Below are 70,167 nucleotides of genomic sequence, written 5' to 3' on the forward strand. Positions count from 1 at the left end.
GAGATAAGGTAATGATTTTTATTTTTTTGGTGATCCAAGACAAGGTATTGATTTTGTCTTTTGACAAGGTGAAAGAAAGTGTCTACCTGCGTCATCCGGGGTATGGGGTCCTGACTCCATTAATAGGGAAAATGATATTAATGACCCTCAAATTATGCAATATTAGAAAAGTACGCCAATTCACATGATCCCAATAAAATAACCAATCCCAAATTGAGATTTTAAAATGAAAAAGTCTCAATTAAATCCAGTCGAGATTGCAAAATATAAATTTAAACTTACACTTTTGGTAAATTCTTAATAAGGCCAATAGGACTAATTAGGAATTTATAAATGTTATAAAAGACCAATATGCTCCTCTTTAATTAAAAAGAAAAATTGAACGTAAATGCATGTCTAATTTTAGTTTTGATTATTCCTGATTAATTTAATTTAGATTTTTCCTTAGAAAAAAAAAAGACAAATAAAGACACTAAAATATATAAAATTCCTGTTTAGGTTCTTCAATTTACATAACTCTTATCAGAACCCAATCCCAAGTAAGAATTATGAAATGTTGATTAAAAGACAAAAGTGCTCTACTACTTCTCATATTCGCAAACCCCAAGCCCCTCTTCTTCGATCTAGCCAACATTCATCATTAGGCTAGGTTGAAGAAGACGTGTTCAGTTAGGTTGAAGAAGGTGGACCGAAGAAGATGGGTTTGGGGTCTATGAATATGAGAAGTAAAAGGGCATTTTTGACTTTTAATTAGTATTTCATAACTTCTATTTGGGACCGGGTCTCCAGCAGGAATTATGTAAATTGAAGAATCTAAACAGAAATTTCGTATATTCTAAGATCATTATTTGTCTTTTTCCTTATCTCTCCATACACACACATATGTACACACCTTTCTACTGCGGTTTGTCTTCCATAGTATTGTCACCTAAGGAATCTTTATGTTTATTTATATATTGTTAATGGTGAATGGAGAAATAATACTGTAAGTATTGATTTCCACCATGACAGGAGGCGCAATTTATCACAACGATGGAACCGAGGCGCAATTATAGCTTAGGGTTACCTTATAGTATTACGCGGTTTTCCTTCCTTGTTGACTTCAGAAGTCTTTGCCCGTCTTTGGCTTCCTTCATTACTGCATTTGTGCCACCTCATTGTCAAATAAGTTAATTATCTGAATAAATTTAACAGTCAAAATTGACATAATTAAGCTACGTTTTCATAATTTTCGGAACAAAACTGAGACTTAAAAACTTCCGGACACTCATAGCTCCTAACCAGATACTTCCAGGACAAAAATTACACATTATCCCCTTTTTTTATTGGAAACAATGAAAACTTTAAAATTGCTTTTCTTTCGGGTGAAAATTTAAAATTGTTTTTACGTGCATGTGGGAAGCCCATATCTTTATTATATTCTCTCTCAAAAAAGGCCCTAAAGAATAAAGATAACTAGCTAAGGACTCGACCACGCTAAAAATCTGGAGCCATCCATTTCTATAATTGCTACAACTAGTTTTGTTTGTTTTTAATACTACTCTACAGCATATAGTCTCACATAGCTAAATCCATAAAAATTAGAGAGTCATCACATTGCGTTACCTTTCACAATATTGGGTGATGGGAAATCTGTGATGATGTTTGTTTAAGAAAAAGGGGAAGTGTAATAAGATATTCCTCCGGTTTTAAATATAAGATCCTTTTTGTAGTGTAAATTATATTACAAAAGGAGTCTTATATTTAGAACCGGAGTATTATGTTGACTATGCATGGGATAAATAGAGATATACTCTATTAAATATTTATTTATTTATTTTTATCGAGGTCCATATCAGGGAACGTGCTCTGTGACCTTCGCCGAAGGTGCTTATATAGCTTAAGGGTACAGAACAGATTGAGAAGGTGGTTGCAGCTGGAGGTAGAGAGAGAAGTGATTTGAGGAATCCATCATTCACCCAAATCTTCATATCTTCGTCTACACCAATCAATAATCCATGTTTTCTTTGGCCTCTTCATCATCCTCTCAGTCCAAACCCAAATTGACTTTCGAATACGATGTCTTCTTCACTTTCGATGGTTTGGGAAGTCGTCTGAGAACCTTTCTTGAGAAATGTTTGAGTGACGCAGGAATGAAAACTTGCATTCATGACATGGTCAGGGATTACTCCAGATGGAGGATGATAGAAAGGTGTAGAATTGTGATGGTGGTAATCACACCAGAGTTGGTTGCGTCCGACATATGTCTTGACAGATTGAAGAAAATAATATCGTATCCCAAAACAGTGCTTCCTTTGTTCTATGGAGTGAGCCACGACGAATTTCGTATGCAGTTCGAGAGTTTCTATTTGCGAAAATTTCGCATTGAAGGAATTCCCGATGGAGCGAATCTCAGTGAATTGAGTGAAGCTTACGGATTGAGATTATGGGAATTTGGGGGTTATCGGAATCCGCAACGAAGAGCCAACGCTGAGTGTTCTTCGCTATATGGCTTCACACTGTCGCATGATTTTGGGTAACAAGTAGTCCTTTTCGGCTTTTCCAGTTTTGTGATTTTTACCTGCCTGCTAGAATTCATGAAATTCACAACGTATATAATATGAAAAATTGCAATCAAGTCTTAAAGAATAAATATAATTATCAAAAAATTCTAATAACAAATTAAATAGTTTATAATGGTAAGTCTCACAGTAAAAAATGACAATTTAACTTGTCATTAGAACTTGTTGGTAGTTATTTTATTTTATTAGAACATTATTATAATTCTCCCTATATCATATGTTTCAAAAAAAAAATAGTCGAAAAAGTTATGTCTTTATAATAAATTGTATAGGAAACCTGTATGACTTGTTTGGCTGGTGAATAGCATTGTGATTTGATATGTAATTCTCAAATTAATGTTGGCAGTTTAGTGGCCTGCCTTTTTCTCTCCCCACTAACAAAATAGGTGGTTCGTATCAGATCAATTGATATTTAGACTTGGATCAGGGCTGAGGGCTGACGCCATGGCTAAATGGCCAAAAAAACAAAAACATAAAAGTGAAAGTGACAAAAAGAATCTTGAATACGGGAAATTTAAAAAAGGTAGCTAACGTTTCAAAATGACGAGAAAGGAGAAGAAACCTAAATTAAAATTATGAAAGCATGGAGAAATGACTAAAATATTCTTGTGTGACTAAGTTGTTCTTTCAAGTTCTATTGTTGTTATTTTCAGTTCACAACCTATTATTTTCAATTTACAAGTTATATCCTAAAAACAAGTTCTGCTTACTAATTCAAAACTTAAAATTTCCTATACAAAAGTTGTTAATTCGAGTTCTATTATTGTTATTTTCAATTCACAAGTTATATTCTAATGACAAGCATCATTTTCGATTCAAAAGTTGTTAATTTGAGTTCTGCACTTGTTATTTATTTATATGTTATGTCTATCTTCTTTATATATTATGTCACATAATGGCATATTGGTCATTTTTTCACATTTTCATATACATGAATATATATAATATACTCATCTAATCTTTAATATAGGATCTAATTGAGGAGTTTATGTTGGTCCTATATACAAGATTTATTTCAAATGTTTATTAGATTTTTTTTTCCACATTAGCCCTATTGCTATGTTCTTAATAATAATCAAGTAGGAAAGGAAAAGAGAGAATTATAGAAGATACTTAGGATATTTTAGAAAAAAATATGTTATATTAACTAATTTAACTAACATATTTAATATACTCAAATTAGTTAATTAGGTACTATATTTACGACGGGAGGATCATTTTTCATCACGTGTACCTGGGTCTATTAATTTTTAATCTAATTCTAATTTTAATTTGCCACCAGGGACCAAGAAGTAGTCCATAACCTTATCGCAAAATCCATATCACAAGTAGGGGTTCAATCTCGCGTTAAAGAAGTGCTTCGCCGATTAGGCTGGGAATCCCACAGTGAAGAAAGTACAACCATAGTCAGAATTTTGGGGGTTGGTGGTATTGGTAAAACCACCATTGCCAGAGCTATTTATGATTCAATTGGTGGGCATTTTAATTGCAAAAGCTTCCTTGCTAATATCAAGGATGTGTGGAAGAACAAGAATGGTAAAGTTCTTCTACAAAAGCAACTTCTTTCAGATATTCATGTGAAACCTATTAATCAGGGATCGTATAGAAGAGCCCTAATTGTGCTTGATGACGTAAACCAAGTAAGTCAACTTACTGAACTGTCTGGAGATAGAGAGCAATTTGGTAAAGGGAGTTTGATTTTCATTACAACAAGAAATAAGGATTTACTTGATGACTTTGTTGACATCTCATATGAAGTGGAAAAGTTGGACGACCGTGAGTCTCTAGAGCTTTTTGGCTGGCATGCATTCAAAAACTTTGGTCCAACAAATGATATTGTGGATCTTTCTATGAAAGTAATTACTTTATGTGAAGGGCTACCATTGTTTCTTGAAGTCATAGGCTCTCTTTTGCATAATAAGACAAAATCAGAGTGGATAAAGATATTGAATAAATTAAAAAAGGTTTCAGGTGACCAAATACAACATAAGCTTAAAATCAGTTTAGACCTTTTAGCATATTCAGAAAAGAAATTATTTTGTGATGTAGCGCACTTGTATGTGGGACGGAGTAAAAGTTATGTTATAGATTTGTTTGAGAGCTCAAGGTTCCCATTGTTGGCCAAAAAGAGCTACACAAAATTGCCCATAGAAATGGCAATGCAAGTACTTATTGAGCGTAGCCTTGTAAAGGTTATCAATGACAAGATTCATGTGCATGACCTGCTGCAAGAAATAGGAAGGGAAATCGCACCAACAAACAAGCAAAATTTCATACATACTTATGATGTTTTCTTAAGTTTTAGAGGCGAAGATACGCGTAAATCATTTGCTACTCATCTTTATAATGCCCTAAAACAAGCAGGAATTGAAGTCTTCATGGATGAAGAGAGAATTGAAAGGGGAGAACAAGTTTCATGTTCATTACTGCAAGCAATTGAAAATTCTAGAATTTCAATTATTATATTCTCAGAAAATTATGCTGACTCTAGTTGGTGCTTGCAAGAATTAGAGAAAATCATGGAGTGTTACAAAACAACTGATCATGAGGTTTTTCCTATATTCTATGATGTGCAACCATCTGATGTGCGCAAACAACAAAATGCCTTTGGAAAAGCATGGGAAAGGTTTATAACAAGACCCTCAAGTAGTAAAGGTGAAAAATCGACAAACAATTTGAAGAAAGTCCTTGTTGAGGTTGCTAACTTATCAGGGTGGCATACACAAAACTACAGGTACTATTGTCTTCTTTACGTATTATTTGAAATAGTTAAATTCCTTTTTTGGCCAAAAAAAATAGTTAAATTTCTTAAGTTCACTTTTCTGTGTCTATGTATGTTGAATGCCATAATTTTGTTTGTAACAAACGTAGATTCATGATTAAGCTAATTTTACATACTTACCTACTTAAAGACCAAAGGAACATTAAATATATGCACAAAGGTATATGGTATATAGACAAGCATAATACACTATATGAATTTTGTGAGCTCAAGTTTTCTATACTTAGGCCCTAAGAGATGAGTTGACTCCAGTTATCTTAAAAATGAAAATAACTGATGTTCTAATCAATCATGGAATATAGGTAATACAAGAATAGAAGGATGAAATCTAGCAGCAAAACTTGGTCATTTTCCAACATGTTATTCTTATTTCTTATTATGGCTAACTATACATGTCAATCATGTTCTTGCTATTACAGTTTTATACCATGCACTTTTGATTCTTGGCAGAATTCTAGTAATCTAATTTCTTGATGTTGCCAGAATTGAGGCTGAGTTACTTGATGATGTTGTTAAAACTATCACAATGAGGCTAGACAATAGGGAATATATTTTCGTTGCTCACCATCCAGTCGGTTTAGAGTCTCGCATGCAAGATATCATCCAATTTCTAAGTGAATCAAATGGGATTACCATAATAGGCATTTGGGGGATGGGAGGGATTGGTAAGACGACGATGGCTAAAACTATCTATAATGAAATGGGGCAAAGCTTTGTGGGAAAGAGTTTCCTAGCAAATATTAGGGAAGTATGGAAGCAAGACAATGGTCAAGTTTATTTGCAAGGACAACTTCTCTCTAGCATCTTAAGAACAAGAAGGATCAACCTACTGAATGTAGGGATAGGAAAATCTATAATCAAGCAAAGTCTCTGTCAAAAAAGAGTATTTCTTGTATTGGATGATGTGGATAATGAAGACCAACTCAAAGTGTTATGTGGCAGTCGTCAGTGGTTTGGTCATGGTAGTAGAATAATTATTACTACAAGAGATGAACGCCTACTTCAGATCCTTCAAGTGGATAAAGTATTTAATGTGAGGGGAATGGATGATAATGAATCTATTGAGCTTTTCAGCTGGCATGCTTTTAAGCAAGCGCTTCCTGAAAGAAATTTCACTGAACTTTCAAGAAAGGTAGTAGCATACTGTAGAGGTCTGCCACTAGCTCTTGAAATCCTTGGCTCATATTTGTTTGATAGGAAAATACCTTATTGGGAAAGCACTTTGAGTAAATTGGAACGAATTCCAGATGGTAAAATATATGAAATTCTAAAAATAAGTTATGATGATTTGAGTGAACAAATAGAGAAAGAGCTTTTCTTGGACATATGTTGTTTTTTCATTGGGAAAGACAGAAGCTATGCTATTCAGGTATTAGATGGTTGTGGACTTTATGCAGAAACTGGAATTACCCATCTAATTGAGCGAAGCCTAGTAAAGGTTGTAAAATCTGGAAACAAAAGCATACTTGATATGCATGGCTTAATACGTGATATGGGAAGAGAAATCATTCGTGGGCAATCACCAGAGGAGCCAGAAAAGCGTACAATATTATGTTTTAACGATGAGGTGTTGGATGTGTTAGAAAGCAACACTGTAAGAATGTTTAATTTCACAAATTATTAGTTTTCTTGCATTTAAATCTTAATATATATTTGTTTCTTCATCATTCATTATGCACTCCTTGAGTTGCTGACAATAGATTATATTTTTTTGTTCTCTCGTCTTTTCCTATTTCACAGGGAACAATAGCTACCAAGGGATTATCATTAAAAATGCCAAGAAGCAATTCAGTATCCTTCGGTACAAATGCATTTAAGAATATGAAGAGGCTTCGTTTACTCAATCTTGATAATGTACAGCTTAATGGAGAATATGATTATCTATCAAAAGAATTGAGATGGCTTTGTTGGCGTGGATTTCTCTTAGAGAGTTTGCCAACAGACTTTAATGTAAAGAAGATAGTCGCCATTGACTTAAAGTGGAGTAATCTCACAAAAGTGTGGGAGAAAAGTCAGGTATTTGGAATGAGCCTTTGAAATTAAAAATATTAGTAACAGGATTTGTGTTATTTTTCGTATTATTTTATTTATGATTTTCATTTTGAAATAATCTCTTTGTATAGGTGCTGGAATCCTTGAAAACTCTCAATGTGAGTCATTCTCATTACCTAACAGAAACACCTGACTTTTCAAAATTACCACATCTTGAGAAGTTGATACTTAAAGACTGTCCACGTTTGTCTATGATTCACCCTTCCATTGGAAATCTTAGGCATCTTATTATGTTGAATTTGAAAAATTGCATTGGCTTAGAGCATCTCCCAAGAAGTATATATGACTTGAAATCTTTGAGAACTCTCAATCTTTTTGGTTGTTCAAAGATTGAAAGGTTGGATGAAGACATTGAGAAAATGGAATCCTTAACGGTTTTGGTGGCAACTCAAACTGCTATAACACAAGCACCCATCTCACTGGTGAGATTAAAGAACATTAAATATGTTTCTTTATGTGGTTATGAAGGATTGTCACGTGATGTATTTCCATCTCTTATTTTGTCTTGGATGCCCCCAACAAATCATTCAAAGTCCTTGTTTCAAGCATTTAGGATCATGCCATCGTTAATCAAGATTCTTTCACATCCTTTGTTTACCAAAAGTTGTGAAATGTTTAAAGCAAAACAACGATCATCTCAAGCTTCATGTAAAAAGACTCCAGCATTGATTGGTTTTGGCGAGCAAGTTCACAAGGAAAGATCAAAAACATTCATGAGTTCTATAACAATTCATGTAGGCGAGTTCAACGAAGTTATAAACACACTTTTAAGGAGCATTTCACAGGTTATTCTCTTTATCTCTCTACTGCCACCATGCATAGTTTAGTTATGTTTCAAAAAGAATGCCTTTTTGTACGTGTTTAACTTAAAAGTTCAATGCATGCTTTTATTAATATCATGTAGTTTAGGGGAGGCGTACACTTATAATGATCTATGAGCAAGCGTAAATGCATAATAATTCACATTAACTATGTTTTTTAAGTGTTTAGAAGGCATCTAGAAACTTCCAATTATGTTTAAAATAACATGTAACTTTGAATAGGTTATGCATGTTTAATAAGGTTTTAAAGCATACTGCACTACATATTCAAATATTGGTTTGTACTGTATACCTTCATCCGAAAATGTTTACTTTCAATTGATTCGGAAATAAATCTACCCCAATCAATTAATATCCGAACCTCATTCTCAACCATGTTGAGTTAAGCAATAAAGGCATTTAACCTATTGGTCTATAAAGGTTAATTGGCTTCTTCTCTATTATGTTCATGACTTAGGGATGGAATGAAAAAGGATTTGGAGTTAATTCTCTTCCCGGAGACAATTATCCTCATTGGCAGAATTTCAAAGGTGAAGGATGTTCAATATGCTTTGAAGTTCCTAAAATTATTGGCAGAAGCTTAAAAGGATTGATTCTGTGCATAATCTATTTGTCTTCTCAAGACAACATGACGTCTGTATATTATCCTGTTGGTGTCCTGGTATCAAATCATACAAAGGGTACCATTAAATTGTACCAAAAAGATGCAACAACTGCTTCAAATGATGAAGATAATTGGCAAGACATCATCTCTAATTTGGAGACTGGTAACAGAGTGGAGGTTATAGTCACTTTTGCTTGTGAATTGAAAGTAAAACACACAGTTGTCTATTTGGTATATGATGAAGACGCTATTAAGAGAATCATGTACTGAATGTCTCTTTGTATGAAAAATATTGTATAGGTATTCTTGGATGTGAAAACCAGCTCTACCAAGTGCATATTCAAATATATAAAACGTAAACAGAGGTGTTTTTAGTTGTTAATTAGGTTTGTTTTTACGGTAATAGTTTTTTTTTTAATTGATACCCAAGGAGCTTAATGGCAACGATTTTTCGAAAAATTTAGCTTCCTCTAACTTTATGCTAATGTGTAAGTTTTATTAGAAGTTCTTGACATGTATCTGACGGCTGGCAACTGATTAAAATGTGATGACAGAGCCATTATCTATAGCTGTTATGATGTTTATCTCTGTTTCTTTATAATAAAAAACAGAGCTAAACAGACTATCATTTTAGATTGTATAAAGAGCAATTATCTTCGTCTGGCTTCACTTGCAGCATTCTTATTTATTTAATGCGCATGTCTGAATGGTTGGTTCTATCATAAAATGCATTACAGAGACTAAAATGCCCCCTCAATTTTTTCTTTTTAATTTTCTTCTCATAGTTAGATGCAAGTTCAAGTGGATTACACTCACTGAAGCAAATTTGGCAAACATTAACATGCAAAGAAAGAAGGCAGAGATAGTGAAGCACCAAGTGATAGTTGAAGGCAAAAGCATGCCCATTATTCCTATGAATCCTAGCTAGCGTGCTTGCCAATCAGAAATGTAGATGTTCTTAGGCCTTTTCTTATGTAACACCGGAGGAATTGAAGAGACAGAGAATGGCAGTGCAGGCCAAGCCACCACAACATAAATCAGAACCTGGTTGCGTTTTGGTTTTGAACAAACAGCAAGATCTAGTCAGAGAACCTACAAGTTCAACAGCAAAAACTACGAAGCCTAGTTGGTTATCTTCGTGTGGTGGTGACGCAGAAGGGGTCATAGGCATATTAATTGTGTAAGTATCACTTGCCTTGGGGATAACATAACATTAGGACTGGTAGGATTAACTTGTTGAACTGAGATATCGGGAGAAACGGGGGGGGTTTGGACATGTACCCCAGGGCTCTAACTCTTTCGGCTTGTTGAAGAATAATAACTAAACAAATGTGCAGAGAACAGTGGCAAGAATGTACTTCCAAATTGATAAAACCTTAATTAATTTGAAATTACTATGAAATTTATGCAAAGTAATTCAATCACTATTATCATGGAGCATAAAAATGGCATGACATATTACTTGGGGGAAAAGTATCATTTTATTTTTTTTCGTTCAATATTATGTAGCGAAAATTGGGTTTCATAAACGGTCTTTAAGATGGCCAATTTTTTTCCCTTTTCTTTTTAATTTGATAGAGAAAAAAACCACACCCAAAATTTTCATTTTATTTTGATGATCTGTAACATAAATCTTATAAATTTTCATTTTACTCAATATCATTTTGTTCTTTTGGCACGTCTTTCGTGTAAATAAGGATAAATTTGACTTCTTTTTTTTTTTTTTTTGGAAGAAAAGGCAAAATGATTAACACTATAATAAAATTATTAGTCTACATCACAAAGTTAGTTACTTGTAAAAAGGTCTGAAAAAAGGGATAAAAAAACCTATAGTCATTACATTTAGAAACAATTACTTTAGAAAAAAAAAAGCAGGAGTTGTTTAAGTTCATTATCCAATCCCCGTTCTGAGGCTCTGCAAACATGAGTGGGATCCGCAAGCTACTTCTTGAAGCAAATCAAGGTAAGTTCAGATCCTTCCTTAAACAAGTCTTTTCCCATGTGTAATACCCATAGCAAGATATGCCTTAAACAAGAGTTGTTGAAAACATCTAGAGCTATAAAGATTTTCTGGAGCTTGAAACCTTGGATAGGAATGCCTTCGAATAGAATAATAGCATGTATTGAAATTTATTTTTTAATTTTCCTCTTGAAAAGCAATATTATCTATTCTTTACCTGCAGATGGTGTATCCAAAGAAGTTGGTATGGAGACCGATGATCTTTTATCTTCAGTGATCTGAGGAGAAGAAAAAGTTATACTGAAGTAGGAAACCCAACTTGGAAGGATTAGTTTGACTAAAGATGCGTTTAAGATGAACTTAGTTCGGGGGAAAAAAATTTTAAGGGGAATTTCAAATCGTGAGTTTAAGACTTGAGGATATAATGTAACGAAGGATACAGATTTTGAGTGGAATGGGCCAGATGTGGGCTTGGTATGAAATAAGCATTGGGCCAGCAATAAGGTCAAACCCGTTTGATGCAAAAACAAAACGGAGCGGAAAGCTCTCTTCCTCTCTCCCTCACGCAGGAAACACAGTGGGAGATTTAATTAGATTTTATTATAAGTTTTAAATATTTATTTTATTTCATATTTATAAAGTATTTTTATCGAGGATTTTTTTTTTTAATTAAAAAGATGAAACACGAGACAGTGAATAGCTAAACTTTTAATATGAAATATATAGGATCAAGTATGGGCTAGTATGAGTAAGCACAGGTATCTGAAAACTCTCTCTTTCTTTATCCCAAATTGAATACCTGCCAAGTTATAAAAATAGTTAACATATCATGGTTCCTTCAATTTCGAATTACTATTAATAAAACTTTCAAATTTGAATTGAAACCATGAAATTATGATGATTGAATGAGAAAAGGATTGAAATTAACTAAAGTAGCAGAGGAAGTGTCAAATTTGGAGTAGGCTGGAGCATTTATTAGTTGTTCAATAATTTTCGAAAAAACAGAGCAAATAAAAGTAATCATCAGGTAACCCATTACCTTTTTCAATGTTTTCAAAGTTTTACAATCCACGTAGCTGGACAAAACTAGTTTGAGATTTAAAGAGTGCACAAGCTGGTTGGTTGGCGAACAGTATAGTAATTAATCATCCAGTTAAGTAGCAGCAGTGTACCTTGTTCTAAAGATCCATTGGGCAGGGCTTGCTCTGCGAAGCCTTCTCTTTTCGAAACTGTGATCAGCTGCAATCAAACGTTAATTACTAAGAGGAGTGGAGTTTAAAACCTAGGAAGCATTCTAGTAATGAATTCTTATATAAAGATCCTAAATATATAAGATCTTGTTTGTAGTGCATTTTAATTTTTTTTTAAAAAATAAAGTAGTTATAGAAATCATCCAAGTTTTTTTTTTTTTTTTATCAATGGCATAATAGTTACTTGGGAGTATACCTTTACATGTATGCGATGAAGAGTTTGATTTGATGTCAAGCGATCCGTAGATTTGAGATGTGAGCAATTTTTGGCCACTCTGCTCCTGTTTCTCTTTCACACCTTTCCTTTAGAAGTGGAGATGAAAACAGCTCTAGTGTTTGTAAATTAGCAAGGCGATGCATTCCTTCAGGAAATGACTCCAAGTTTGGACAAGAGCTAATGAAGATATGTCGGAGTGAGTGGAGATCACAAATCCACTCAGGTAAAGCCATGAGGTGATCGCAGTAAGAAAAATCGATTTCTTGGAGAGAATGTAGGCAACGAAGGTCTTGACACCCCACATCAACATACTGTGAATCAAGGTCGCGAATCCACAATTTTTTTAGTGTTGCAGGTAAACTTCGCATATGATGGAATGGTTTCTTTAGACTCGAAAAACGCTCAATAGCAAGATGTTCAAGAAAGGAGAGATTTTGCATCCATCCCTCAGGTAATTCTTCCATGCACATCCTATCAATGACAAGAAGCTTAAGCATGGATAGAGATTCAGCAAACTGTGTTTTCACATTTAGTGTGTCCAGCAATGGCTTTGCGCTACAATCATTTAATTGCAAAAACCTCACGAGATTTGGAAAAGTAGGCATGTAGTTTAGCTGTGGGCAACCCTGAATTTGTAAGAATGAAAGACGTGAAAATGGAGTTAAAGAATGATGCCACTCAACATCTCTAGTATTTTGGATATCTCCCTCCCTTACCCATCCCCTCAAACTTCCACACCTCGTAATGCGTAATTCCTCCAAAGATGGGAAGAAGTTAGTTGATGAGGAACATTCTTTATAATATATGCACTCCAATTTATCCATCCCCATTATGCGAAGAGCCTTGAGAGAAACAAGCCCTTCCAACGCTGCCAAATACTGACAATTGTGGATTTCCCAGAACTGCAATCGAACAAGATTTGTACATGACAAAAGCCAATCGGGAAAGCATATCCCTGGGTACTCTTCTATTTTCAATGCCTTCAAATTTCGATGAGGGCAAAGATTTTCCAATAATTGCATGGCATCATGACTTCTCATTTTTGAATATTGTCCCCAATTCAGGGTCAAGGAAATGAGGTTTTTCTTTGTTCTCAAATTAACACTCTCGGTCTCCTCCTCTACATTCCTCACTAAACCAAGTTTCTCAATGGTTAACCTACCTCTGAGATTAAGTTCTTTTAATTCATTCAACTTGGCCTTCTTTCTCTTCTCATCATCATCACCCACTATGAAATGTGACAAATTTTGCAGAGTCGTCATTCTGCCCAACCCAATCGGCATCCCATCTTCAAAGGCCGTGCAATCTTCTATATCAAGTCGACGCAAGTGTATTAACTTTGTGATAATATCCCTAGAAAATTTAAGATTATCACAACCTTCCAATCTCAATGTCTGCAAATTGACCAAGTTGCTAATACTTTCGGGCAAACGAGTCAATTGAGAACACCTAGAGAGATTAAGATACCTCAGATGGCTCATTTTACCTATTGATTCAAGCAAATCACTTTTGCAATTATGTGACAAATCTAGACTGCGCAAGCGCGTGAACACAAAAGAATGGGATGAATTCTTTTCATATTCTCTCTTTGTTTTGAGAGCGGTTCTCGATCTACCAAAGCCCCGCAAATCTTGTGAACTATCAAAGTTATATTCTTTAAGAGAAGCATGTATGGTACACCTCACAACATTTTGTCTCCCCTCAACATATAGACAATGATCAGGGCTAATAATTGATCGGGACAAGTCATGCATCAAATCATGCATTTTAAAAGCTTTGATTTCACCTAATTTATCCATCCAGACATCTTGCAAGAAAGACTTCATCAACAAAACATGGACATAGTCTTCGCCAACATCTTCTGGACATCGTTTCTCAACTTCACTTTCAAGGAAGCCTTGTGCCATCCACAAATCAATCAATATATCCTTCTTATATATCCAATCTTTTGGATATGAAGAACAATAAGCAAAACACTGTTTTAATTCAACTGCCAAACTGTCATAACTTAACTTCAATACTGGCATAATTGAATTATTGTCTTCACATAACTTCCAAAAGTCACCTTCCAAAATAGCTTCCCAATCACTTTCCTGCTCTTTTGAGCGCAACAAACTCCCCATTACTCTTATTACCAGCGGAACACCCTTACATTTTTCTGCAATTTTTTGGCTAATAGACTCCAGATTTTCGGTCATCATTTTATCTTCCTCTAATGCCAACCTTTTCAACAGAGTCCAAGATTGGTCATTTGTCAGTCCTTCCAAAAGATATGGCGTTTTTACACCTATTTTATTGGCTACCGCCTGATTGCGTGTAGTCAACAAAATCTTACTACCCTTAGCACCACACGCCAAAAAGTTCCTTAACTCTCCCCACTTTACGGGAAAATCATCCCAAATATCATCTAAAACTAGCACAAATTTTTGGCCAGCTAAATTTTGTTGCAGCTCATTTTGAAGTAGTTCTAATGATTGATCGTCCTGTTTTTTGCCAAGTAATGATTCGAGTATCTGCTTAACAAGTGCATTTACATTAGAATCTTCAGAAACACACACCCACATTCGCTTGTCGAAAAAACGTTCCACGTCAGCATCATTGTACACCAATTGAGCAAGAGCAGTTTTACCCAAACCCCCGATGCCGACAATAGCAACCAAGGAAACCTTTTGATGGCTATTATCATCATTCAACAACAAATCAATTATGTCCTTCTTGTTTCCCTCCCTACCAACCATCTCCTCTTGGAGCACAAAAGAACTAGTTTCCCTCCAGTTCCTCCTTTCATGCTTCGTTTCAACATCTCTTCGATCTAAATTCAACTTAGACATAGTTTCAACAACACCATTAATTTCCCTCTGATTTTTCTAATCCTCCTTGCAATTTTGCGGCGAAAAGCAATTGGGTTGGAGGACGAGAAGAAGTCACGTACCTTTCCCTTTCCATCCCTCTCGCGTAGCAAATGTTGAGTGTGGATCTCATCAAGCAAGTCATCTGCTTCGTAAAGAACTTGTCTTAGCTTCGTTATCCAGCGCTGGATGAGTTCCGCAGTGTGCTGCTTTTTGTCAGCATCAGCAAGCACGGCTTTGATGTCTTTAACAGTTTCCTTCAGCCATTCAATCTCAGTCTCAACCCCATAAATGGAAGCAACCTCCCTGAAGGCTGCTGAAGCCAAAGTGTTGATGAGACTTGTAGCCACGCCATATGGGACTTGCTCGGCCATCCTTCCAAGACAAAAAGAGAGACTCTGGTGGAGTTCGGTGACTAGATCTAGCAAAGATGAATCTGGAAAGACTATGTTCTGACAGTTCGTGGCCTATATAGAAGAAATATGACCATAGTTTTGCAAGCTAAGCCACGTGAGGTGACAACCAACCAACCAAGTAATTAATCAAAAAGGAGCTCGTGTTTCTCGTGATGGCTGCTTGGTCTGTCAGAGAGAACAGCCTGGGATCCACGTCCTGATTAACTTTTTTCAAAATATGCTTTCAATGCGGCACGGAACGTCTCCATTGCAGGTTCCCTCCATTTCTCTCCATTTAATTAAAGCGCAGCGTTTAGGGTTAAAAACAAAATCTGGGCCGCCGCTTTATGCAATGACGTTGAGCCGTTAATTGCCATTTCATTATCTTTTCTCTTTCTCTCCGTTGTTGCTCCTCAGTCCTCACCCGTCAACCCCATTGTCGTCGGCACAGTGGCTTACGGTTCTCTTCCTTCACCCATCTAGCCGTCCTCATACCATTGGTAATTAGTCATGATAGAGTGGCCTCTTCATTCATCTATCACCCATCACGGTCCTCTCATCCGACAGAGATTTCTGAATGTTCGGGCTCTTCATCATCCTTGTTTACTGTGGTGCTCTTTGAAATATAATACGATGAGATTCGTTCTCTTCCAAGGCTGATTAGATGAAACAACTTCGAATAGAGGATCTTTGTTCTGTTTATCCCCGCATGCCATCTATTCATTTTTGAGGTGGTCGAGCTTGATAATTTGTGTATTCCCGTTTTGATTATTAATTAAGACCTCGTTTTGGTTTGATCTGATGCACTTTCTTGGGACATTTTTCTCAATCCCACAAGGATGGCCTCTAATATGTATATATATTATTATGATTTCATCGAATGGCTCTGGGGCTTTTATCACTTTTTAACTTGATTTATGGTACAAAATGTGAACTGCAGAGGTGGGTATAGAAAGAATGGAAACCAAACGGTTCCCTGCTTTATTATTTTTCTGGTTAAAAGATTATAAGAAGTCACCAGCCAAAAACTTAAAAGGGATGAAAATAAACCAACAACACTCCTTTTCTCCGATGATTTCTTTTCACAGACCACTCGTGAAGTTTTTTGGAGGCAATCCAAGGAGATTCCCGTTCTGATGAAGGAACACGATCAGCTGAAGCATATTCATGGACGGCATCCAGATCGCGAAAAAGAAAACCTGATCAGTTTTGTTTTTCACCCTAAACGCTGCGTTTAAATTAAATGGAGAGAATATTTTACAACTAAACTAACTTCACAGTTAAACTTTCAAACACTACTCCATGTCCTTTTTCAAACACTACTCTATGTTTTTTTTTTAATTATTTTACAACAAAACTAATTTTTTTATTAATCATCCAAATAACTTTTAATTTTTTCAACTAACTTTTTAAAAGTATTTATCCAAATATAAATTGCATTACATTAACTGATTTTTATTCTAACTTTAGTTATAAAAATCAGTTGAGTTAGAAGTCAGTTTTACTCGACGTCAATACAAATATATCCTAGTGGAGACTGGAGACATTCCGTGCCGGCTTTCAATGAGCCTTCCCATTAATCCCATACCACCAACTAATGCTTAGTTTATATTATCAGAGTGACTTCTGTGTTGGTCTGTGTGTTTTGATTTTCTAGTTTTTATAAAAGAATTGTCGTTTGTATTAGTTAAGAATTGATTTCACATGTTATGCTTCTTTGAAAGAGCCTAACGTCACGATTCGCCGTTGCTTCCTCGAAAAACCGTACAGTGTCCTGCTTTCCCCGTGTCCGCGAAGCCTACTTGGGGAGGACAAAAACAGTAACGGTGAAATTAATTAGTGGCTGAAGGCACTCGTAAATAAATATTGGAGGTAAATTAATCAAGTTTCCCCTGCTGTAATTATCTTATTTTGAGGTTGCTTTGTTTGTTTTGTTTTGTTTTTTTTTTTGGGGTCAGTTTAAGGCCTAACCCCAACATGCTAAAAGCAAATTCCTTCATCCTATATGCAAAGGGTGCGTAAAATTATACTACTCGCCATCATATAGTGACCTAGACAAGCAAGCTAATCGGTATATAGTTATATCAGTTCTTGAGAAACTGCTACTTCGATACTTGATGAGGCATGAACCAATAAAAAGAATTCAGGGAAAAAAAACATGTCCAGCTACTTGCAAGGCAGTAAAGGAAAAACACAAAAAGGCTTAAAAGAATTTGCCTTCTCAATTAAAACGATCATGTAACCATCAACGATTATCCAAGTTCATTACATTATCATTATGGCAGCAAATACTGGAAAATTCTCCATCAGACTTTTCCAGAGCTCCATCCAGCGACTCTGAGAGACGGGCCTCCCACAAACCTAACCTACAAACTGTCCTGTAAGTGTCATAACTGGCTACCCTGAGGCCATTTGATACTAATTCCCTCAACAATCCACTAATTTGTTCACTACTCATTGCATTAATAAAAGCTTTTGACAACCCAGGTTCCCAGAAAACAACAATGGCACAATCTTTATCCACCAGTTTAACGTCAAACTCTCTAGAAAAGATGCCATGAGATTCCTGAAGTAGATTCTTCAACATGCTTGCCGTGATCCTGAACTGAACTCCCCATAAGAAAACCAATTGTTCACTGTTAACTTTTCTTGTATTATTTGCCCAGATGCTAATGCTCTCATCAGCCAACTCTCTGGAATCAGCTGTCCATGGATGGAATACATTGGTGAAGTCTTGAAGCTCAGCGGCCAAATGCTTATTGCCAGATTCAGTAACGCATGGGGAAATTTTCAATATAGAGCAGATCTTCATAAATAAATAGCATATCCTTAATGCATCAAGTCCATCATTCTTGCCTTCATTTGTAGTAGCTGAATCGAAAAACAGGAAAGTAAAAGAGAAAGAAAGAAAACATATGATTAAATTGCCAGCTTTAGACGTCATTTACCCAAAAAGAAAATGAAATAAAAAGGGACGAATTCTCCATGGCTCTTAAATTTTCGGAAGTGATGCATGCAAGGATTGATGACATAAACATGGTAAGTAGCTTGAGGATAGGTGCGAATATCAGGATGAAGGCTTACCCTGGTCAGGAATTTCCACATCAACAGTTGCAAAAAAATGATTCTTCAAGTACAATAAAGCAGCAGATATGCTGGTCATGTTTCTCACAGCCTCAAATTTCTTCGTCATATGATTCACATCAATTACATGGGAGAAAACTGAACGGAAAGAGTTTATAAACTCATTCACTTCAGAAGGAAGGGGAGCAATGAATTTTGAATGAATAAACGCACAATCTGCAAATAACAACAATAAATAAAAAGTTAACAGAGGGAAGTAGACCAGGCCAACAACATAAGAGAACTAAATTAGGAGGTTTCCATCTAGGATATACACCATCAAGGCATTTGTGGAAGAGAACAGGTTTCTGTGAAGCAGAAATCAACTCGATCACCTCTCGAAACCCACGAAGCTTCTTGTTCTCCTCCTCTTCTAATTTTTGACGCTCCCTCTGCCGAGTAAAGTCATTATTATTTCAAGAGAAGGGGAAATGTTTCCAGTAACTAGACGAGATTAAAAACTTATCATCACCTCAAACAAATCCTTATCCTCTTCCGACTTCATCAAAACAAGACAGATAGCCAGAGCAGTATTACCCTTTCCAGGCACCAGCAAAGGAACAACATTGGGAAAGTTTACTAGCATCTACAGCCACCACAAAATCCAACAAACACAACCCCAAAGTAAGTAAGAAAAATGATTTGATCAGTTATATGAAGTGGGGGTGATCAAGCTAGCATATGCTTAAAAGTCAAGACATTGTTACTTCATTCTACCTCCAGAATCAGCTGCACTTGTCTATCACTGCAAACATCTATTGTGAGACAATGTCTTGAGCCGAACATTTCACTTCCCATCACAATTTTCCTAAGGGAGGCGAGGAGAGCATCTGCATGGTTAAAGAATAAAGGAAAGTTCGAAGAACGACCTTAATCCAAAAGAATCTGCCGAAGATATTCTTACCATCTTTGCTTGTGCTTTTGCCACACTTTTCACAACTTTTTATCCAATATTTGATCCGTGATTTAATCCTTTCAACAAAAACAGTATCAGCAGTAGTAGAGGTTGAAGAAGAGTTATTCACATTAGGACAAGGCATGTAATTCCCTATCTGCATTTTAGCTTTAGACTCTTGTACTCTAGATAGATACGATACACCTGCCACACAGGGTTAAGAAAGCACATCAGCGCCTCAAAATAAGTAGCAGAGTTGTAGACTCTTTTAAAATAGCATGGCATTTGCTATCCATATCCACATATTTAAGTAGGCCACACATATTGGTGGAATGAGCATGAAAACAATATCTGTCCAGGGGCACAAGCAAGTCCTCAAATCCTACTATTAGAGGAAATCAAGCAGTGATTGATTGATATATAGATGGCACAAATTGTTTATGCTTTTTAGGTATACATTCAAATCGTATTAAAGAAAAAATGGCTAGTGAACCTAATCAAGCCTTATGCCAACTAAGGCAGAAGAAAGTTTTCAATTTGGTTCTTAGTCTTACTGATTCTGAAGGAAGAAAGGGAGATTAATGCAGATTTCATTCTTATTTCCTTCCACAGCATCATCCTAGAAATGAAAAAGGAAGAGATCCTTCTATGCTCAGCATATGAGAAAGAAAGTGTAAAAAAAAGACTAGCATAGTGGAAGATGAACAATAGCAGCAGGCTTTGTCCAAGCAAACAAATAACACTTATATCAACGGAGCCTGAGCAGTTGATTATCTTTAGTCATAATTTTATTCAACCACAAAGGGAAGCGAAAAACTCCAAAACCGCACTCAGCAAGTCCCAAAACCACTCAGTCATTGCGCTCTTACGATTTCCCTTAATACGAATAGCTTTTTACAGACCAAAAGAATTTGTAACGAAAAAAATCAGGACATTAAGAAACTTTACCATCGTATATGCAAGCATTGAAATCAAAACCTTCACGAGCCATGGACGTCAGATATGATGTTTGGCATGAAAAATTATAAGAAGGCATCCCCGTTCTCAGTTCATCTCTGGGAAACAAAAGAAAATTGTACCTGCACCATATCCGTTAGGTCACTTTGTCGTCCCCCCTTCCACTCTACAAGCATCACTTGGAAAGGAAACTCTCTTGTCACCCTTGATAGATAAGTGCATTTTGAATTTTTTTCCACTACAAATAATTTCTTTCAATGTAACCTCTCATTGGTTGACAGATAACAAATTGCTCATTTGGAAACTTGAGGCCCTGCCACTCTTATTGTTTGACTCAATTACTCCTAGCCATGAAATATGTTAAAGGAAGCATTAAAACAATGGAGGGATCAAAAATCAAATCAAAAGATATCATTCCCAATGAGAATTTGAAAATGTTCCATTTGTCAGGACAATGATAAAAATTTCCTGTGCAACTTGCAAAAGAGAAGGTGATACGTGGTACCCACGGGTTAGCGATGAACTTATTGGAGTCGGCAATTGAAAATGGACAGACAGCAAACTGAAGTAGCTGAAACCGCTCGGCGGAGTGCCTGGCCTTGCAATAGGCGATTTCCACCGTGTCGAAGGGAAGCACACGGTGCCACGAAGCCGAGAAAGAGCCTGTCTTCTCCATAGATACTGCTACGAAGTCAGAGTTTGAAACATGGGTCTCTAACTCCTTCAAGGATTCCTGGAAGTTGGTCTTCGTTACCTGCTTCACCTTCCATTTCTTGTGCACGTTGGTGCAGAGAAGTCGCCTCTGCAACAACAGAGACATGGATGCCGGAACTATTGCCGGATTCAAGGTCCATGGATCATATACCCCGGGGAAATCGGGTCGGGTCCTCGGATGCTGCAACTCTCTCATTCTCTCTCTCACAAAAAATATGGAGAATTTTGTGAATTCAATGTTTTAATTTAATCCAGGAAATTTTTTTATGTTAATTACAATGAATTATTTTAATTTTAAAATGATGGAAATAAACAGATAACAATTAGTTTTTAACTTATAAATTCATTATATAAAGATAATGATTATTTTGACGCATTGCGTTTACTCCCCAACAAGTCAAGCAATACATACGTATATGTATTGATTTTTGATGGAAAATATATATGCATTGGTAACCTCTTTAACATTTGAAACTTTAAGATAAACCTCTCTAAATTCTTATATTTATGCAATTATCTCCTCTATGATTAATTTTTTTCATCATGTATCAGCATATAACTTCAAATTTATGAAAATTATCTGCATATAACTCAAAATAAAGAGCTAATATGAACACAAAAATAAACTCTACATGAATATATAATTGCATCCGAATTTAAAAGTTTAGAAAGGTTTATTATTTAATATTAAAAATTAATGGATTATTCGGACATAGTTATTTTTCTTTTTGCCAACATATTTATATATAAAAATTTTATGTAATCCAACTTAAGGGGTGTTTAACAGTCCTTAAAAGTGCTTTTAAAAAGCACTTTTCTGCAAAATGAAACAAACTCCTCCATATATTTACTTTGTAAATTGTAAAAATACTTTTAAAACCATGGTTTGATTTCCATCCAAACACTTTTTGAGATCATAACAATTCATAAATAAATTCTTTATCCGAGTTTTTTTTGGGTAGGCTTTGGCACCCGTCATTAACTCTTTTAATGCTTGACACGCTAGTATTTTATATTTGCATCTGCAAAGCATATTACTTCTGCAATATGAATTGTTTTAAAATATCACCTTTGTAACTTTTCAAACCTTTATAAAGCAAAAAAATATAAAGTTATAAACATCTTCTCGCAATTGATTCTTATTTCCGCAGCACTGCCTAGTATTACACCATCATCATAAAGTAATAATTAAGTCACCCTACCACACATTCTCATCTCCATCCTTAGATCAAAAAATGCATCTGGATTCTTTCATAATCCTTTTCTCTCCGTTTCCTCTCACAATCACATCTTCCTCAGATAAAAAGATGGATGGTTTTATTTAGCACGGGAAGAACATGAATGCTTTTTCAGTCTGTGGGGAACAGACTAGCTTAGGTGGAATCTGGAAATGGAAGCAGGAGCGGACCATACCAAGAAAGTACTATGAGCAATCCAGTTCGGGTATATATGCTGGGACAGTTGGGTATCAAGGTGTAATAAGTTATTCGGACGGCAGGGGAACCATGAACAACGGAAAGCAACCAACAGCTTCTTCAGAGCAGCTGTGGACCAGGATTTGAAGAACAAATGCATGTTCTACAAGGATCAGACAGAGTTGCAGCAGAACCACACCCAAGAAGAGGAAGGCTTCGTATAGCTAACAACGGACCGCTCTACACTACAGGATGGAAGAAGCAGCTATGGGGGAGTAATCAAAGAACACAATGGAAACTGGATATGCGGTTTCAGTGTGAAAATCACTTCTGTACCGCCAACGATTGCTGAACTAATAAGCTACATCCATGGTTTGCAAATCTGTTGGTCGAGGGGTCTGAGGAAAATCATTATTTTGTCTGACGGCAAAAGCGCTATCAACTTGGCTACCAAGGGATGTGATGACAATCACCCTTTAGTGACTTTGTTGAGGAGGCAAGATTACTCATACACAGAAACTGGGAAGTTAGGTTCACCCATGTTAATAGGCTTCATGTTAGAGAGGCTGACTACATGGCAAAGTTAGCTCATAGCCTTATAGGGAATTCCCTTGATCAACCTCCACTTTTTGATTTTTAGGTATGTTAGTTATTACATATAATAGCAATAGTAATAGCAATTGTGCCAACACACTGAAAGACTTTGATATTCACATAAAACACAGATATGATCGCAATTCTGCAAATGGTAGGAATACGCTATTGAAATACACAGAAAATCCAGATCAATTTGACCTCTGTTTCGTCTCTCTTTCTATATCGGCAATCCATCCAGAAAGCGCTTGTAGAAATACAATGACTCTTGTGGCTTATATTCTGGAACAGTGTGTCCAGCTCCCTGCACCATCATCAAACAGAATCAGAACACAAGATCAAGTGGTTCTTGAAGCAATTTGGTCAAACTCTCCGGTGTACAAACCTTTATGGTCATAAAGGTGAGATTTTTATCATATCCTTGTGTATAACTGCAAGAAATACAGGAAGTTAAACTGATTATAAGGTCGTAGATTCTAACTGCATTATGAAAAAAGCATAGACTGATAGTATGCGTAGCATTAGAAAAAATTCTCCAAATTGTAAACAAAGTTCCTTCTGTTTCCTGGATTATTTATTCGAAAATTCATTCAGTAAAATAAGATAAGAAGGAAAAGGAGCTGGAAGTACCCAGCAACTTGATTATTGACTATCCATGGCCTCCAACCATCCACAACTTTATATCCCATTGATCTAGTCCATGCTTGACTTCCAGTGAATGGAACACACATATCATGATCCCCGCTGCCAAAAACATGTTTTACAGTATATTAATCAATAAACACCAAAAAAGAGCAGATAAATAACAAGAAGCATGCAGATCATTGACAGTAACGGTGATTCTTATAGCGACAGACTTTTGTGCAAAGAATTTGAGAAGTAAAAAACATGTCCATGTAATTAGACTACCTAGTTTCATGAAAAACACCCCGAGAAGGATGATAGAAGCAATTAAGTAGCTACTTTAAATATGGCCAAATTAGAAGATATTACTGTTGCTAGCTCATTATACGCCCAATGATTCAGTAAATATTCATCCCAAAGCATTAACCAAACGATAAAGAAAAAAAGGGTTAAAACAGTAAACAACCATCGGCGCAAAAGAGCTTTCAAAACCGCTGAGTAAATCCATTAGGGAAACTCCACCAGAAAAGTCATATGCTGAATTCAGAGGATTCGAGATACCAAAGGTTCAAGTACCAATGATTTTAACCTAATAATTTACCTGTATATAAGTGCTCGATATCCTCTGGATGTCAGGTTCTTATGGAATTTGATCATGCTCCCAGCATCATGATCGTAGAAAATATTGCCCGTGCATAAATCCCAAATACTGACATCAGCTTTCTGTTATGTCACAAAATCAGTTTTTTTTTTTTGGTGAGACGGGATTTAAAAGTTAGATAGGTTGCTCCAACTCCAAACTAGAATGCACTGTAAGTAATGGATGGCAATCAACAAAGGTTTAACCAACAAGAACTGAACCAAATACCCTTTAGTCAATGGAGTTCAATCCAGGTTGGGTCACAAACCAGTGTTACCGTTTCACAGTTTGGGCAATTAAGAAACCTCACCTCTGCGGTGTGAATTGCTTTCCTGACTATGTCATTGTTCAGCCATGAGTTTGCGACCTCGTCATCCTGAAGATAATTTTAGAATTTGTTACTTAACATCCCAAGCTACAGGCAATACCACAATATCAACAATAACTTCATGGCGATCATATCAAGTATAATGATAGCAGACATGATACAAGAAAACAGAGAAAAGAAAGATTGGACTTCCGAAGCAGCAACTCAAAAAGAATTAAAGATGTAGTACCACAACATAGCTTTAACATCGTGAGACCATAAACTACAAGTTATAGCCATCTCATCTATGATGACAAATGAAGCACCACCATTAGAAACTTAAAGTTAGCTTTCAGATGACATAAATCAGTGTTGGTAGAATCCGTCATATCATTATTGGTCAAGGGTCAGATATCTCCCTAAATTTTTCAATTCTTATGGGAACACTGATTTGAAACAAGATCAAACATAAGAATGTCGTTTCTTATTACTCTTTTCTTTTCTTTTTTTTCCGGATAAAGTATCTTTAAAAAAAAAAAAAACAAGAATGGAACTAAGGATTCTTGCACGATGCATTTTTATGTTAGGGCTTAAGTAGTTTTGTTGAGATGGGTTGGTCAAATCAAACACCAAAACTGATGAACAGGAATCATCTTGTCTCCTTGATTTCAGTCTGAAGCTATATTCTCGTGTGAACAAGTTCTATATTCCAGCTTATGGTTTCAGGATTTGTATTGATTGATGCTATTTTGGAATTATTGAGTTGATTTAGGATTAGTTAGTTGATGAGTCATTTGTAGGATTGAGTTGAGACTAATCCTTCTGATTTTATTGTTGTTTTACATTGTGACTGTTGACCGAGTTGGTTCACCTTTCATGATTAATTCAATAGATTCCACAACAAAGCGCAGCAGTGGTTGTTGATAGAAGGACCGGCCTGTCAAATTTCTTCTCGTATCCGAATAGTTTTATGCTTGCTATAAATTCTGCACGAGTTATGAGTTTTAATTTGCAAAAGAGCTAGCAAGTAGTTAGCTTAATCTTTTGATTCGATTTTAACTCCAAATTTCAAGTGAACTAGGAAGGCGAGGGCTATCTCTAGGGGAACATTTATAGTATAAATCGAGAAATCATCATTGTCACTCACCTTTTCTTCTATCAATTCACTTCATCCCTCATCTAGAAAGGCAAAACCATAAATAATAGACTTTATGTGTAAAATAGAAAATCAACCAAACATTTACTCTTTCTCTTCACTGTGATTAATTTATTAATTTGCGGTCCATAGGATTAGCGAGAAATTTTAACATTCACATAAGCTGGCCTAGGCTAGATATCACTTTACTACAATTAGCTTAGTTAATTTTTGGGGAGTAAAATGACACGCTTTTCACTAACAGATGCCATGTGTCTAACTTGCTTTAACACCTTATAACCTTATTATCAGCTTTTTTCACTGCATTGATTACTAATTAAGTGTGAACAGATAGACATCAAATCCTGAGAAATCAACCCAAAAAAGATCCATATATAGAGATTCTAGAGAAGAAAATCAATATAATAACAAAGCAACCTACAGTGCATGGAACGTTGTGGCTATTGCTGAGTTGCGGCCAAGTTGGCACAATTCCATCTCTCACGGGAGCTCTAAGGGGCCAAGCACGACCAAACATCCTTTTTCTCACAGGTAGAGGTCTCTTGGTCTCACCCAACTGCCGGAAACTGGATGGCAACCTGATATAGGATGGTGTGGTCTCTATTGTCTCCGGCCAATGATAGCATGGTTCTAGAATGTCATATATGTTTAAACCATCAATCTCCTGCCATAGCAAGAATCACGAATGAGAATCTAATTCATTTTGGTTCATTTCCTTCCAGAACCGTATTGTACAAGTAGATTACCTGATCAACTTTTGCTAGCTTGCTTGCACAATTTTCATTCAATGGATTATAGAAATTCCCATTGCACTCAACTCTAACCTCCTGCACATGTAGTCATGTACCATTAATTATATGAAACATGTTCAGGAAACAATACAACTTCGCCAAATTTGTAAGCAAAAGACTACGAAGACAGCATTATTGAGACAGTTCTATCAAATCATGTTCAGTTTTGTCAAGGACCAATTCAACACAAAAGTAATCTATCAAGCGAAGGCCTAGGATTGGTTTTTATTAATATCTCTAACATTTCATTCAGGGAAGACCTTCGAGCATCCATGTGAAAAAAGCACAAGTACAATATATATTATGTTAAAATTTAATTTTAATTAAGGAAATAGATGTGGCAAAGATCAAACTCACAATAACTTGTTTATAGAGGCTCAAATAACATGTCAGGGACCAATTGGACTCATAAGCTTAGACTGTTAAACAAAGGCCTAAGGTTGATTTTCACTAACAATATTTAACTGAGAAAATTCGATCTGGGTAACAAGACCAGTTCAGTGGCACAACTAGATTGACCACGAGACATCGTTAATCAATTTAATAAAACCACAGATTATTAATTTCAAAATTTATGTAAGATGACATCAAACACTCCGCAACAACATCTGTTCAGATATGTGTTTGCAGGCATGTGTGGGTGATAATCTACTAGTGTGGAAGTGCGGAGAAAGTTATAGAAAAGCACTTAGATTGTCCGAAAATGGAAGAGACTGCCAAATATTGTTAATATTCCATAAGAATGTGATATGAAATCAAATCATCAATTTGTTAAGATGATAATTATGATAAGCTACTGAGTGAGTTTGCTATGATTGAAGGGTTGTACTTTCACCTCATACAATTCATCTGAGATGAGACCCATCCCATGTGCAAATGGAACAAGAGCATTGCCATCAAACTCATCATCTGTACAGCCGTTTCCAACCAAATATCCCTGCACATAATGACTTTAGTTTGCAGCTACAAGCTTGAAAACAAAGACTAACCTAAAGATAAAGACCTTGAAATTAAGGTTGGGCCTTGCACCAGCTTCAATTCCTATGAAAGATATAAAAAACGGAACCTTAGTTATCATTCTAACTTATGTTAAAAACAGGAAATTCATGACAAAACTTATTACCTTTCATTACTTCATAAGCTAGTGTAGGTACATAAATTCCGGCATATGACTCTCCAGCAATGAAGAATGGATTAGAAAGGAACTCAGGATAGAGTTCAAACCACTGGTTTGTTCAAGATCAAGATAGAAATGTAAGCAATCTGTAAACCATGCAGAACTACTGACTCAGATATTATATTGTCAAAATTCCCAATTTGTTTCACTAGATACCTTAAGGAGAAAGGTGTGTGTATCTGAAGCAGTCTTTATGTCTCCAGTTATGTAATCGGATTTATTCTTTGAGAAAGAAAACCCCACACCAGCTGGAGAATCCAAATATATAATGTTGGAGACCTGTAACACAAAGCAAGCAATGTATGCATAGATTAGAGGACTCCGAGAAAGGAAGACAGTTACCCACTCATCCTGAAATATCAACAAGCAAAGAAATTGTCCTTCTCTTTTAAAGATAAACCCTGAATCAAACAAAGGTAAAAATGTTTAGACCTTTGACCAGCTGTAAGGATTTAGGTGCAATGTAGGCAAGGATCCCTTGGTTTTGGCCTTTTCAAAATTGAAAGGACCTGAAATTTACCATGGATTTAGTCAAATATAACAAGCGAACGATAATAAATCAAGCACACTATTCTAATGAATTTTTTAAAAAGAAAAAAAAACCAGGTTTCGGAAAATACAGAAACAACAGAACTATTCTAATCAAGCAAACCGCTAGATTTTGATTTTGATTTCTGATGGATAGACACGAAAGACAGTAGGCAATCATCATATTTAACTGTTTACTAAAGCCAAGTGTTAAAGGAATTCTTCAACCTGGCTGATTGGGGTCAGTCGACAACTCGTAACAAGCCACAGTAAGTACTTGCAAATTGAAGAATGAATTCACATCTTGGCATCCGGATTGCGAAACAAACTGATAAAATAGTGTTCACAGATAACCACGACCCAAAATTTATCTACACTACAAAGGCTGAATATAATGAATCATTACCATGCTCGTATACGAAGGCATCGAAGCTAGAGCATCCGGGCCCGCCGTTCAGCCATAAAACCACAGGATCCTCAGATGGATTGCTTTCTGATACCACAAAGTAATAATACAGGCTCCTCCCATGACTTTCATCCACCGTCACATAACTACAACATCCCAAAATGAGACAAAAACAAATCCTCCATTGGTCAACGAAGGCAAAGCAAAAGCCCAGATATTGTTTAAAAGACAATCTGAAGCATACCCGCCATAATGCTTGGAAGGTATAGTGCCATTAAATCCAGGAATCTCTGTTATGAGAGCACCTTCAGGAGCTGATTGAGTTGGCAGAGAGCATAACAAAATGTTAACCAGGACGAAATAGAAGCAGCAGACCACACTGTTCACCGTAGCCATGCTGTTCGATTAATCAGCAAGCAGCTACACAGCACAAAAGAAGTATTAAACATCAAGAACATTCCAATTTACATGACAGAAGAATAAAGGCGTTGAAAACGCAAGCATAAATGCGGGTCCCACCTGGGCTATTAGAAGCTAACAAAGATTCTCAACTTCTTCGAATTATTGCAAGAGATAAAGTTAGCCAAGTGTGGTTCTGGGGATGAATCGAGCAGAAAGTTGAAAGCGCTTTTTCTGGAGCCTGGGATACCTCAATCCTCAAACATGGCGTCGTTGGCCCAGGTATCAACGCAGAGTTATTGGATTCTTGCGGAGTGGGACACAGGGAACTGATTACTTGGAGGAGCCCGATTGGAAAATGAGGTAGGGAAGGATATATTTTTATTTTTTTAATCAGATTCCATGTATGATCCTGATGTCAGAAAGAAGATATCCCTTGGATATTTGATAGTTTTATAATTTGTATTAATTAATAATATAACACCGTAGATATTTGTATCCACGATTCAACTCATATTTTCTTCACCGCCTTCCCCACCAACCATTCTGTCCACTTCTCATCTATATGATTAAGATGAAATTAAGACCATTCAGATTTAGAATCTTGCAAAGTGAATTTCTTAAAATAAAAATAGCAGTTCTGCGAACGCTCTGAAACACTTTGAATTTATTCTCGTAAGGTACAGATACATATATAATAGCAATGGCAATTCTGCAAACACTAGGAACACATCATTGAGCTACCCAGAAAATCCTGGTCAGTTTGATCTCTGTTTCGTCTCTCTTATCATATTGACGATCCATCCAGAAATTGCTTGTAGAAGTACAGTGCCTCTTGCTGCTTATATTCTGGAACAGTGTGCCCAGCTCCCTGCGCCATTATCAAACAGAATCAGAACGCAAGATCAAGTGGTTATTGAAGTAATTTGGTCAAACTTTCTGGTATACATACCTTTATGGTCATAAAGGTGAGATTTTTATCATATCCTTGGACATAACTACAGCAAATACAGGAAGTTTGCTGAACGTCAGGTCAAAGATTCTTACTGCATTATGATAAAGAAGCATAAACTGATAGTATCCATATCACTGGAAAAACTCTCCAGACTGTAAAAACAAAGTTCCATCTGCTTCCTGGATTATTTATTTGAAAATTCATACAGTAAAATAAGAGAAGAACGAAAGGGTGTAAGAAGTACCCAGCAACTTGATTATTGATCATCCATGGCCTCCATTCATCCACAACTTTGTATCCCATCGAGCTAGTCCATACTTGACTTCCAGTGTATGGAACACACATGTCATGATCGCGACTGCCAAAAACGTGAACTTTTTACCGTAAATTAATCAAGTAACACCAAAACAGAGCAGGATAAATAACAAGAAACATGATAATGGTGACTCTTATGGCGACGGACTGTTCTGCCAAGAACCTGAGACGTAAAAACTTTTTGCAGTATATTCCTTTTCTTTTCTTTTTCTTTTTTTTTGACCGGATTTACAGTATATTCCTTGTTTTATGAACTGTTGTTAAGGAATATGCATGGCGACAGACCGTTGTATATTTGAAGTGCATGGTGTCACTAGTTGGTATACAGCCATAGCTTCACGCAATGACGGACCTAGGAAAATCAGTTGGCGGGGACCAATTTTGTGTCAAATATAGATATCGATGTTCTGTGAAAATATAATTTAGATATTTATTAAATTAATATAAAAATAACATTATTAAAATTAATAACTAAAGAAATATTATACATTCATATTTGAAATAGTATATATTCATATTTATAATCAATGTAATATAAAATTACTCTTTGATAAGTTGGAAAACAATAGAAAATTATAAATTTAGTGTGTGTGTGTGTGTGTCTCTTTTTTTTTAAAAAAAAAAAAAGTAAATGGGGTTAAACATAAATCTTTTTGGGTAGGGGACAAATGGAGTTTTTTAAGGGATGCCAGTAAAATTTCTAGGGAAGATGTATTGGGGGGGGGGGGGAGTGATGAGATTTTTTTTACTAATCAATTTAGCAACCAAATTCTGTCACCAATTAATTATGGAATTTACTTCATTATTAATTCACTGTTTGTTTGGAGTATCAGGTGCAGCATTTTTCTCCATGAATAATATCTATATGTAATTTTCAGTAACTATTCCTTATAAAGCGTTAATCAATTCTGCATAAAAGAATTATAAGTTGTTGCATTGTTCAAATTCATGAACCGTGCGACTTATTTCTTTTACATAATTTGTCCTAATCAATTACACAAAAGATGTAATAAATTATACGAAAAACAAAGACTCAAAAGAGCACCTGAGACTCTTCAGAAAATCAATAAGGTAAACTTCCCTAGGAAAGTATCAATAATATTCTAATTAAGAAGGTACCTGTATATAAGTGCTCGATATCCTGGATGTCAAGATCCAGTGGAATTTGAGCATACTCCCAGCATCATTTTCCTGTTATATACATATCACAGATCAACAAGAATTGAACCAAATATCCTCTGGTCATTACAGTTCAATCCACGGTTGGTTCACAAAACCAGAGCTTTCATTTCACTGTTTTACTAGATAAAATGGAAGGAATCCTTACCGATGCAGCGTGAATTGCTTTCCTGACCGTCTCATTGTTCAGCCATATGGTTGCAACCTCATCATCCTGAAGATTAAATTCGAACTTGTTATTATTTCCTAAACATTTCAAGATGCAAGCAATACAACAACAAGACACAAAATAAGCTTCATTTGCAGTCATATCAAGTATATAATGGCACTTGGTGATGGCTTATCTGGTACAAGAAAACTGAGAGAAAAAAGATTATGATCTAAAATCAAAACTGTCTTATTTAAAATGTTTCTTTCAAACAGGAGTTAAGTGGAATTTGTCATGTCATTATTGGTCAAGGGTCAGATATATCCCTAACCTAGTTTTTCAATTCCTATGTGAACAACACTGACGCGAAGTTCAGTACCGGGGGGGGGGGGGGGGGAACACTGATGTGAAGGTATTATCTTGAATCAATGAAGTTCAGTGCATGATAGAGAGAATATGTTCAATATTGTGCTTCTAGGTGCCAAGTTTCTATTAAAATCTTCATTAGTTCTCTATGTCAGAACTCTCTTTTCCTCATTCCGTGAAGGGGCATAAGAAAGAATATTTTGGAAAGCATAAGTGACTAGCCTATACAACAAATACAATGAGCAGTTTGAGACTAACGAATATACAGCATAATCAATTTTGTAACTTGCTTTAAACACCTGATGAGTTATTACTAAATTTGCATCAGTAAGTAGTTTTAACTGTAAATAAATAAACATTTTATCAAGGGAAATCACCCAGAAAAACAAATCTACATTTAGATTATAGAGATCCTAGCAGTGAAAATCAATTTGAAGCAGGGAAGTAATTATAAAATGATCATGAACCATCAGACAAGGACACCTACAGTGCATGGAACTATAGTCTTGCTACTGCTAAGTTCCGGTAAAGTTGGTACAATTCCATCTTTCGCTGGAGCTCTAAGGGGCCAAGCACGACCAAACATCCTTTTTCTCACCGGTAGGGGTCTCTTGGTCGCGCCTAACTGCCGGAAGCTGATGGCAACCTAAGGTAGGATGTTGTAGTCTCTACTGTCTCTGTCCCATGATAACATGGTTCGTATACGTTTAGATCAGCAATCAACTGCAATAGTAAGAATCATGAATGAGAGCCTAACTCTTCTTGGCTTTAATTCATAACAGAATTCGGTTGTACAGTTAGATTACCTCATTAACTTTGTCTATCAATTTCTGACAATCCTCATTCACTGGAACATAATAATTACCATTGCACACATTTTTGGCCTCCGGCATATGAAGTCATGCGCCATTAAGCATAGAAAACATGTTCAATGAACAAGTCAACTCGAAAGTGAGCTATTAAGGGAAGGCCTAGGATTGGTTTCTTCTCATATCTCTAACATGTTAGTGACATGAAAACCCTTTGAGCTTGCATGTGAACAAAGCACAATGCATTACTGTTCAGATTTAATTTTAATTATATAAATGATGGTTGCAAATATCAAATTAGTCATAATCACTCGGTAATGAAGGCTCAAATATGCCATTTCAAGAACTACTTTGACTCAAAAGCTGAACTTGTTAAGCGAAGACGAGTGATTGGTTTTCACTGACAATATTCCATGAGTTTGATATAAAATTAAATTCTTAATTATTGAGATGATAATTATGACGAGCTATTGATTTAATTTGCTATGTTTGAGGGTTTTTTTTAATCACCTCATACAATTCATCTGAGATAAGACCCATCCATGTGTAAATGGAACAAGAGCATTGCCATCAATTCGGTCATCTGCAACGCCATTTCCTACCAAATACCCCTGCAAATTGTGACTTCAGTTTGCAGCGTCAAGCTTGAAAACAAAAGATTAACGTAAAGATAAAGACCTTGAAATTCAGGTTGGGCTTTGCACCAGCTTCGATTCCTATTTTTTTAAAGATTCCCAAAAAAAAAAAAAAGGGACCTTAGTTGTGATTGTAACTCGTGTTAAAACGGGAAATTCGTGAGAAAACTTGTTACCTTTTACTATTTCATAAGCTAATGTAGGTACATAAACTCCAGCATACGACTCTCCGGCGATGAAGAATGGGTTAGAAAGGAACTCAGGATAGAGTTCAAACCACCGTTTCGTTGAAGTTCAAGGTGGAAGTGTGAGCAATTTGTAAACCACACAGAACTACTGATTTAGATACTATATTGTCAAAATTCTCAACTTGTTCCACTAGATACCTTAAGGAGAAAGGTGTGTGACTCTGAAGCAGTCCTTAGGTCTCCAGTTGGGTAATCAGATGTATTTTTAGAGTAAGAAAACCCCACCCCAGCTGGAGAATCCAAATATATAATGTTGGAAGCCTATAATGCAAAGCAAAATAATGTACGCATAGATCAAAAAGACTGAGGAAGACAGTCATAGAATCATCCTGAAATATCACCAAGCAAAGAAATTGTTCTTCTCTATAAAGGATAAACCATGAATCAGACGAAAGGTAAAAATGTTTAGACCTTTGACCAGCTGCAAGGATTGAGGTGCAATGTGGGCATGGATCCCTTGGTTTTGGCCTTTTCAAAATTGAAAGGACCTGAAATGCACCATGAATTAGTCAAATATATCAAAGTATCAAACCAACAATAATAAATCAAGCATATTATTCTATTGAATATTTTTAAAAAGAAAAACCAGGTCTCAGAAAACACAGAAGCAACGGAATTGTTTGCTGTTGATTTGTGATTTTGATTTCTGATGGATGTGCAGAAAAGACAGTAGGGCAGTTTCCTTATCTAACTGCCAAAAGATGTTCAGATTCTTCAATCTAGCTAACTATTATTGGGGTCAATTGATCAAAATCCACATTTTGGTATCTTGATTGAGAAACAAACTAGCCCAAAATAGTTCCTACAGTTAAAAAAAAAAAAAAAACAAAAGGAAAACACACAAACAATGGTCTGACATAGTGTAGACCGTTTCCAAGCTCCAATTCTGCAAGGTCATCCAAAGTGACTATTATACATCGGTGCACCACCAGGTAAAATCTAAGGAGGAATAAATATTCGCAGCCTTATCTAGGCAAGTGTAGAGGTTGTTCCTAGAATTTGAACCCGAGGCTATTGTCAGGATTTGAACCTATGATCTTTAGGTCACGTGGTGTTATGAGTCTCACATTGGGGGATCTCACTAGTATTATAGAGTTTATAAGTTTAAAGGGCTCTCCCTCCCAATCGACTAGTTTTTTGGGATTAGGCTTTCCCCTTGAGCTTATGCTCATCACATTGGTGCTTTTATTGAGAATCGATCAACCGGAAAAGGTTACCTGCGGAGGGTTCTGACCGATAAGAAAACTGAGTAAAGTATCGTAGAGTGGAGCCGCTCGGGACGTCAGCTCTTAAGGGGGGTGTTCTGTTATAAGCCCCACATTAGGGGATCTCACTAGTATGCTGGAGTTTATAAGTTTAAAAGGCTCTTCTTCTCAATAAGCTAGTCTTTTGGGATTGGACTCTACTCTTGGGTTTATGCTCATCACACATGGTAACAACTTTACCCTTGCTCCAAGGCTCACCATCTACCCAAAAACACTACCGATATCAAAATAAAAGGCCATCGTGGGAATTGAATCATTACCATGCTCATACACAAAGCCATCAAAACTAGAGCACCCGGGTCCACCGTTGAGCCATAAAACCACTGGATCCTCAGATGGATTTCTTTCTGATTCAACAAAGTAGTAATACAGGTTCCTCCCTTGACTATCATCCACAGTCACATAGCTTCAACATTTCAAAATGAGACACAAGCAAATCCTCCATTGGTCAATGAAAAATAATAATAAAAAGTAAAATCCCATTCAAAAGTGGGAGCAAAAAGCTAAAATGGATGAAGACAAAGTATACCCAGCATAATGCTTTGAACGTATAGTGCCACTGAATCCAGGAAGCTCTGTCACGAGAGCAGCTTCGGGCGCTGATTGGGTTGGAAGAGAACTCAAGAAAATGTTAAGTAAGACAATATGGAAGAAGCAGACCACATTGTTTCTTGTAGCCATACTGTTTGATAGTGATATGAAGAAGCCACGTACAGAACACAAATAATCATCATCATCAATATATATGCACAAAATATGGACCTCTTTTAAAATATGGGTAAGTGACTCATTAACTTTTGTGAACGCATACCAAGAAGAAAACGATATTGTATAAATAAATATATAGACATATAGATAGATGCAGACAAGGGAATTTATGATGAAGATAAATAAAGACAAAAAGGTATGCGCAGCATAATGATGCTTGGAAGGCATAGTGCCATTGAAAATCCAGGAAGCTCTATCACGAGAACATCTTTGGGGCTGGTTGGTTTGGCAGAGAGCTCTGAAAACAATAATGCCATGTAAGATGAAGTGGAAGAAGCGGACCACAATGTAACTGTTTGCTAGCTGAAGCTACAAAACACAAATAATTGTTCTTTTTTGTTGTTTTCTTTTTCTGTACTCAATTAATCTGTTCTCTATGTAACATAAACGTTCTAATAAATCATATTATCCATTGGACAATGAGAATATATAGGACTAATTTCTAAACTTCATGCATGGATGGACTCACACTAATTCTTATAATAGTATTAAATTTATACTGAGCAGTACCATGAAAACTTAATCAATATAATTTATCTCATATTACTATGATTTTTCTATTTATAGATTCAAAAAAATAAGTCATATTATTCATGACTTATTAATTATATGACTTAATTTTTCATATTATGCATAGATAATATACATATATAGATATAAAAAATTTAGATAATAAACAAATTACACTGTTATAAATATAAAAAATTGCCCTACAAATATTAAATTTCCTGAAATTTATTACTATTAACCGAAATTTAAACGATCTATTTTTATTTCATTTTCTTATCTGAACATATAATATTTTTATAAAAAAATTTTAAAAAAAACTCTTTTTCTTAATTAAGCATATGTATTTTCTTGTTGGAGCCTTATTTGAGACACTTTGGAAGACTGAAACCTTGATTTGCCAAAGTTATAAGAGGCTAATCTATTTTACTAGATTCAACTCCCATTGGTAGTTAAAAAAATTTTCTTTTCATTTAAATTCCCATAATAAAAAGCATTGGTCCCTTTCAATCTGGTCCCAATTATTAAAAATGAAAGGTCTATAATGGTTCCGGAAAAAAAAAAAAAAACACCGGAAAGGTCTATAGTGGAAAAAGGCTAAAAAGTAAAAAATTAAAAGAGATTTAAAATTTTTTAATCATTTTTAATTGAAAAATGATAGAAAAATACCTATTGAATTTCAAAAAAATAAATAGGTCATACTTACTACTCTTGTAATAATTTTAACAAGTCAAAATATGTTCAAATCATCTATTTATCATTTTGAAATTCAATATCCTTATTATTTTCCCTTTTTAATTGGAGGACGATTTTTCAAATTGTTTTTTTTTTGGCCAAAAGCCTCTCCGGTGTAGAGAGCGAGACGCTATCATTTACTGGGGTTTTGAACTTTGGTTGGAATATATCAATTTATAAAAGAAATTGATGAATATATACACATTTATAATCATACATAAGCATGTGGTGGCAACGTAGGATTAAATCATAGATTGACGTATACTAATTTGGCTGTACTTTTTTTTGGCCAAATAGTTTGGCTGTACTCAAGTTGCTGTTTTATAAAATTACTAATTTGCTCGGAAAATTGCATTTAAAAAGTCCCACTGTTCGTATTCTCAAATTGACATGTGTACTCCTTGTGCCTTGGGAAAAAAAATAGACATATTTTAGGAAGAATGATAAATAAAGATTATGAAAATTATAAAATTTCAAATAAGAATTTGTTACAACACCTTAACAAGTTATCACAGCAATTAATTTGTAAATAACAATACATTTTTATAAAAATATCTTATTTGTCATTTACCCCTCACTTTATGCAGAGTAAGCCGGTCTTGTTCTTCAAATAATAACAAAATTTGAACAAAACGTTAACAAATAAGGAATCAATCCAACCATTTCTATATGCTAAAACTATATAATAGACATGTTCATCACGTATGAATATCACTTGCAAAGCATTGCAAAAGGGGAAAAAAGAAAGGATATCTGTAGTTTACAATTACTTTTACATTGCACATGCTGATTCTTGTTCAACATGTTACATTCTTACAAAAAAATTTCTTTTTCCGTGATTGTGACTATAAAATTTGAAATGGTCATTTCATATCACAAATCAAGCTTGATCTGATTACAGGTTATGAAACTCAATTACAAAACAAAATTCCCAAGAAATGCTAACAATAACATTAATAATATTCTTCTATGTTTACTGCAGAGAGATGATCCTGCAGAGAACAGGAATTTGTGAGACTGTTCCCTGCAGAAGAGAAACACGCCAGAGAACTCCGTTAAAGGGAAACGCATTACAAGTAAAATATAATATACTTCCATGAAATCCCTGATTAATCTAAAGCAAACATTATAAAGAAACAGCCAGACAAATACTACCTCCTATCCTTATTATAAGAACTTGTTTAACTTTTATTTTGGTCTTAACTACAAGATCCCAATCCACTTTGTCTTTCATATTTATCTTTTTTTTTTTTTAAAGTAGCTCTTGTAATAATAGTAATTCTAGCCAATAAACTTTATTAGCAAGGATATTTTAGGAAAGATAACACATATTTATTATAAATAACTAACTTAACTAATTTCCTTAATCCATTTAAATTAGTCAACTAGTTTTTATATTAAGTATCGGAGGTAATATAATAGAAAAGAAGACAGTTTTCAAACCAAAGTAAATGAAGCCAGAGGTTCAATCTAAGATTGAGGTTGTTTTCTGAAGACTTACTTTTGTAGAGATGAAAGTAAACCACAGTATATTGCATTTTCAGGCGAAGCAGCTTCCGTATCTTTCATTTCTGGGTCTACAATTTGGACATAAAGTTCTTGGCCAAGATGCCAAGAGTTGAGATTCTCGGCACGAAGGTTCCAAATACCAGGATTGTCGAGATAAACTAAAATGGCTGTCCAAGCCCCCGGAAAGACCTAGAGACATGTAGCAAATAAGTCGTTATCTAACATATTAAGCCAAATTCATCTCTCATTTTGCTTGACGTTGCTTGTGAATATTTCTGAGACAGCTAACAAGAAAGTTGACGCAGAAGAAAGAGGGAATAAAGAAAAGGAGTTTGCATCAACCAATAAATGACTAACAGCAAGAACTGAGATGCATGCTTAAAACGTATCGGTTAAATTCACGACTTGGAGATAAGCAGACTCGAACTGCTGACATCCGCCATAGGGTAAACCACCGCCTCCCAGGTCCCTGACTGATTCTACCATAGAGGCCAATAATAGACAATACCCCTGGCGGGGAACACAGCTTACAACTTTTAACACCACCCACTTTAACACCCCCCGGGGGGTTGGTGTTTGTATACAAGCCACTTTTAACCACTTCATACAGATCAGGAATGTTTGTTAAAGTTACTTGGAGTTCATGAGTTGAACTATTCAAAAATTACAAGAACTTTCCAAAACTACCCTCAACTAAATTGTGATCCATCTTAATTATGTTTCTAATTTTCTATTAATCTCTCCCCCCTCCCCACCCCCACCATCTTAATTGGACACTATCATAAAGGGATTTGGATTCCCTCGATTGAAAGATATTAACTATCAGATTGTAATTATGAAGATTATTGTTTCATGGGAAGTAGAGCAGAGAGATTGATAGGAAACCTTCAAATTACAATAGATTAGGCAGGATGGAAGGATTTTTGCGTTAAATCTATAACCAACCTCTTTCTTGTCATCATACCCCTTTCTTGTTAAAATGGAAAATGGTCAATTTTGATCACACCCACAAGATAATTTCGTAAACAAGGAAGGAGTACCTGTGTAGTTGAGCGAGCCACACCATCCCACTTGTTATATGTGCTTCTGCTATTTTCTGACCATATTCCAAAATCCATGCTGCAATCCAAATGAGAAATTAACTCTCATTTGAATACTAAAATTCAGAGAAGATTTAAAATAAATAAAAAAAAGTAGGTACAGTTTTTTGCTGTTTGTTATCAAGTTCTTCAATAAAGCCTGACACAGATCGTTTTTACAACCATGGCGAGTCTTATAGAAGTTAAAAACTTTTATCCACTTCTTACATTTAGACTGAAGAACCTTGATAGCAGACACCTAAAGAACTTTACCTTAAGTCTTTTCCTTAAAAACATCTTAACAAAAGTTCTAAAGCCAAAATCTTACCCAACAACAAAGAATGCATAGCCATCCAAATGATAGGTCTGCACTGTAGTGTCATTGTTTTGGAAGATTATCTCAATAAATGCTTTGTAAGTAGCATTGATCAGAGAGGTATCAACTTTTGGAGGTCTGTTCATCAATTTATTTGGAAAATCAAGCTTGTACACCCCTAGAATTTTATATTGCTGTGCTAGCGTCAGGGGTGTTGAAGGAGGTAGATACGATATCCCATTGAGGGTAGTACGCCACTTTCCATTTACAAGCTCTGGAGGTCTGTTAAGAATAACATAAACATCTGTGACAGTAATATCACCATATCTGAAAGATCCCTGCGGGTTTGGGCGTGCAGCACCAGCTGATACATTCCACCTATAACATACCATCATCAAATGCGAAACTGAATGGTCCGGATCCATATGAGAACAAAATAGTCCTATACCTAAACTCAAACTGAAATGAAATAGCATTCCTAAAATGGGAAAAGAAGAAATGTAAACCTTATCGATCGTGCTTGATTTATTGAGAAAGAAGGATCATCTTGATCAGAAAGACTGGGAAGAGGACCTGAAGCAGGTCCCTGGGAATTAGAGTAATGCAAAATGGCAACTCCAGTAGCTTTAGCCCAGGAAGAATTAACAAATCGAGGACTTGCTACAATATAGTAGTCAGTGGTGGCATTTTGGTCCATTGTAACCAAGAACGAATATGACTGACCCACATGAATATCCATGCTTGCATAGTTTTGCTGAACCGTATATGAGCCCTCAGTCTCCACAAGAATCAAGTTGTGATTTTGTATCCTAAAATTCAAGCTAGTGGAAATACCAACATTGTGCACCCGTAGTCTATATGTTTCCCTGTTACACACAGAATAATAAACAGATGATAATCATCAAGCATGTTAAAAAAGAATTGCATATGCATTTTATCAGATTCATTTTTAATTTAAATGCATCATATAATCACAGCGTAAATTATACATTCATTCAAATTATTTCTTATTTTACAGCACAAAAATATAAGCCCTCCTAGTTTTATGTGAGCTCTAATTGTCCCAAAGACTGGTTTTTTCATTTTGGAAAGTAAACATTATAAAGATAAATGAACATCCTAATCACTACTGATTTGAAGCGCAAATCTATGGAGAAAACATTGACATCTTAGACATATTTTGACATAGACTGTGGGTAACATCCCCTGGTATGAGTTGAGATGTGCCTAACAATTAAACGGACAGAAGAATAAACAAAGACATAATTGTAGAGTAAATTACTCATGTGCCTTCCACACACCAAAAAATACATACACACACACACACACCCACAAGCCCAAATAGAGTAGATTTTGAGACTCTAAGCTAAAATCTCAGCAAATGAAGAAAAGAATAACAAGCCCATGAAATGAATTTAAATGGGCTTATGGGTGCTTTGAATTCCCCTCATAAAAGCCTAGCCAGTTATTTACCCTTGCCTAGCAACTACTAGTAAAGAATTTTCATTAGTTGCATCTCGCATCAACCAAATACCTTCTTGAGCTGCCAATGTTATTTAGCAGTATTCCTCCTCCCAGTCTACAATGTTACAGGTGGCTTGCACCAAATATGTCTCTATATCTAGTTGATAAAGGGTGGTAGGAATTTTCAGAACCTTGTTCTACAACATACCTTGTGTTTTTCTCAGAAGTTATTTTCTTCTCTCTTTTCCCTTTTTTTTGGGGGGGGGGGTGGTTGGGGAGGGGGCCGCTCTTGGATCGACCAGAAAAATTCTCTTCCCCCCCCCCCCGCCAGAAAGGACAGAAACTCTATTTCAGAAACTCCTAAAGTTTTATCAGATTCTGCGGTCTATCTTTAGTCATATTTGAATTCTGCTCAGAATCAATTATCTTTGCTTGAAAGGGTTTTCCTTGGAATTATCCTAATCCATCCTAGCATAATACGGGTTGTTCCTTTCAAACTAGAGTATGCTTAGGACAGGGATAAATCTGCTACTTGCTGATCCTGTTTTTAGGAGCTACTGAATTTCTTGGCCCCCTCATTAAAGGGTAAAGTGATAGGAAGAGGTTTAAAGGAAATAAATACAAAATCAAAGGCATATAAAATATGGAAGGGAAGTTGAAACAGAATGGTATGGAATGAGTATATTGTAACAGTATAAAGCCATTAAACAAGACAGATAATATGCATGTCCAAAATTCTTACCTGGTTCAACATTTATTATCTGGTAAGAAATGCCACGAGGGACAAGTGTGTCATCATAGCGGTAAGGACCTAGACCATTAATAAGCACGCCATCAGGGATTCCAAGGTCATGTCCATCTTCTACATCTTTCCTGAGCGCCTGAATAAAAACAAGCATTGGTCAACACCTCTGAATGAACTGACATAATTACAAAAATTAACAACAGAAAGCAGTGAGACCTCGTGACTTTTGGTGTACCAATCACTCAGAAGTATTGTAATATCACCATCTGGCAATCCAAAGGGAACAGGAATAACAGGTCGGTTGTTTATGATAATTCCACCATATCCACCTGCAGCTCTTTGAAAGTTTAGGGAAGGGAAGTAAAAAAAGCTCCCTATCTGATCTTTGACTTGAAACTCATATGTCCAATTCCAGCCAGCAGGAATTGGACAGTTAGTTCCAGAAACTCCGTCTTGCCATGAGTTTCTCCTGTGTTGTAAGCCATTCCTGCATTTAACTATTCAGCATAATCACTATCATCATCATCTTTACTAATTATCATCATCATTCTTGACAGAATACATTTGTGTTACCATGTCAGGAGTAATGGCTCATCAAGGTCATTCTTGACATTGACAACAACGTTCCAGTTTGTGGTGACATTCACTACTGGTCCAGGAAACTGCCCATTGATCCCAATTACCTGAAATTAAGATTTCAGATTAGAACTAGAGAAACGAAAGCTTACAACTGCTTACCCAAAAAAAAAAAAAAAAACCTCAAACTTCAAATTTTTCGAAGAACTCATAATACACAAGAAGGTGGCTCTGCACAGAAGTGAATTATGCAACTTGGAAACCCTCAAAGCAATTGTGAGAGGTCTATGTAATAAATCTCGTGACAATTTCTCCCTTGTGAAAAATTTTCATTATTAATCAGTAAACAGTTGACTATAACAAAATCCAATAAAATTTCTCACTCGTGTTAAAAAATGAATTCTACAACTTGAAACCTCATAGGAGTGTTCCTTCCTGTCAATTATGTAATACATTCCCATGGACAGAACGGAATCTGTTTGATTACATCATCATGGAATTCCATAATCACAACTAAATGCAAATTGAACTCAGAAACTCGTAATTCATTACAATGAATTTGTCATTTGGTTAAAATCCCAAGCTCAATTGCACCGAATCGAATGAACCAAGCCGACATTCAGCATGAAGCAGTAATATAAAGTGTCGATTTCGCTCTAAAACATAGTAGTAAGAGTTTGAGAAGCAGAAGCGAAAGAGAAACTACACCATACTTGTAAAAGTAACTAGGAGAACTGCCAAGAGAAATGGGAAGAAAAGCAAACCTTTTGTTTAACTCCAAGAGGGGAAGCTGCAATGTAGGAGACAGTCCAATCGTAGAAAACGAAAGGGTCTCCAGCAAAAGCAACGTGTAAGAAGCACAGAAGGGTTGTGAAAAACCAAGAAGATAGTACAGGTAATGGCATCGGATTTCTCCGTTTATGTCTTCCTGGTATCCTTTTCTCAAGTTTCTGTGCACAGAGAAAGAGGAAGGGGGGGGGGGGGGGGGGAGAGAGAGAGAGAGATCCCAAGATGAAACAAAGTTGGCAGTGTGAAAACTGAAACGCACATGTGCTAGAGAGTTCTCTTCTGCAAATTGCTTCTGCCGCTCTGTTCAGCAATGGGCCCCTCTGTTTTCACACACCCGCCGAGGATGGCGGGCCTCATCTTGTCTTTAATTACTCTGTTGATCATTGCTAAAGCTCGTTGCTTTATAATCTGTCTTGTTCTTTTCATTTTAACCAACATAATCTGTCTTGTTTCATCCATGAATAAACGAAATACTATATTAAGTAAAAGCAATCATTCCTCTTGATCACATATATTCATAACACAAAAATGAAAGCCCAGGTGATAAAACAGATGCCATTTCCCTATACCAACAGTAACACAGTGATCCGTTTGTACTTTGAACTAAGCTAATACACATCCATTCTTCATAGAAGATGCTGTATAACAAAAGCAACTCATTGCTACAATTTACGCGTGTAATCTATTTTACTGGATGAGATGATGGATCTGATCATTGACAATTTGCGGTGTGTGTTTTGCTTTTTATGGGGGAGGTGGTGTCCCCACTTGTTTTGAATGAACTGTTTAAAATTTAAATGCATCTTTAAAGGAACTCCGATTGCTATCATAGTCAAAAGAGAATGGGAAGAAAAGAAGAAGAAAAGAAAAGAAAATCAGGTTTAGGGTGGCGTGGTCGCCGATATGGTTCAGGTCTTCAACTATTGAGTTCGCATCCAGCTCATTCTCTGAATAAAAAATTTGAGTGAATTATAAATATTTATAACTTATATTATTGCTCATCCTCTCTCATCCCCTGCTGGCCGATTTCTCACCCCATAGCTATTAGCTAGGTTTCTTGCTGTTCCTTCCAATCCAGCTTTTTCCCATTGTCCATGTTTTCACTTGCAGAAATCATGTGTTTAGGTCTAAGTAAGTCACATTTTTAAGTATAAAAGACAAATTGTAAATAATCCCATTTTTGGACTTGTAGATTGGAGATATTTCGCTTGTGATAATTACTATTATTTGTAAATACTTGAAGATCTTGGAAGCTCACCTGTATATAACATGAACAGTATATAAACCTAGTCTCAAATGCAAGAACCATAATCACAACGTCTAAAATACTACTACCGTTCTAATTATAAGAGCTAATTGATTAATTTGAAGAGATTAATAAAAGAAGTTAAATTAGTTATTTGTAACAAATATGTGTTGTCTTTCTTAAAATATCATTGCTAATATAGTAGATTGGCTAAAACTACTATTAGTAGAAAGACTACTTTGGGGAAAAAAATATATAAATATAAGAGACGAAATAGATTTGAATCTTATATTTAGAATCAAAATAAAAGTCAAACAAGATCTTATATTAATCATAGAAAAAGATGATTACTGATTTAGATTTGTAAATATCAGTACTTTTGAGCTTTAAATACCTGAATATCGATAGAGGTTTAACCCAATCTGGTTGAGAATCACCCACAATTTAATTTACATGTTAAAACTCCATGGTCACTTGCAACTTATGCCTTGTCGCGTCCTTGTTAAAGCTGTTTAAAAAGATTTTAAAAACAAATACAATAACCGATCCTAATTTGGAAAGAAAAACAAGTGGTCTGAACAAAAAAGGCCATCATATGTACAAACACCTCTCTCAGTAAATTTTCCCTCCTTATTTCTCATAAAATTCTCTTTACAAACAGAAGTTTAATGACTAAATTATGCAGTTTAAAGAATAAATAAAATTAATTAAAAATAATAAATATATAAGAAATAAAATTTTTAATTAATATAATATATAAAATTAATATTTTTGTTTTTTTATTTTTGTAAAAAGATAAAAAGAAAACAACTCTGTTGCTCCACTTCGCGGCTGCCTCCCCCTTTCCTCTTTACGCTCTAAACCCCTAAACCCCCCAAATTTCTGATCCTATTTCCTAATTCGTCTGTCTCTCCAAGCTCTTCGGCATACGCATCGAACTTTGCTGCTGCTCGTGACCTCGTCTCCTTGCCGCTGCTGTCGTTCCTCTCAGCTAATATTTTCTGGTATTCTGGCCTTTTCTTCCATTCTGGCTTGTAATTTTGTATCGAATGAGTTTTGCTGTCTTGCATATTTGGAATTGAATTCTAAGATATCGTGATCTCTTTATAATGGCCAGATACTCTAAGTAAGAACTTTAGATATTACTGGACCTTAATCATATTCTGGCCTATAGTTATCAGTATTGCCATGATTATACTCTGATAATGCTGTTATGTGGTCCTCTTTTATATTCTTTCTACGAGCATGCAATGTTGATGTTTGCAGTCACCATAAAGTATGCATTTTTCCCGTAATTTATCATTGTTTTTAGTGCTGTTATTCTAGCGTTTTGTTTGGAGTTGTTCCAGAGTCCTTGGACTGATGTCTCAGAGCAATTTGACGTTTTCTCGAAGAGTGCCTCAAATGTCACAGGGCTTCCTGGCAGCTGCTTGGTTTTACTAGTTTTGTTATGAATTAGATTTTTTTTTCTTTCAGGTTTTTGAAGTTTGTTAGCTGTATCAAATATAACACTTTTGAGTTGATTTGGAAAGCCCTGTCTTAGCGAAAAGTTCTGCAGAATCGTCAAAAGCGAAAAGTTTTGCAAAATTGTCCCCGAAAAAAAAAAAGGGGCGTTCTTTCCTTCCTTTGTTGGCTATTCTCCTCCATCCATACATGAACTTACCCACTCTCTGGGGTTTATTGGTCAAAGCTCCAAACACAAGGGTTTTCTGTTTCTTTTTTTTTTTTTGAATCCCTGGTGCTAGATTTAATTCTATTTGTGGTTTTTAGTCTTCGAAAGCAACTTCTGATGCCCATTTGCAGGGTTTAAGGGGAGGTAGTGAAATGGCCAGCTATCTCTGGAGGAAGTATTCGGACTATTTGTACACAAAGTGGGAGAGAACCATTCTCTGGGACATGATCGAGCCATACAGAAGACCCAAATCCTTCACTCCTTTGGTGACCATTTACATTGCAGCTTTCTACACTGGAGTCATTGGGGCTGCTATCACTGAGCAACGCTACAAGGTTCTATTCTCTTTCCAATATAATTTTGGGCAGAGGGTTTTGTTTTAACCCAAATTTACCTTCTTTTTTTGTGTGTAGTCTTTTGCTCAGCAATGCTGTGGTTTTGTTGATACTGTTCGGTCATCACGAGAAAAGTGCTAATAAAGTTTGGCTGTTACGAAGAACTATGGGAAATAATAAGTTTTGGTGCTTAAATATGCTGGTACATTGAAGTTAAAATCATTGTTGTAATCATCACGCGTGTGGATTATATAGCACGAGTGTTCAACAATCAGTCTTCTAATGCACATTGCTTTGAATTCCACTCTTATAGCATAAGCTTCATATCCTGCTTTGGCTTGTCTGGTATTGTTGGTTTATTTCTATCTTTATTCTTTGATAAAAAGTGGTTTTTTAGTACCCTTGTGTTTATCTCCTCGGAACTGCTGGCTCAAGGGAAGATGGTTTGGTTTCACTATTGCAAACAACATAAACCTCTAGCACTGTGCTGTTTTTGCTGGATTATGGTGTCAATCATTAGAACAGAATGCATGGTTTTCTAGGAATTTTCTTCTTTAGTGGAGGGTTTTTTTTTTTTCTGTCCTCAATATGCATTTCAGCAAATGGCTCCCCCCCCCCCCCGGTTATATCCTTGTGAGCTACATGGGATTGGCAAGTTTTTTTGAGTTAATGATTATAGTTTTTACTTGCTTGATGGTTGTCTTCCAATGTCCATTGATGTGTTAATTTCCTTTCTCATTAGCAAATTCTCGTGCCGAGATGCGATCTGAAAGTGATCATGTTTTACTTTTCCATTCATGGCAGCAGATAAGTTGTCTGATAATCTGCCTTTTAATGATAAACATTATAATATATAGCTTACAATGATAAACATTTTTGGTCCGAAAAACTCGCTTAAGCATTTATGATAAAATTGTGGCAATGGTTATCATTTTGGATGGAAAATCATATGCTTGGGTTAGCATTTGCGTATTGTTTAATGCTTGTTAGTATATCATGGAAGCTTATTCTAATTACTGAGTAAATTAAGAAGTGATATTGTCACATCACAGGAAAAATACTGGGAAGAGCATCCCGGGGAAGCTGTGCCTCTCATGAAACCACAATTTTATGGCGGTCCATGGAGGATAATGAGGGGAGAGGTTCCTCCAACTGGGTGAAAATCTCTGAAGGCTTGTTTCGTACCTTTTTTCCTATCTACCTCGTGTTCCTGCTGTTGTATAAAATTACTCAGTTTTGCTGTTTTCTAGGCACTGTTTAGAAGACTCTTTTCATAGTATAATATCAATATAAAGTTACTTAGGCGTTTATTGGTTATGACTGGATTTTTCAATCAAAATGTGGTTTATAATGTGACTATTATGATACAATCAGTCATATATTACGGAAATAAGAAAAAAGGTTCAGTGATTAAAGGAATTGATAAATTGGAAATGTACAGTGTAAACCATGATTTTTGCTTGTATATTCCTTTGTATTTATTACAAGGGATTTCCAATATTTTGATGGATCTTAAGAAAAGGTTAGTGTTGTTGAATTTGTCCAAAGATATCTTAAGATTTTGATTATGCACAACTTTTATTCACAATTTATAAGATTAACCACGCATTATGATTTAGAAGGACAAAAGTGAATAGCATATAAGATAATGTAACATGACACAGTATATTTTGTACGAAAAAAGTCTTCTGACAAAATTTTATGATAAGGATTCAAAGAAAGTACCTATTTTATAGGTGCTCTGTATTACCTTACATGTTTAGCATATTGATATTGATTCACTAATCACTTATTCAAACATGTACTGCATCTACCTTACCCCTCATTTACAAGCTTCTAGTGATGTTCCAAATTTTACAAATTTCTTAATTCTGTTTATGGAGTAAATAAAGTGCCAAGCTTCGGTATTTACAATGACAGTTTGCAACAACCCATGCCCCCTGCCTATAAGAAGAGGACAGGTTGAAAACAATAGTTATTTCAATACTGCATTACAGCTTCTGATCTGCTGGTCTGTAAGTCTGTAACCTTGTGCTTTTTTCCCTTTTAATAAAATATGTAACCTTATACTGCCTAATCAAGGTCATCAGACTCTAAAAACGACTTACTAAATAAATTAATAAAATTTATTAAGTTAATTGTTTATAATAAATAAATATTATTTTTTTATAATATTGTTAATTAAAATTACCATTTGATAAAACTTTTGATATTTATAATTACTATAAAAAATTATTTAAAAAAATAAATAAATATAAAAGACTGAATTAGAATCTTATATGTAAAACCAAATTAAAAATTAAACTAGTACTTATACTAATTCTCATCCTCCAGCACGAGATGTTATATACCCAGCACCATATGTTATATAGAACTAAATACATATAAATATTAGCTCGGATGGGAGGTTCCCTTCCAAACAGCGGACCGATAAAATCCTTCGATGACAAGTCAGTAATCTCAAACTTGAATTCGACAGGGCAGTGAAAGAAAAAATGTTTTCTCTACCCTTCCTCGTACTTGCAGAAGACGCAAGCTCGATGCAAGCGTTGTCTGTTCTCTCTAATGCAATACTGTCCTCTGCCAGTCTGCCTAACCAACCACTTGAATTGTGGTGGTGTTTGTATTCTCTCATTGGAGCTCCCATGGGGTGTTTGTTTGGATATGTTTACTTATAATACGGGTTGTTTTAAGAATATCATTGGCTGTTCCTCTTGTCCTCCGATGATGAATGTCCTCTACCAATAGACGCATGCTACCCAATACGTATAACATTGTACTCCTCCGGTCTTTAATATAGAATCCAATTTTTAAATTGGTTTTGATTCTAAATATAATACTCATTTCTCATATTTATTAATTTTCTCTAAATTACCTTTATAAATACTTTTTTAACCATAATCAAGTAGAAGAAAAAGAGAAGATATTAAAAAAAATGATTATAGTGTTTTGAAAAAAATACGTGACTTTTCTTATAATTAATTAACTTACCTAACTTCTTTAATCTAATAAAATTAATTAAATAAGTTTTATATTAAGTACCGGAAAAGTACTATTCCATCATTCAAACATATAAAAGAAAAATAACGGTCAAGCATTTTGCAAAACCTTATATGTTCGAACCCCAGGAAGAATCTAACTCTTGTATTAACCATGTCTTATTATTTCCATGTACTAATTTTTATGATTATCGTCTGTGATATGACTCGAGCATTGACATTCGAATAAAACAATTCACACTAACAAAACAGAACCGGAACGCTAGTCAATGGAAAACAAAATTTATATTTGAAATTAAAAAGGTTTGCATTCGTTCTAAACCAGTTAAAACGAAATTATTAATTTGAAGGTGGAAATCGATATGTTAGGCTTAGCATTATCTAACAAGGAAGACATTAGCGAAGTTAAAATCTTGATACCAGACGGCCATCATCCTTCAATGGATCTGAAGTTACAGAACCCAAAAGAAACAGAAAATATAAGAAAATAACGACAACAAAAGATTGGAAAAAGCTTCCAGCTTGGAAGAGAGAATAATCATATGGAGGTGCTCAGAGAATAGTTGAATGGAAGAGAAAGTTTTTCCACACGAAAAAGATCAGATTAACGAGATTATTTGATCTCATCATCATCGCACCTTCAAGTCGACTTCAGCATGAACAAGAAAACAAGAAACACAGACCGCCATCAAAGCTACAGACAGAGAAATTGAAACGGAACAATAAACCTATCGCATTTAGGGTTTCCTGCTTTACTCATCAATTCTCAGGCCTATATTTATAGCCACCGAACAGATTCTTATTGGGCTTCGTCCTTTGAACTAATTGGGCTTCCCGGTCTGCCTTCAAAAAAAATAAGACCGAAAGAAAGAAACTAGAAAGAAAAAAAGTAACAGCATTTTTATTTAATTTCAATGCAATTAAATATTTCAATTTTGAATGAATGATTTTATAAAATAAAATTATTTTACAGTCGAATTAAATATTTTAATCAAAAAATATGGAACACTGGAACTAAAAAATTATATGAACTGTCCCGAAATATTGATTTTATTCCATTTCATATTTAACTTTAAAAAAGGACCTAAATTTAGTTAGTGAATATACCTTTTTCTTAATAAATAATTAACTTATTTTTTTAAGGGAGAATCCCAATTAAATCAGCTGAAATACCTAAATTCAGATTTAGGCTTGTATTTTTAGCAAATTCCTAATTAGGCCATAAGACCTAATTAGGGATTTTTAAATGTTGTTAAATAACCAGAATGCCCTTCTTCAATTAAAAAGAAAATTTGACCTCATCTCTTATGATTTTTTTTAGACCAAAAAACTTGTAAGTAATTTTACGATGTTTGAAATTTGTATATATAACTTACACTATTAAAAATATTTTAATAAAACATGTTAAATTACAAATATAAGTAAAATTATAAATATAAGTAAAGTTTAAATAAATTTTTTTATTTTCAGTTTTTATAATTTACATTAGTTTTATTTATTTAGACAATATTGGATCTAATTGAAAATGTAAATGATTACGATTTAATATTACATTTTTATTATAATTAAAATATTTTAAAATTTTAAAATAAATATTTACAACCTGAAAAAAATATTTATTTAAAGATTACTTATATTATAATTTGAAATGTTTTATGAAAATATTTTGAAGATTTTAGTTATATTACAAAATTTCAAACACTAAAAAATTATTTATATTTTTTTGTCTAAATATTAATAATAAGAGATGATGAACCATTTTAGAGGGATAAAATAATCAATTTTGATTTTTAACTAAAGAGGGGCATTATAGTTATTTAACAATATTCAACAATTCCTAATTAGGTTTTATGTCCTGATTAAGAATTTGTTAAAAGTGTAGGCTTCAATTTAAATTTAAGTATTTCAGCAGGATTTAATTAGGATTTTCCTTTTTTTTTAATACCTAAAATTCTCAATTTCTTATACTGAAAATTGGAAACAGTACAATTAAAATTTTTTTTTTTTCATGTTCTGTCTGAAAATTGGAATTGCAAGAAGTTTCACGGTTTCTTCTTCTTGGAAAATAAATAAAGTAAAGAAACGTAGACTTTTTGACCTCCTTTTTGTTGCCGGGCTTTTAAATATGAAAACCTCCTAAAAAGCAATAATGGAGCAAAAGCAAACAAAATCTGAAAGTAAAGCATCTTTCTTCTCAAGGAACCCAACCAAAAACCCTTCCAAGCAATATTTTTCTCTCTAGCTCTGCAACCCCAAACCCCGATCGCCGACATTCTGTTCCTCCATGGCAGAGTATATATCTTCCTCTCTCTGAGATTTCTTGCTTTACAATCAGCATTTTTTCTTTTTATATCAATTGTCTTTACGTTTTAATTCATTCTAAATCCCTTGTTTCTCTGTAATCTCGTGTTTTCCAGATCCGAGCAGTACCCAAAGGAGTATTACAACACGGAAGCCGTTCAAAGAGTCTCATCTGATTCTTACTCTTCATCCACAACCAGCGTTCACGTTACTGCTCTCGATGGCCTTGTCAATGTCAATTCCCTTTTTACGATCGCTGTCTTCGTGGGTCTCTCTCTTACAACCCCCGGTCAGCGAAGTCTTGAGAATCGGTCCACCTGCGACGCCGGAATCGACGTCGCCAAGAAGCTTCTCGTCTTCGAGGTTGTCTCTTTCAGCTTCTTCCTCTTCTCGTCGTTGGTCGCTCAGGGCCTGAAGCTCGCCATCAACTTGCTTAATAGCAAAGAAGTCGATGAGGCTTTCAGAGTACACATCAATCTCAAGGTTTTGAGGTTCGGGATGATGGGCTCCGCCATTGGATCCGTAATGGGTTGCTTGTTTCTGATGCTTTCGATGGTCAATGTGATCGAGATTCGGTTAGGGATGCTGTCCTGCGGTAGCAAATCTGCTACTCATGCCGTTGCAGCTTTGGTGATACTGGTTTCTTCTGCTCTTTTGGTCTATATTTCCACTGCTATATATGCTTTTACGCACTAAGTTAACTCGGAAATAGCTAATTTTTTCTATGCATTATTATGAAAAGCCCTGGCTTTTGCTTGATGATGTAGAATTGAAACAGTGCTGGGTTGTGTTTTTATGTCCAATCCATGATTCTTCTTCTTCTTGGGAGTTACTGTCCTCTCCAGGGAGATATTGTTCAATTTTCAGTTTTTGAATTAGCAACAACTAGCATTATTCGTTCACTTTTCTGTGAATTTGGTATTGATTGCTTGCGTGAGTAGTTAACAAATGCGCTACGTTTGGATGGTTGAAAATTAGAGAGAAAAGAATGTTTGGAGGAAAAACTCCCAATTTTAAGATGTCACTCGTTTCTGAATCTTCCACCAAATTCTCAAGGTCATTAAGTCCTTCACCACATTACCTATGGTCAAGGAAGTATTGTTCACTCACTGACTCGTTGGCCAACACAGATCCCACTCGAAGTTGTTGGGTAAGTAGTGTGCGAGTAATGATTCTTTCTCTCCTTGATCTCTGTTTTACGCACAGAATTTATGTGATTCATCAACGAGGACAATTTCATTTGACGAGTTCTTGGAGGAGGAGAGGAAGACCCGGGCGGGGAAGAAAGCCTAGTAGTGAAGGTGGGATTCTAATTAGGGGTAAAATGGACCACTTAGGCCCAGTGGTCAAACTCAAATTATCAACTTATCATTTGGCAAAGATATGGGTCTTTGAAAAGATGGACTGAGGGAGTGTTTGGATAAAAACCAAACCATGGTTTCAGAAGTGTTTTTACAGATTACAAAGTAAATATGTGGAGGAGGTTATCTCGTTTTGCGGAAAAGTGCTTCTGAAACCACGGTTTTAGAGCACCCAAACAGAGCCTAAACCAATAAGAGTTATTCTATTTGGTAAGGAGTCAGCTTATAACCTATAAGATTGTGAGTTCGAATAAGCCTATCTAAACTTTCTTGTAACCAAAAACAAAAAAAACAAAAAAAGATGGACTTAATTTAATTAAAAGTTATTAAACGACCTACTAACAAAAATGATTGACATGACTTAATAGATGCCTATTAGAAATATCTTTTTTCTTTAAAACAATGGTTACGGAATTCTCTCTGCTCTTCTTTATTAGAGACAAATAACTAATTCAGATTTCAGAACGAGGGACAAAATACAATTAAAATCAATAAATATGCTACAAATATATTTAAAAAATATTTTGATTTGATAATTGACCGTAGACTTTTAATAATTGATAATAAATACTTTTTTTTAAATAAGGATAAAAAATTTATTAGTACTCTCGACAAGAGGTTTTTGTTTATTATAAATAAGACGACAAGAACCTTCTTTAGATTCTCTTATAGCTCAGCCTTATTCAAATAGACTTCGATTTATTACTCGGTTCTTCTTTCTTTTTTTTTTGGTTTAGTACTTGGTTCTTCTATTAAATAGGCCAAGCCTATCTTACGGGGAAATTAAAAAACAAAAAAGGCTAAGCCTAAAACAGGCTGAGCCATGTGGGAAAAGAAAGTTCCATGTCCACTTGCTATCTAAGCTATGATTAACTTTAATGTTGTGCAACCAACGAGAGCCCGTGCAGTTGGTAAAAGAGTCGGCTTATAACCTATAAGATTATGAGTTTGGATTTCGCTGTTGATGTGAGAACTTTATTGGTGGACGATCTATAAGTATCTCTATAAACGCTTTTTGAAACTAAAGGCATGCCCTATCCCTCGTAGGTTCTCGAGACCTAACTCACCTAAAATTTTTTTGTACTTAAAAAACCTTCAGTGTTGTGCTAAAAAGGAGAAAAATAAAAAGGAAAAACAAAGTCAATAGCGGGCTATAGACAATGCTTTCGTTAGTAACGTGTATGCCTAGATTACTGTAACCGTTGTTTTATATGGTTCATGAATTCACACACACATTTGTGTTCCTAGAATACTGTTAAAATTAATATGATTCATGTATCCCAGTTTAGTGTATATAAAAGTGTGCGTGATTTATGTGTTAAGTATTTAACATGGGATCATAGATTATCTGTTCAAGAGTTAATATATATATATATATATAAATATACTACCTCTGGTCCTTAATATAAGGCCCTGTTTGACTTTTATTTTGGTCCTAAATATAATACTTTAATCCACTTTGTCTCTCATATTTATTCAATTTTTTCAAGATAGTCCTTCTAATAATTATAATTCCAGTCAATACACTTGATTAGCGAGAATATTTTAGAAAAGACAACTTTAGGACAAATAACTAACTCAACTTACTTCCTTAATCTCTTCAAATTAGTCAATTGGATCTTATAATTGGGATCGGAGGTAGTAAATATAAGACCCCAATCCACTTTGTCTCTAATATTTATTTAATTTTTTCAAGATAGTCCTTCTAATAATTATAATTCTAGTTAATACACTTAATTAGCAAGAATATTTTAAAAAAGACAACTTTAGGACAAATAACTAACTCAACTTACTTCTTTAATTTCGTCAAATTAGTCAACTAGATCTTATAATTAGGATTCGGAGGGAGGTAGTATTTATTAGCCTTTCAATAATGTTTAGTTCTCAAATATGGGGGGGGACATGGAGAGAGGAGCTTAGGAGAAAGAATTAGACTCTTACGAGAGAATGTTGACTGAAAGAGACTCTGTTGAAACAGAAAAAGCAAGAGATTTAAGCTGTGTTTGGATAGAAACCAAACCATGATTTCAGAAGTGCTTTTACGGATTTTGAAGTAAATATGTGGAGGAGATTATCTCGTTTTGCAGAAAAATGCTTCTGAAACCACGGTTTGGAGATACCCAAACAGGCCCTTATTCTTTAAAGAATCAGTTTAGGCAGAAGGACGCGGGCTTCGGGTAGTATAAGACTCGAATGACCACTAAAGCAACTGAACTTAGTAACTGAACTCACGACTAAAGTAACTGAACTTACAACAGAAGTTCGAGTTCTGCGAAGTCTTGTCAAAACATGACAACTTGTGTGGGAAGTATGACGTGCGTGGCCAACTGAAAAAGAAAAACTATTAGTGCTATATATTACTCCAATTTTTAATATAAAAATTAGTTAATTAATTTGAATAATTTAAAGAAGTTTGTTAAATTAATTATCTGTGATAAATATATGTTGCTTTTTTAAAATATTCTTATTAATTATGTGTATTAGCTAAAGCTACAATTTGATGAAATATTTAACATATCAACTACCACAAGGACTATCATAAAAAAAAACAGATAAATATGAGAGATAAAGCGGATTGAAGTATTATATTTAAAATCAAATTAAAAGTTAAACAAACTCTTATATTCAGAAACGGTGGTAGTATTTCCCTAAAAGATCATGTCGGTATGCTTGTGGAAGAACTATGTGAAAGTTGAGTTGTCTTCTCTCTGTTTTCTTTCATTAAGCAACGGTTGTGATAGCTTTCGGTTTTTTTTTTTTTTTGTTTACTCTCTCTGACTTTTATTTTCGGTACATGTTATTCTTATTTGATCAATGCACAGATTTTCCCTAGTTTTAACTTCTGATTTCTTATGGACTTTATCTATTGACTTCCTTGAAATCTACAATTTCAGGGGACAAATTATGTTGGGAAAAAGACAGTAAAATACTCTCAAAATTACTAAATGATAAATTAGGGTAGGTAAATTTTAAAATCCCAATTCAGACTCTAGGTACTATTTTGGAATTTTCAAATCTTGTAAAATGACAATATTGTCCTTACTGTTGGTGACTACTCCCATATAGTTATTGACTACTTTTGTTTTCAAAGTTCTGATGAATATTTTTATATAGCTATTGACTATACAAGAGTAGTAAATCGCATTATTAGAGTAGTCAATAGCTTATCAAGAGTAGTCATCAGAATTTAAAAATAAATGTAGTTAATAGCTAAAAAAGAGTAGTCAATATATAAGAAAGAGTAATCACCGGAGCTCCGTTGACTAGTTACTGAAGTTCCGGTAACATGTCATCAAGGTTTAAAAATAAATGTAGTCAATAGTTAAAAAAAAGTAGTCAATATATAAGAAAGAGTAATCATCGGAACTCCAACAACCGGTCATTGGAACTCCGGTAACCGGTTGCCGGAGCTCCAGTGGTTGGTTGCCGGCAGGGTCGCCCGGCATCGGAGCTCCGGCAGCCGGAATTGCTGATGTGGCAGTATTTAAAAAAAGTAAATGGCATTTTTGTAGTTTTATAAGATTTGAAAATTTCAAAATAGCATATGCAGTCTGAATTGGATTTTTGAAATTCAAATACCCTCTTTTGTCATTTAGTAATTTTAAGGGTATTTTAGTGTCTTTTTCTCAATTATGTTTTATGTTATTTATATTATTTTGATTATGACTCTCTGTCAGACAAACATTATTGGGTGTTAGTCTTTTCAAAACATTTTGTCTTGTGAATCGAATTTGAAACTTGGAGACATTCTCTCTTATGAGTGGAAAAATTATAGTTGGGTTCTGTAACCCAACTAACGCTCAAGCATCTTTAATTTTTCTTACATGTACAGCATATGCCATATGATATGGTATGTGATTTTTGACCCAAACAAAAAAAAAAGAAAAAATTATTGTCTTATTTTCATATTCCCTCTCCTCCCTCGTAATAACTTTTCTTTTCTCTGTTAGTTGTCAAATTACAATTTATCGTAGCAGAAAAAGAGAAAATGTCAAAGAGTAATCACAAGAAAACAGCAGACATCTCATTCATATTATTTATTTATTTACATACTTACTTCTACATGGAAGCATCTTACATCATTTTTCTTGGTGAATAACATCAAACATCTTATTGTTTGACCCATTCCACGAACTTAGCTAAATTCTCGAATGAGATACCCCCATCTGTTAAGTTATTGCTGATAATCTTCTTAAGCTTCATGGACCTTTCCCTTAAGCTTTCATCTTCAAGCAACATGTCCACTTTTCTCTTGATTTCATGGCGAGAGATCAGTCCTTGATCATCAAAATCAAATCCCAGTCCAACTTTCCAAGCATCACAAACACACGTCTTGTCAAAAAAATGGTCACCAAAGTATGGCCAACACAGAAAAGGCACACCATTGATCAAACCTTCCATGACAGAAATCCAACCACAATGACTAACAAAACAAGCTATTGCAGGGTGGCTCAAAACATCATGTTGAGGTGCCCAGTTAACAATTTTCCCGTTTTTGCCTTCAAACCCATCTGGGTATGTCAATTTTGAGTCTTTACCTTTGTCATTTTCCCTAACAACCCAAAGAAAAGGCCTCTGAGTAAGCTCAAGTCCAAGAGCTAGCTCTTGAAACTGGCTTGTATTGAACTCAGTGAAGCTGCCAAAGGCAACGTATATGACAGAACAAGGAGGTTGCTGGTCTAGCCATTTCAAGCATGATTTGTCCTCCTCCCAGAATTGTCCAATTAGTGACTGAGTACCTGAGCTCTCACGGCTCTTCATTAATGGCCCAATGGGAAGGATCTTGGGGTATAAAGTGAAAGCTCCAGGCTCAAGTTCAAAAATGGTATTGCAAAGCCACCAATCTGTTAAGTTTGAAGCTCTTACTATTCTTAAAATGTAATTGAATATTATCTTTTGAGAGGCTGAGTTTCCTATACAGCACCATGGAATGTGAGTTGTGCTCATCTTAGGAATATCTGGGGATAGCTCAAATTCTCCTTTTGCAATTGGGATTCCTACAGTGCCAAGAGACATCAACTTAGGTTAAAACATATACAAACAATATACCAAAGTTTTAAAGCAATAAAGATATGCATGTCAATAAATTAAAATCCTGAAAATCGGATTAGTTTATTAAATTGGTCAAGACAATAACTTAAGGGTCAATGATCTAACTATGGTTGAATTAGCATCAACCAATCATTATTAAAATAATATAACTTAGTTAAAATATATAAAACATTTACAAGTAACTCTAAAAAGTGTTATTTAAATGAAAAAGTGATTAATTTACGAGTAAATGAAACATTCACATATAAACTACTCATAATCCAACAAAATAGAACTACTAAAGCACAAATTTGATGGATTGTTATTTAATCTTAATTCAGACTAGCTTCATTTCCGGTTTAGGAAGTGGGAAATATAAAATTCAATCCAAAATCCAAGACTCTTAATCTGACCAGTTAGGAAATTGGTTCACCAGTTAACTGGTCAGATTATCAAACTCAAATTGAGTTTTAATCTCATACAATGAATAGTGTCGTGTGAAAAAGAAGAAAGGGAAAAGATCATATAACCATCAGAATCTATGAGTCCATCTTCAATGAGCTTCGGCGCATGAAGTTTCAAGGCTAAAAGAGCTGCAGATGCAACACAGATGACAGCAGCTTTAATACCAAACTTATGTGCAACTTCTAAAGCCCATGCCATACTCACATCTGCCACCACACAAGTGATTCTGCCACCATCTTTAAGAATGCTATGTTCTAGAAGCTTCTCGAACTCCACTTTCATGGTCTTCAGCATTGCCAAACATAACCTGGCAACGTCATTTCTGTCATCTTCGGGTCCCATACCATCTGGAATTGACACTAATGTGAAAGGCAAGCTCTCCTCAGTCTCTTCCATATTCATTGCCTTCAACATTCTCTTGTGGTTGTAATCAGAGTTGGCAAAGGTGATTTTGAAGCCATTTTGGGCTAATTTATGAGAGAGGTTCATTAGACAATTGACATGTCCTTGAGCAGGAAAGGGTAAAACCACAACATGGGGTCTGCTCATTCTCTATGTCTGCTGATGATCACAATGGTTATGGATGTGTGTCGAGAAGAAGAGCTATATTGTGGTTTATTTTATAGACAGGAGAGGCTAAGTTTCTTTCACTTGTGATATTAATTAGTTTGTTGAATTCTCACAGAAATTTCAGTACTCTTTTGCTTTATTGGAAAATAAATGGATAAACTGGCAAGTCAAGTCAAAGAAAGGTACAAAGGAAGCATTTATTAGATTCAGTATGCGTGAGTCAAAAGTTACGTTCCTAGCGACCATAATTATCACTCCCTTTGTTTAAGAAGATAATTTTTTTTTAATTTTGGAAGTAGTAAAACATTGACCACGTTTTTAATTTTTTTTAAAAAATTTATTGTATTAAAACATTTCTGACATTATTTCCATAAATAAGAGGGTAATGAAAAAATGTGAATTCATATGCTGCTTTAAACTTCAAAAAGGACAAATAAAATAAAAACAAAAACTTTTCTTCTAAGAATACTTATATATATAATTTCACATCAATTCTCACAATATCTTTAGTTATTAGTGCAGATTTTCTGCAAATCGGATCGTGAAACTTCATGAATGGTGGCTCTCTCCAAGAGCCAACCTCGATCCATTTCGGTTGGAGCTCATGGCACTCCGAGAAGGCCTTCTTTTAGTTACTGAATTAGCGAGATTTTTTTTTTTTTTCAGACCTTCGTCGATAACATATTTGAAACGTCTTATAGGTTATTTACATATTTAATGTTATAACTATTTTTTAATTAATACCCTTCGATCCTAAATATAAAACTCTTTTTATAATATAAAGAGATAATTAATCTGCAAGTACTTATAGTTTCAACCAATTTTGAATCAGGTCCCTATAATTTTTTTTTTTTATCAGATCCTTATACTTTCACCTGTTTTTAATTAGGTCCTTGCATTTATTTTTCTTTTTATCAAGTCCTTATAAGATCACCTTATTTTTAAGTAAGTCCCTGAATTTTTTATTCTTTATTTTATAAATTCTAATAGTACTATTTTATAAACATAAAATAGTATATATTATGTAATATTAGTTTATAAACAATAATATTCTAAAAATAATGAATTATTATAATAATTTTATTTTTTTTAGCAAAAAAAATTAATTGTTTTAAAAAATTTCCTTAATTAATTAATTATATTACTTATATTTTATTATATAATTATTAATATTTTATATTTCAGTACTAATTTATTTAATTAAGTTCATATTTAATTGATAAATAAAAATTAAAACTAGATGGACCTAATTAAAATTTTAGTGAAATTATAAGGACTTAATAAAAAGAAAAATAAATGCGAGGACCTAATTAAAAATAGATGAAAGTATAAGGACCTGATAAAAAGAAAAAAAACTATAAGGACCTAATTCAAAATTGGTTAAAACTATAAGGACTTTTAGATTAATTAACCCTAATATAAATTACACTATAAAAGGGATCTTATATATAGGATCGGAAGGAGTATTTTTTGGCTATATGTGGTTTAATAATCTGACCTTTATTGTGAACCATAGGAGTACATAAACTTGAAATGAGATAGACAGAGGCCTCGTTTGGTAGAACGTTTAAAATCTCCTATAAGCATATTTCATATAAGTTGAGATAAAACTCCTCTCACATACTTGTTTCGTATTCTGTAAATCACTATTGAAAGACAGTTTATAATTCATTTATAAGTTGTTTCAACCAGATCCGGAATGGAAGAGAAGCTTTGAGGCAGAAGTAGAATTGAGAAGTTAGTATGAGGGTGATGGCGGAGAAGTTGAGAAGGTTTGAGAGTGAAAAGAAGGTAAGCCAGATTAGAAACGAAGAACTTGTTATAAATGTTGTCTCTAGGTGTGTCAGAAAGAAGTCTTTTTGATAGAGGTAAATATTCAGTTTTTCGGTTCGGTTATCGGTGATAACCGAATTAACCGAATAGAGTAAATTTTACACACCAAACCGAAACCGATAACTGAACTAACCGAAACCGAATTAACCGAATTATTTCGGTTCGGTTAACTGATTAACCGAAATATATAAATATGAAAGTGATTTTAAATTATTAATAATAATAAAACACAATTACAACCATTAATTTATAAATATTTCATCATTTAATGTGATTTATTGCAATAATATTTATTATAACCATATTTATTGAATATAAACATATTTAAAGAGTTCACATAAACCCATATATAGATATTTGTTATAATAATATTTATTAAATATAAATATACAATATATTCATTTCGGTTTTTTTGATTATAACTAAATTTTTTTTCTACTAACCGAACCGAACACCAAAACCGAATTATTACAAAAACAAAAACCGAATATGTAACCGAAAACTGAAATAACCGAACCAAAAACCGAAATTAAATTCAATTCAGTTCGGTTTTCAATTACGGTTCGGTTTTGCTCATTCTTACCTTTGACACGCCTCTTTCTTCTTGTGAATAGATGTCTTATTTAAGACACAGTTAGATCTTGGCTCAGGACAACGCCGGTGGCATGCTTAACTGTAACATACTATATTTAAAAAAAATTATAATAAAATATATATGAATAAAATAATATTTTATTTTTTAAAAAACAATCTTTTCCACCGAGTTTGGTGGAAAAGACGGGAGGGAGGGAGTTGTACTAAATGAACGAAGAATTTTGGGGAGTTGTAATTAATGAAGTTGAAAAATGGGGCGTATTAATTGAGGAGGAAAGAGGAGGGAGGACGCGGTTGAATAAAATAATATAGGGGGCGGTGTAGGTTCAAGGACAATAAGGGAGAAAAATAAATGCAAGCGTGTTAAGTGTTTTGGAAAGGCAGAGAGAAAGGTAGAAGGAGAGCAGCGTGAGAGAAGTAGAAGTACTAGTATTTAGAAGGATAATATAAGTTTTGCAGATTATTTAGATGTATAAATATATTTTTTATCAAATTTTTTATAAATATTTTCTATATATTTAGAGCTTCATATTATTAATATTATTATAATATTTAGAGAAAATTTTACAGTTTGGATATGGAGTAAATATAAAATTTTGATAATATATGACCGTAGAAATTTAAAAATACATTATTAAGAAATTTTAATCGGTTTATATTTGTTTAATGATTCTTTTAAGAAATATAAATTAAGATTTTATTTGAAAAATTTGTTATTTAAAACCTATAGAATGTTTTTACCAATTAAATTTAAGTTAAATAATTTATTTGAGTTATTTAATGTATTATTGAGATTTTAATCGATTTAAATATTGAATAAGTTAAAAATCTATTGTTGAAATAATTTCTGAAGGCTTGAAAAATTGTAAATTGAGAATTTTAATATAAAATATTTAGATTTGGGGTCATAAATATTAAGTTATTAATTTTAAATATTTTCTTATGTGAACAAAAGTTTGTTTCCAAATAATATTGGGTGAGTTAATATATTTCTGTAACTTTAATTTAGAGGATAGCATTAGAATTTTAAAATAATTTTAGAATAGTTTTGTTATATATTAATAAATATTTATGTGTAATTTTGTAGACTCTTGAGAATTTTAGAGTAATCATTATGTGAATATTTGTAAGTTCAAGAGTAATAGGTAACTTTGAAAATTCTCTCATGTACATGTGAATTGTGTATGATTATTTTTGGATTTACTAATTTGTATTATACCATATTAAAATATATGTATGTATTATGACTTTTCAAATAAATGTTTTAATATGTTACTTTAATTTGTTAAGATTTATTGCTATTAATTATGATCAATATTTAAATATATTAATAGTTATTGATACAGAAATTTTATTGCTATCTTATTTTTAATAATATACAAGACGTACTTATGATGTAACATTATTTGTATATAACATATGTATTGTTGCGCTAAGGATAGAAAGAGATTTGCGTGAATATAAAATTACCATGTGGTATGCCATCACTCCGTGCATAATGGATGGCACTTGTTAGGACCTTTTTCTTCCATGTTTTTGTTTGGCCGGGAATTCATTGGAAATGTGGGATATGTGACACCTCCTTATTTTATTTGCAAAGGAAGGGAACCATAGTCCAAACTTGAGTTTTATATCTTTAGTTGGATATATCTCTAGTTTTGATGAGTTTGGAATAATTCAGTAAAATAGATTATTTCCTATTAGACTATGTGTTAACCTATGGCTTTAATTAGCGATATAAGAGTGGACGGTGATATAAGAAAGGATCCATATTGCATTATTTTTGGATATATTAGAAAATAATGTTGGTATATTGTTGAATTAAAAATAAAATTAAGGTGAATGTATAAATCCATGATTTTCATAAATATATATGTATATGTGTGTGTGATCGGATTTTTTGTGTCATATGTGATTTGTTGTATAGGTTAAAATTTCAGTAGTTATTGAGACGTTAGATTTCATCTCTTATATTAACAATTTTCATGTTAATGATCTAGTAGGAATTAAGGGAAGGTACCAATTGAATAAGCCGTGAAGATTTCTATACTTCTTAAACACATGTTATGTTAAATTTTTATTTACAATGACTATAAGACTTTAATAGTTTATTTTATTAAGTGATGACTAAAAACTGTTTTTGAAATTATAACTTGTATGAAAAGCTAGAAATACATAAGGACTTTTAAATACAATATTATATTTATTAAAATAGATATAATTATCATAGTATATAAAAAGAGGTGACTGTAAGGACAAGAACAAGGACCCGCTATTGAAGTGTTTTTTTTTTTTTTTTTTGGCTATTGAAGTGTTTAAGCATTCTGTTTTCTAAGAAAAAACCTTTTGTCTCTTGCTAAATTCCTTTACCTTTCAAAATATTGTTAACACATTGGATATGAAGTTCAACACTTTAAATATATTACAGAAGTGAAAATACGAATTAATCACATGATTAGGGCCTCGTTTAAAATCACATTTACAAGAATATTTTTACGTAAATCGAAATAAAATTCTGCTCACATATTTACCTTGTATTTTATAAATCATAATTAAAAAACTATTTATAAATAATTCTAAACAGCAGATCTTAACATGTCTGTCATTACAAATAGTTTAAGGAGATGAACGAAGAGGAGAGATCATCTCAGAGTTCTGCGAAGTTTAGTCAACAAATGATAGTAACTTGAGAGAGAAGCTCTGCGGAGCTACGTACGTGCACAGTCAACTGAACGTTTTTGGGAGAACTCTCGTGAAAAGTTTGTGTGGCCTTCCTTTAATTCGATCTTTTTTATTAAGCTATGTGCGTACTTTTCAATGCTTTGAATTCATATATGATGAGTCATACAGCTTTTTCATTTATTGCTATAGGAGTCGATGGCAGATTATGCATGGTTCTGAATTATGATGGACCAGAGGCAGTATTATATTATTACTATGCTTAACAGATGCAGAATGGAAAAATTAGAGTTATTTATTGGGAAAATCCTAAAAAAAAGACTACTGAATTTCAAAATACCAAATCAGGAATTACTATAAAAATAGGTTGTCATTTGCTCTTTGAATGTAGTCATTTTCTTTATGAGTGTAGTAACAAATACTAATTTAGAATTTTGAAATTCAGCTATCACTTTTTTGGGATTTTCTAATGACTACATTCAAAGAGCAAATGACAATCTATTTTTGTAATAATTCCCGATTTGGCATTTTGAAATTCAGTAGTCACTTTTTTAGGATTTTCCCTTATTTATTTTCATATTCCCTCACCAACCTCATAAGTATTAATCTTTTTTTTTTTGTTTTTGGCTCGCTTTCTATTAGTCAAGTTTCAGTTTCAATTTAGCGTAGCTAAAAAAACAAAGTATAGTTCAAAGAGTAATAACAAGTCAACAACATGAATTTTATTCTTATTATTTATTCCTTATGCCCACCACTACTAGCATCTTATAATTTTTTTTTTTGGGTGAATAACATCGAAGTCAAACATCTCATTGTTTAACGCATTCCACAAACTTTAAGAAATTCTGAAATGAGACACCCCCCTCTGTTAAGTTATTGCTGATGATCTTTTTCAGCTTCATGGACCTTCCCTTTATGCTTTCATCTTCAAGCAACATGTCCACTTTTCTCTTGATTTCATCGCGCGAGATCAGCCCTTGATCATCAAAATCAAATCCCAGTCCAATCTTCCAGGCTTCACAAATATAAATCTTGTCAAAAAAATGGTCACCAAAATATGGCCAACACAGAAAAGGCACCCCATTGCTCAAACCTTCCATGACAGAATTCCAACCACAATGGCTAACAAAAGCTATTGCAGGGTGGCTCAAAACATCATGTTGAGGTGCCCAGTTAACAATTTTCCCCATTTTTGCCTTTAAACCCATCTGGGTATGCCAATTTCGAGCCTTTATCTTTTGTCATTTTCCCTAACAACCCAAAGAAAAGGCCTTTGAGTAAGCTCAAGTCCAAGAGCTAGCTCTTGAAACTGGCTTGTATTGAACTCAGTGAAGCTGCCAAAGGCAACGTATATGACAGAACAAGGAGGCTGCTGATCTAGCCATTTCAAGCATGATTTGTCCTCTTCCCAGAATTGTCCAAGTGACTGAGTACTTAAGCTCTCATGGCTCTTCATTAATGGACCAATGGGCAGGATCTTGGGGTATAAAGAGAAAGCTCCAGGCTCAAGTTCGTAAATGGAATTACAAAGCCACCAATCTGTCAAGTTTGAAGCCCTTACTATCCTTAAAATGTAACTGAATATAATCTTTGAGAGGTTGAGTCTCCTATACAACACCATGGAATGTGAGCTGTGTTCATCTTAGGAATATCTAGGGAGAGCTCGAATTCTCCTTTTATAATTGGGATTCCTATAATGACAAGAGGCATCAAGCTTCGTCAAAACATAAACGAACAACATACCTAAGTTTCCAAAGTAACAAAGCTATGCACGTCAATAAATTAAGGTCCTGGAAATCGCATGATTGATTGAACTGGTCAAAATAATAATTTAAGAGTCAATGGTCTAAGTATGACTGAATTGGGTCAACCAATCATTATTATTAATATAACTTAAATAAAATATATAATTTCAGGCCAATAAAATATATAATTAAAGTATGTAAAACATTTACAAGTAACCGTAAAAAGTTTTATTAAAATGAAATGTATAAATCACTCATAATTTAACAAAACAAAATTACTAAAGCACAAATTTAATGGATTGTTATTCAGTCTTAATGCAAAAGAGAGTCATTTCAGGTTTAACGATGGGGAAAATATAAAATTCAATCCGATCACTAGTCAGGAAACTAGTTCACACCAATTCACTAGTCAGATTATCCAATTCAGATTGAGTTTTAATATCATGTAATAAATATTGTCCTGTGAAAAAGAAGAAAGGGAAAAGATATATAACCATCAGAATCTATGAGTCCATCCTGAATGAGCTTTGGCGCATGAAGTTTCAAGGCTAAAAGAGCTGCAGATGCAGTACAGATGACAGCAGCGTTAATACCAAACTTATGGGCAACTTCTAAGGCCCATGCCATACTCACATCTGCCACTACACAAGTGATTCTGTCACCACATTCAGTATTGTTATTTTCTAGAAGCTTCTCGAACTCCGAGTACATGGTGCTCAGCATCGCCAAACATAACCTGGCAAGGTCATTCCTGTCATCTTCAGGTCCCATACCATCTGGGATTGAAACAAATCTCAAAGTCAACCTCTCCTTAATCTCATCATCCTTCATTGCCTTCATCATTCTCTTGTGTTGTAATCTGAGTTGACGAAGGTGATTTTGAGGCCATTTTGGGCTAATTTATGAGAGACGTTCATGAGACAATTGACATGTCCTTGAGCAGGAAAGGGTAAAACCAGAACATGGGGTCTGCTCATTCTGTGTGTTGCTGATTATCACAATGGCCTACGCAAGGAGAAGAGATTGTTCTGTTAATCTTATAGACACAGGAGTGTAATGGTGGAGCTAGGCATCATAGATAAAATAATTAATGCTGGGGGAAACTTAAGTATTTTCACTCTTGACATTGATTGGTTGTGTTTAATTCTCACAGAAATTTTAGTTCTCTTTTGCTTTGCTAAGAAAATAATAAGTTAATATTGACAGAAGTCAAAGGAAATTAAAAAGAAGCATTTATTAGATTCAATGCATGAGCTAAAAGTATACTCCTCTGAGTTGTTAATAATAATTACTCTCCTCTGTTTAAATTTATTCTTAATTTATTGCATTGAAACATTTTGATATTACTCACATAAATAAGGTTGTAATAAAATAATGTTATTTTATATTGCTTTAAACTTCTAAAACGAAAAATAAATAAAACAAAAAATTTCATCAAAAAATATTTTTATTATGAAATTGAGGGAGTAATAATTTTGTGCATTCGCTGTAAATGTTTATAATTTCACATTATTCTTACAATATCTTTAACTAGTAATTAAAAAAAATTTCCTTTGGTAAAGAAAGAAATTTTTGAAAAATTTTAAGTGAGAAATTTTTTAGAAATCAGAATTATGTTAAAAATAAAATCATTATTAAATTAGTCAGATTTAATTTTTTTTTCCTCAATTTTTTTCAAAGGCGTATTTAAAAAGTTTTTACAAATCCTCCACATATTTAATGTCACATCTACCTTTTAATTAATTTTTTGGGGTCCATATGAGATGGTTAAATCAAAATTATACAGTAAACAGGAGGAATATATGCGCATCGATAGTTGAATTGGCTTAGTTGAGATAAACTTGAGAGAGATGGAGAGAAACGTTCAGAGACAGAAGTGAGATATCACAAAATGGTGTTTGGAAGAAAAAGACAGAAAGCTCGATCGAAGAAGGTAAGCCACACATCAGACACGAACGACTCAGAATTAAAAGCAATCAATCTATGTGATGACAAGCCATTGCAGGAGGTCAATGAAGCAATTATAAACCATTATCTGCTGAACTTAGAACCTGATTATGAACTAACATAAAATTATGTCAACTGTTATCTTTTTTTGTTGCGGATGTTCAGGTTTTATATTTGGAAGCTAAACAAACCCCTCAACTATCTCTTACATTTAAGATCACAGAGAATATATCTAATTATAAAGCTTCAACCAGACAGACCCAACAGTTCCATTTCTTTCTCTCATTCAAAGTCCACTCATTCTCATAACACAATCTATCTGCGTCTCCATCTTTGCCCAAGTTTAGAGAATTCACCACTGAGCATCAGACAGAGATCCTAAATATATTGACAATGCTACCTTGATAGAATGTTTTTGTAATTATGAATTTGTGATGGCATAGCTTTTGAAATTATCAGAAGATGCTGCATTGGAGAAAAAGCTACTCGTCATCCTCTGGTGATCAAAATCTTTAACCTTTACATCTGCATCTTTCTCCATACTGAATACAATTATCAATTTGGGCCAACACAATATCGTATGCTGCAAAATGGAAACAAGCCATCATTAAGACAACCATTCTGTTTTTTAATTCAATTTCACAACAGGAATTTCAGGATGAGAATGCATCACAATTCATATTATGTACAAACACATATAGTATGTTCACGAAGATAATAAAATAAACCATGTTTTCTTAGGTTGCATTTCGTATCAGAACAAGAAATTACATTTAAAAACATGTAAAAATGGCAAGGATATGGAATCCTCGTTGGAAAACAAACGGCAACACACGATAATGAAAGAAAATAGGCATTCAGCAAAACACCAGATTATCCGAGAGAGACACTCCCTTTTAGAAAGGCTAAGATAAAACACCAAAGATAAGTTATACTGCCACATCATTCTCAAGATGTTGAACTTATATTCTCCCCTCCCTAGCATGCACCAACAAGCCTTATTCCCCTAAGCAGAGTCGGCTATATCCTGCATTAGATATACTTGTGAAAAAAAATTCTAAAGTTTTCTGCGGAAACCCACTAATCAATTGGAAGCCAGTTTCTTTTGTGAGAGCAAATCCAAGCGGATTTTACTTTTTAGGTTTAACCGCATCCAAATCCTTTGACCAAGAGTAATCTCATAGGCACGACTCTATAGGGCTAAGCCATTAAGGGAAAGCATAAGCTACAAAAGACATATTCAGCAGTTGCACCTCTGCCAAACTATAAAACACTTGCACCAACTCAATCCCAACTCAACACCCAATTTTAAAGATTCAGCACCATTTCTGTTATTACTTATTAAAGACCCCATGTTTGTAGCCATGATGTTCAAAGTCACTTATTAACCAACACGGATGGATACTACACTACACCCAAGGGCAAAACAGATTATTTATATCAAGAGCAGTCTGAGAGACACGGAGCAAACCTGCTTTCCTTCCTCAAGTCCAGTGGAATAAAACTCACCATGCTATAGTCATTCACCTATAAGAAAAACAAAAATAAATATGCTGAAAAAAGATAATAAGAAGCATCGTAGAGTTCAAACAAAAAAATCAAAGGAAGCCTCAACCTTGAGGGTATGTTCAGGAACGACGTCATAAAACGAGAAGACAATGGAATGACGGTCATAAAAAATTTTAGGAATCAAATCATTATTCCAATCTCAATGTTAAACAAATACATAGCAAATTTGTCCATTCAACAATACACATACTAAAC

At 34.4% G+C, this 70,167-nt stretch overlaps 9 protein-coding genes, 1 non-coding gene and 1 pseudogene across 11 annotated transcripts in view; 3 read left to right on the forward strand and 8 right to left on the reverse strand.

Moving 5' to 3' along the window:
• The first annotated feature begins 1,921 nt into the window (after positions 1-1,921).
• On the forward strand, positions 1,922-9,199 carry LOC114727147 (TMV resistance protein N). Of its 2 annotated transcripts, none has more exons than XM_028913870.1 (5): positions 1,922-2,515; positions 5,827-6,937; positions 7,084-7,359; positions 7,467-8,180; positions 8,674-9,199. In XM_028913870.1, the coding sequence occupies exons 1-5, from the start codon at positions 1,998-2,000 to the stop codon at positions 9,088-9,090; spliced, it is 3,036 nt and encodes a 1,011-aa protein (XP_028769703.1). In that variant the 5' UTR covers positions 1,922-1,997; the 3' UTR covers positions 9,091-9,199. The 2 variants fall into 2 exon arrangements, with proteins under 2 accessions (XP_028769703.1, XP_028769704.1); XM_028913871.1 differs by having other exon boundaries at positions 7,467-7,817.
• An 8,490-nt stretch (positions 9,200-17,689) lies between these two features.
• On the reverse strand, positions 17,690-21,350 carry LOC114727149 (poly(A)-specific ribonuclease PARN-like). The gene is made up of 8 exons (XM_028913872.1): positions 20,976-21,350; positions 20,458-20,588; positions 19,519-19,713; positions 19,332-19,444; positions 19,087-19,200; positions 18,892-19,006; positions 18,576-18,791; positions 17,690-18,362 (listed from the first exon to the last, which is right to left on the reverse strand). The coding sequence occupies exons 1-8, from the start codon at positions 21,284-21,286 to the stop codon at positions 17,737-17,739; spliced, it is 1,821 nt and encodes a 606-aa protein (XP_028769705.1). The 5' UTR covers positions 21,287-21,350; the 3' UTR covers positions 17,690-17,736.
• A 1,832-nt stretch (positions 21,351-23,182) lies between these two features.
• LOC114727150 (serine carboxypeptidase-like 20) lies at positions 23,183-29,564 on the reverse strand. Its single transcript, XM_028913873.1, has 15 exons — positions 29,338-29,564; positions 29,063-29,238; positions 28,819-28,964; positions 28,317-28,393; positions 28,041-28,163; positions 27,831-27,933; positions 27,711-27,748; positions 27,543-27,644; positions 26,663-26,743; positions 26,338-26,580; positions 24,764-24,829; positions 24,415-24,536; positions 23,820-23,933; positions 23,575-23,620; positions 23,183-23,493 (listed from the first exon to the last, which is right to left on the reverse strand). Exons 2-15 carry the CDS (start codon positions 29,212-29,214, stop codon positions 23,410-23,412), a joined length of 1,497 nt encoding a protein of 498 aa, XP_028769706.1. The 5' UTR covers positions 29,215-29,238; positions 29,338-29,564; the 3' UTR covers positions 23,183-23,409.
• Positions 29,565-29,882: 318 nt separating this feature from the next.
• LOC114727151 (serine carboxypeptidase-like 20) lies at positions 29,883-35,823 on the reverse strand (annotated as a pseudogene).
• A 2,198-nt stretch (positions 35,824-38,021) lies between these two features.
• On the reverse strand, positions 38,022-44,129 carry LOC114727135 (monocopper oxidase-like protein SKU5). The gene is made up of 9 exons (XM_028913859.1): positions 43,601-44,129; positions 42,834-42,943; positions 42,477-42,747; positions 42,230-42,396; positions 40,558-40,917; positions 40,064-40,429; positions 39,697-39,775; positions 38,649-38,845; positions 38,022-38,171 (listed from the first exon to the last, which is right to left on the reverse strand). Exons 1-9 carry the CDS (start codon positions 43,739-43,741, stop codon positions 38,063-38,065), a joined length of 1,800 nt encoding a protein of 599 aa, XP_028769692.1. The 5' UTR covers positions 43,742-44,129; the 3' UTR covers positions 38,022-38,062.
• Positions 44,130-45,716: 1,587 nt separating this feature from the next.
• LOC114727162 (uncharacterized protein At4g29660-like) lies at positions 45,717-48,195 on the forward strand. Its single transcript, XM_028913883.1, has 3 exons — positions 45,717-45,875; positions 46,675-46,878; positions 47,931-48,195. The coding sequence occupies exons 2-3, from the start codon at positions 46,696-46,698 to the stop codon at positions 48,036-48,038; spliced, it is 291 nt and encodes a 96-aa protein (XP_028769716.1). The 5' UTR covers positions 45,717-45,875; positions 46,675-46,695; the 3' UTR covers positions 48,039-48,195.
• A 2,232-nt stretch (positions 48,196-50,427) lies between these two features.
• On the reverse strand, positions 50,428-50,514 carry LOC114727164 (small nucleolar RNA U30). Its single transcript, XR_003738564.1, has one exon. It is a non-coding gene; the product is annotated as a small nucleolar RNA U30 (small nucleolar RNA).
• Positions 50,515-52,076: 1,562 nt separating this feature from the next.
• On the forward strand, positions 52,077-53,080 carry LOC114727163 (uncharacterized). Its single transcript, XM_028913884.1, has 2 exons — positions 52,077-52,169; positions 52,295-53,080. The coding sequence occupies exons 1-2, from the start codon at positions 52,162-52,164 to the stop codon at positions 52,872-52,874; spliced, it is 588 nt and encodes a 195-aa protein (XP_028769717.1). The 5' UTR covers positions 52,077-52,161; the 3' UTR covers positions 52,875-53,080.
• Positions 53,081-57,649: 4,569 nt separating this feature from the next.
• LOC114727140 (UDP-glycosyltransferase 83A1-like) lies at positions 57,650-59,584 on the reverse strand. The gene is made up of 2 exons (XM_028913862.1): positions 59,101-59,584; positions 57,650-58,536 (listed from the first exon to the last, which is right to left on the reverse strand). The coding sequence occupies exons 1-2, from the start codon at positions 59,582-59,584 to the stop codon at positions 57,650-57,652; spliced, it is 1,371 nt and encodes a 456-aa protein (XP_028769695.1).
• Positions 59,585-65,942: 6,358 nt separating this feature from the next.
• LOC114727141 (UDP-glycosyltransferase 83A1-like) lies at positions 65,943-67,287 on the reverse strand. The gene is made up of 2 exons (XM_028913864.1): positions 66,951-67,287; positions 65,943-66,250 (listed from the first exon to the last, which is right to left on the reverse strand). The coding sequence occupies exons 1-2, from the start codon at positions 67,285-67,287 to the stop codon at positions 65,943-65,945; spliced, it is 645 nt and encodes a 214-aa protein (XP_028769697.1).
• Positions 67,288-68,943: 1,656 nt separating this feature from the next.
• LOC114727159 (GPN-loop GTPase 3-like) overlaps positions 68,944-70,167 on the reverse strand; it is a 1,723-nt gene continuing 499 nt past the window's right edge. Inside the window, exons 3-4 of the mRNA XM_028913878.1 lie at positions 69,875-69,930; positions 68,944-68,986 (exon numbers count right to left, since the gene is read on the reverse strand). Coding sequence (XP_028769711.1) covers positions 68,959-68,986; positions 69,875-69,930 — 84 coding nt within the window. The 3' untranslated portion in view covers positions 68,944-68,958. The remainder of the gene's footprint in view (positions 68,987-69,874; positions 69,931-70,167) is intronic.

This window comes from Neltuma alba, unplaced genomic scaffold, assembly GCF_004799145.2.
Source record: "Neltuma alba isolate B1F8T4 unplaced genomic scaffold, ASM479914v2 tig00012451_pilon, whole genome shotgun sequence".
NCBI classification, from domain to species: domain Eukaryota; kingdom Viridiplantae; phylum Streptophyta; class Magnoliopsida; order Fabales; family Fabaceae; genus Neltuma; species Neltuma alba.

Coding starts and splice junctions, on each gene's coding strand:
- LOC114727140 (XM_028913862.1), bottom strand. CDS start 59,584: ATGAGCAGACCCCATGTTGTGGTTTTACCCTTTCCTGCTCAAGGACAT. Junction 58,537..59,100: donor TGGACTCATAGATTCTGATG/GTTATATGATCT, acceptor TTGGCACTGTAG/GAATCCCAATTGCAAAAGGA.
- LOC114727141 (XM_028913864.1), bottom strand. CDS start 67,287: ATGAAGGATGATGAGATTAAGGAGAGGTTGACTTTGAGATTTGTTTCA. Junction 66,251..66,950: donor TGGACTCATAGATTCTGATG/GTTATATATCTT, acceptor CAAACTTGACAG/ATTGGTGGCTTTGTAATTCC.
- LOC114727150 (XM_028913873.1), bottom strand. CDS start 29,214: ATGGCTACGGTGAACAGTGTGGTCTGCTGCTTCTATTTCGTCCTGGTT. Junction 26,581..26,662: donor AGCTAGCAAAAGTTGATCAG/GTAATCTACTTG, acceptor TTGCTATGGCAG/GAGATTGATGGTTTAAACAT. Junction 23,934..24,414: donor TATCGAGCACTTATATACAG/GTAAATTATTAG, acceptor TGTTTTTGGCAG/CGGGGATCATGATATGTGTG.
- LOC114727149 (XM_028913872.1), bottom strand. CDS start 21,286: ATGTCTCTGTTGTTGCAGAGGCGACTTCTCTGCACCAACGTGCACAAG. Junction 19,445..19,518: donor CAAAAGCACAAGCAAAGATG/GTAAGAATATCT, acceptor TTAACCATGCAG/ATGCTCTCCTCGCCTCCCTT. Junction 19,201..19,331: donor AAGTGCAGCTGATTCTGGAG/GTAGAATGAAGT, acceptor TGGTGGCTGTAG/ATGCTAGTAAACTTTCCCAA.
- LOC114727135 (XM_028913859.1), bottom strand. CDS start 43,741: ATGCCATTACCTGTACTATCTTCTTGGTTTTTCACAACCCTTCTGTGC. Junction 40,430..40,557: donor AATCAAGCACGATCGATAAG/GTTTACATTTCT, acceptor GGTATGTTATAG/GTGGAATGTATCAGCTGGTG. Junction 38,172..38,648: donor TTACTTTCATCTCTACAAAA/GTAAGTCTTCAG, acceptor TCTCTTCTGCAG/GGAACAGTCTCACAAATTCC.
- LOC114727162 (XM_028913883.1), top strand. CDS start 46,696: ATGGCCAGCTATCTCTGGAGGAAGTATTCGGACTATTTGTACACAAAG. Junction 46,879..47,930: donor TCACTGAGCAACGCTACAAG/GTTCTATTCTCT, acceptor GTCACATCACAG/GAAAAATACTGGGAAGAGCA.
- LOC114727147 (XM_028913870.1), top strand. CDS start 1,998: ATGTTTTCTTTGGCCTCTTCATCATCCTCTCAGTCCAAACCCAAATTG. Junction 2,516..5,826: donor ACACTGTCGCATGATTTTGG/GTAACAAGTAGT, acceptor TGATGTTGCCAG/AATTGAGGCTGAGTTACTTG. Junction 7,360..7,466: donor AAGTGTGGGAGAAAAGTCAG/GTATTTGGAATG, acceptor CTCTTTGTATAG/GTGCTGGAATCCTTGAAAAC.